This window comes from Urocampus carinirostris, chromosome 18 (genome assembly GCF_059441175.1).
Source record: "Urocampus carinirostris isolate Australia breed hairy pipefish chromosome 18, RoL_Ucar_1.0, whole genome shotgun sequence".
NCBI classification, from domain to species: Eukaryota; Metazoa; Chordata; class Actinopteri; order Syngnathiformes; family Syngnathidae; genus Urocampus; species Urocampus carinirostris.
In genome coordinates this window covers 7,004,124-7,076,212 of record NC_142366.1, presented here as the reverse complement: position 1 = coordinate 7,076,212, position 72,089 = coordinate 7,004,124, and the positions used below count along the sequence as shown (strand labels likewise).

General features: G+C 38.3%; 2 protein-coding genes across 3 annotated transcripts in view; both read left to right on the top strand.

Moving 5' to 3' along the window:
- The first annotated feature begins 21,243 nt into the window (after window positions 1-21,243).
- Window positions 21,244-50,431, top strand: LOC148348250 (enhancer of polycomb homolog 1-like). Of its 2 annotated transcripts, none has more exons than XM_088322213.1 (14): window positions 21,244-21,557; window positions 34,159-34,318; window positions 34,758-34,903; window positions 36,826-37,032; window positions 37,118-37,266; window positions 38,353-38,500; window positions 39,045-39,188; window positions 39,302-39,391; window positions 39,523-39,665; window positions 39,774-40,192; window positions 44,763-44,995; window positions 45,058-45,196; window positions 46,217-46,580; window positions 49,350-50,431. In XM_088322213.1, exons 2-14 carry the CDS (start codon window positions 34,219-34,221, stop codon window positions 49,420-49,422), a joined length of 2,355 nt encoding a protein of 784 aa, XP_088178339.1. In that variant the 5' UTR covers window positions 21,244-21,557; window positions 34,159-34,218; the 3' UTR covers window positions 49,423-50,431. The 2 variants fall into 2 exon arrangements, with proteins under 2 accessions (XP_088178339.1, XP_088178338.1); XM_088322212.1 differs by lacking the exon at window positions 21,244-21,557 and adding an exon at window positions 29,876-30,356.
- A 12,429-nt stretch (window positions 50,432-62,860) lies between these two features.
- The window catches only part of LOC148348248 (uncharacterized), a 35,784-nt gene continuing 26,555 nt past the window's right edge, over window positions 62,861-72,089 (top strand). Inside the window, exons 1-2 of the mRNA XM_088322604.1 lie at window positions 62,861-62,968; window positions 63,029-63,093. Of these exons, the coding sequence (XP_088178730.1) occupies window positions 62,958-62,968; window positions 63,029-63,093 (76 nt within the window). The 5' untranslated portion in view covers window positions 62,861-62,957. The remainder of the gene's footprint in view (window positions 62,969-63,028; window positions 63,094-72,089) is intronic.

The following is a 72,089-nucleotide window of genomic DNA, read 5'->3' as shown; positions in this document are numbered from 1 at the left end:
GACATCTTGCTGAGCATTGTGCAAGCAATAAAATCAAAATAGACATCAAACCATTGCAAACCCACCAAGACCTGGCTGTCCCTCTTAACTTTTGACCCAAACAAGGAGAAAACTAATCAGAGAAGCAACCAAGAGGTTAATTATCCCATTGAATGACCTGCAGGTGTATACAGCTCCAGTGGGGCAATCTATGCATCTGTTAGTTATACTCTGCATATGGCAATATGTCCAAAATATCTTTAAATATTTGACACTGTCTATTATTATTATTATTATTATTAAATAATTCTACGCTCTCCGAATATATCAAAGACTGTTTGATTTGTCAAAATCTAGGCTCAAAACACACTTATATTCTATAGCTTATGAGTGACTTATATTTCACCTTGACAATATCTGTGTATTACTTGTCATTGCAACATCCATTGCAGCCTGGTCATCCTGGAAGGGGTTTTACCACATGTGCGGTCCCTTCTCAAGGTATCTACCTCATGTTGAGGTTTTGGGTTTTTCCTTACCCTCATGTAGGTTTCAGATCAGGGGATGGTGTAATAATAGTCTGGGGTTTGCAATAATATGTGGTCTGTGCAGCCCTTTGAGACTCCTTGTGATAAAGGGCTATACAACATGACTTGACTTGTCTTGATTTTTTTATTCCCATTCTGTTCTGGTAAACCCTGGCTTGAAATTAGCTTAGCATTATGCTACATTATCAAATAGCATATTCATAGTGACCAGCTTTGCTTGAGCCATTAGCATCACTTCAAATGTTAATAGCAATAAGTTATCAGCTAATGCCATCGCAACCGAACCTAACTTCTAATACGAGCATTGAGAACATGTTTGCTAGCTGCTAATGCTAATTTATATGCCTGAAAGAGAAATTGTGCATTATTTAGCTTCTCCTAGTGGTAAAATAAAGGCAAACTCAATACACTAAAGACATCCAAATCCTTGTAAAACACTTGACAAAAAAGGGGAAGACGATTCTTGCTCTTTGGTTACTTTGAGTTTCCATAGTTTGTACCCTTCCTTGTTCTTCGTAGCACTCGTATTTGGTTGTATTGCACAATATACATCATACACCATACATCTAGTGCTCACAATTTACACACTGTTCCTTTGAAGAAAAAAAATGCATTTTGGTCACTGAGTCTTTGTAGTTTGGATTTGTCATTGTGCTTTGTGGCACTTGTTTTTCAGAGGCACTACAGGATACAGCGTCATCTAGTTGTAAGAATTTGCACACTGTTCCTTTAAAGAAGCATTTAATGGAATTGGACTGGAATTGGATTTGAATGGGAATGGAATTGGATTGGAATTTGAATGGGAATGGAATTAAATGATTTGGAATGCAATTACGTATGTAATTATGTAGTATCAAATTGAAAAAGAATGGAATTAATTTACAATTGAATTGAATGATAACTTGATTAGAACAGAATTGGATTGGATTGGAATGGAATTTAACTACTGTAGAATTAAAGAAGATATCAGAACACATATAAATTGAATTGAATTACAATGGAATTTGATTGAATGGGAACAAAACTGTATTGATTAGAATGGAATCAAAATGGAAGTACAATTGAATTGGAATGGAATTAGAATTAAATTGGAACGGAAATAAATTGAAATTGAATCTTAAAAATCCAACTAGAATGGAAATTCAATGAATTACGATGCAATTGAACCAATTTACAATTAAAATAAATTAGAATTGCATAGAATAAGAAGGCATGGAATAATAATCAGTATAGAATAAAATAACCATAAAATACAATATGAAAAGAATAATTGTAGCATAGAATGACAATTAGAAATAGAATAATAATGGCAGAAATAGAAAAAAATAAAGTCGCACATAACAAAATTAAACTAGAATATGATTGCCAGAGAATGGAACAGAATAAGAATAAGAGAAAAAAGGAATAGAATAGAAATTCCTTCAGACTGTGTAAAGAGCGGCACCTGATTTCCTGGGCTGCGTTGATGACTCTCTGTAATCACAAATTTTCTCTCCTTGTTGATGCGCTCGGATCACGACGTATCGCAGACGGAAGCGAGGTCAGGTCGGATTATTCAGTCTTTAACAAGATGTAGCTTAATGAAGCTCGCATGCCCTGAAGGTTCCTCCCTGAACGGCTTATCGGAGCGTCCTGGCGGTGATTTATGGCCCCCCTCTGTCCTTCCAAACACAATAAAGCTTTTGTTTATTTGCCGGAGAGGAGATAACCCAACCAACAACAACACTCGCATCGTCTCGGCTGATGGAGGAGAGCAAAACTTTTACGATTTTCTTTTTTTTTTTCCAGCCCGGTGCCTGGTCTCTAAATGTGTGTGCTCTTAGAGGATAAAAAGTGGCGGCGATCCCCTCCAGGATGGCTTTAGGGCCAGGATTTTCCCTTTTTACTCTGAGAAAAGAAAGAAACAGACTGGGGGGTGGCAAACTTTTTCATTTCAGGTTCATATACTGAGAAATGATTGCTTGTGTTTTCACAATAAATGACATTCATTTGAAGGCCATATATATATATATATATATATATATATATATATATATATATATATATATATATATATATATATATATATATATATATACTGTATATATATATATATACTGTATATATATATATAGATATATAGATATATATATATATATATATATATATATATATATATATATATATATACCGTATTTTCCGCACTGTATGGCGCACCGTGTTATAAGGCGCACCTTCAATGAATGATATATTTTAAAACTTTTGCCATACATAAGACGCACCCCATTATAAGGCGCTATAAGTGCATGCTGGTTTAAGATCAGGTAATTGTGCAATTTTGTAATTGTAATCCTGTGCAGTCCTTCGAGACATTTTTGTGATTAAGGGCTATTTACGGTAAATAAATGTGACTTGACTTGACTACAGTAGAGAATGTAGTTACGTTATGCAACCTCTAGATGTTGCCACGCTAAAGGGAATGTCAACAAAACATTCAAAAAGGTCAAACTTTATTGTTAACAAACGAAGTCAGCTGGCAGTTGCTGTGAAACAGTAGTTCGAGTACGGATGGATAGATTGCATCTTTTCATAAAACGAAAGCACCAAGTAGGACCACCCCTGAATTCTTTAATATTGAGTTCCTGTGCCAGCGCTGTTGCCTTCATACGTATAGTTATCGTACTGACACTTCTGCTTGCCGCTCTTTGTTGAACAACCCACTGTTCAAGTGTCTCCTCTAACTCTGGCCATCTTGCTTTATTGCCACGGAAACTTTGTTGAGTTTTCCTTACTTGGCGGAGCTTATCTTCATCCTTTCTCCACTTCCGTTCCATCGATTCATTTATGTTTAACTCTCTCGCTGCCGCTCTATTGCCGTGTTGTGCTGCGTGACTGATCGCCTTGAGTTTAAACTCGGCGTTGTACGCGTGTCTCTTAACAGGAGCCATTTTTTTTATACAAATGCACGTATGAAAGAGAATCGTTGTTTAATATTTCCCAGTATGCACAGCGCGAAAAATGGAGTCGGCAGCTGTTTCTCGTAGTTGCGAGACCTTGCGAATTTAATATTGAGCCATATATAAGGCGCACTGTGTTATAAGGCGCATGGTCAGCAATTTAGACTTTTAGGTGCGCCTTATAGTGCCGAAAATACGGTGTATATATATATATATATATATATATATATATATATATATATATAGATATAGATATATATATATATATATATATATATATATATATATATATATATATATATATATATATATAGAGAGAGAGAGAGAGAGAGAGAGAGAGAGAGAGAGAGAGAGAGAGAGAGAGAGAGAGAGAGAGAGAGAGAGAGAGAGAGAGAGGGAGATATTGATAGATAGATAGATAGATAGATAGATAGATAGATAGATAGATAGATAGATAGATAGATAGATAGATAGATAGATAGATAGATAGATAGATAGATAGATAGATAGATAGATAGATAGATAGATAGATAGATAGATAGATAGATAGATAGATAGATAGATAGATAGATAGATAGATAGATAGATAGATAAATTGATCAAATGCTGGGTCAAATATATACATGCGGCAACACAAATTAGCAATTTTGGTGACTTAGAAGGTTGTGTCAGTGAAATGGGCTTCATAGCATGGCCTCTTCTTGTGAGTGATAATGAGTGACTACAGCTGGTGACTTCTCTGAGGCCATTTAAATACAAGCATTTTAATAATTAATAAAGTCAAATTCCTTTTAAACTATAATGCATTGTATTTGTTATATCGTTCTCTAGTTCTGCCAAACTTAACATATTGTGCAGAACACTTGGGCAATAATCATAAAAGTTCACGACAGCATCTTTTTATCCTCCAAAAACGTGCAATTAGAACCATACACAGGGTAGGATATCAGGATTACACCAATATTGTATTCCTGCACTCCAAATTATCTAAATTGGATGATTTAGTCAAATTTTTCATTTCACAGCCGCTATTTAAGGTAAAAAAAAACATAGTGCCAGAAAACATCCAAAAATGATTCACTCAGAAAGAAGGAAGTTATAACTTACCAGGAAAAGTATGTGTGTGTCTGTGTGTGGAGTCAAACTTTGGAACAATTTACAAGACGAGATCAAACAATGTCCAACTATTTACTCATTCAAATATAAATACAAAAGAACAATATTGGCAGAATACAGAGATGAAGAAAATGGCGTATGAGTGAAACGAGAGATATATACTGCGTTTACAACTATAGTTAACCTTGTTGTTCTTGTTACTATTATTATATCATAAATACAATTATTGCTATTGTTGTTATTATCATTGGTGTCACAATGATATTTAGTAATAGGTGGGTACTACGATGATTAGTGTATAAAATATGTGACTATTGTGATTATTATAATTATTGATATCTGACCTATGTAAAATGTATATCCGTGAGATTTTGTTATATTTAGACACAAAAGAGGAGCTTTCTGTAAAATGTAAGTAATATGGAAGATGGAGGGGTAGGGAAAATAAGCGTCTGCTTCTTACTACCCCTTTTTTGGTCATGTTATGTTAACATTACTTTTGTTGTTCAGTTTCCTTCTCTAGCCACTCATGTTAGCCATTTGGCATCATGTTGTGGCTAACTGCTATGACAGCTGCTCCTGTTTTGACCTTCAGTGTCACTTACATTACACAGCTGAGCCCTGAATCTGATGGTTGACGAGTCCAGTCTTTCAGGGATATTCTATTTTTCCTGCTGTTTCCTTCTCTAGCCCCTCATGTTAGCCACTTGGCTGCATGCTATGGCTCTCTTCTATAATTATTGTTAGCCGCCCCTGCTTCGTCCTTCAGTGTCAATCAGCTGAGCTATGCATGTGATGGTTACTGAGTCTTGTCATTCAGGCATCTTCCACTTTTTCCTTCTCTAGCCACTCATGATTTAAGATATTTCTAAGTAGTTTTTTGTGGTAAAATAAGAAAATTAATCCCTAAAATTAGCAGAAATATCTTTAGAGTGGCTGGTAAATAATTTCATTTATATAAAGAATTCATTTTAAGTTTGAAAATATTTTTTTATTACTTTTTCTTGGATAATTAGAACATCTATCCTTAAAATGAGCACAATTATTCTTATACAGAATATACATAATGCTTAGCATCCTTATAACAAGTATTGTCCGCTGATATAATCGTATAGTATGGCCAAAAGTGACTCATTATTAGGTCTTTTTTTTGTATCGAAAATCGTGACATCATATTTCACAACTATTAGTTCAATTACCATCAGCACGATAATTCTTGTGCATCCATGGTATCTTCTTATTGATATATCAGACTCATGTGTTTGCTTTTAGCTAGCAGACTTATTTCAAACAAAGTTATAATGGTAATGGGTAATTTTCTTGATTGCTCTCTGACCACTGCCAAGTGGAGGCATCCCCGAGTCAAAGATGATTCAGGTCCCCGCCCATTCTCGATCCGGTCGGCGGTTCTGGTGACTTCTGAACTGGACTTTCGACTTTTTCATCTTCTCAAGAGTTTGGCTTATGTGAAATGACACCACCACAAGAACTGTCGACAGAAATTGGCGCTAATTATAATCAGTGGTTTTCATGTTGTGTATTGCTATTGTTGTTATTATCATTGGTGTCACAATGATATTTAGTAATAGGTGGGTACTACGATGATTAGTGTATAAAATATGTGACTATTGTGATTATTATAATTATTGATATCTGACCTATGTAAAATGTATATCCGTGAGATTTTGTTATATTTAGACACAAAAGAGGAGCTTTCTGTAAAATGTAAGTAATATGGAAGATGGAGGGGTAGGGAAAATAAGCGTCTGCTTCTTACTACCCCTTTTTTGGTCATGTTATGTTAACATTACTTTTGTTGTTCAGTCATTGTTTTTGTCCTGTTTTTATTTTATAATGTTCAAAATAGAGTCTTCATTCAAATAGGGCTCATTGGATGCAAACACCTACAAACGCTACAATGAAAGTTATGAGAGCTCAGCATTGATCTGATAAAGCGAATCATTGACTTGAACTAGTCAGGAAAGACACTTGGAGCCATTTCAGAGCAGCTGCAGCTCCCAAGAGCAACAGTGCAAACAATTGTTTTGTCACTGCCACGATCAGGAAAAAAACTCAAGCTATCACCTGCTGCTGAGAGAAAATTGGTTAGGAGGGTGAAGATTCAACCAATAATCACCAAAAAGCAGATCTGCCAAGAATAAGAAGTGTGTTTTACATCTTCATGGACTGAGAGGCTGCCATGTAAGAAGGAACCCCTTGCTCCAAAAGCGGCACACTAAGGCTCGACTGAAGTTTGCTGCTGATCACAAGGACAAAGATAAGACCTTATTGGAGGAAAGTTCTGTGGTCAGACAAAACAGAAATCAAAGGAGACAAGGTGAGGCCTTAACCCCAAGTACACCAAGCCTACCATCAAGCACGGTTGTGGTAGTATTACGCTGTGGGGCTGTTCTGTTGCCAATGGAACTGGTGCTTTACAGAGAGTAAAAGAGATATTGAAGGAGGATTACCTTCAAATTCTCAAAGATAAACTAAAGTCACCAACCCAAAGATTGGGTCTTGGGCAGAGTTTGGAGCTCCAACAGGACAATTACTCCAAATACATATCAAAAGTGGTAATAGAATGGCTAAACCAGGCTAGAATTAAGGTTTTCGAATGGCCTTCCCAAAGTCCTGACTTAAAACCCATTGAGAACTTGTGGCCAATGCTAAAAAAACAAGTCCTTGTCAGAAAGCCATCAAATTTAACTAAACTATACCAATTTTGTCAAGCGGAGTGGTCTTGTTAAAAGCTTCTGGATGGCTACCAAAAGCGCCCAATTAAAGTGAAAATGGCCAAGGGACATTTTACCAAATATTAACGCTGCTGTATGTATATTTTTGACCCAGCAGATGTAATCACTTTTTCTTTTAACCAGTTATAGAGTCATAAAAGAACCAAACCTCATGAATGTTTTTTGTGACAAAGAATTATCTGTTCCAATCACTCTATCAGAGAAAAATCAGAGTTGTAGAAATAACTGGAAACTCAAGAGAGCCATGACATTATGTTCTTGTATGTAAACTTTTGACCACAACTGTGTACATTCTTTTTTTACCTTTCTCTTTCTCTCCCTCGATCTCCCTTTCTTTTTTCTTTTTTCATTTCTCCCTCTTTTCATCTTTCTCCATTTTTTCTCCCCTTTTCTTTCGCCTTTTCTCTCTTTCTCTCTTTCTCCCTTTCTATCTTTCACTCTCTCTCTATCTCTGTCCCTCTCCATTTTTCTTTCTCTAATTCATTATTTTTTCGCTCTTTCTCACTTTAGTTTTATTTTTCTATATCTCTCTCTCTTTCGTTCTTTCCCTCTCACGTTCTCACTTTATTGCTCTCTTCCTCACTTTTTTTCTTTCTCTGTCTTGCTTTTTTTCTCTCTTTCTTTCTTTATTTATTTTTTTCTTTCTCTTCTTTTCTTTCTTCGCATCTCTCTTTCTTTCTTTCTTTCATTCTTTGCCTCTCTCTCTCTTTTTTCTCTTCCTTTCTTTCTCAATTTCTTTCTTTCTTTCATTCTTTATTTACCTCTCTTTATTTTTTCTTTCTTTACCTCTCTCTTTCTTTTTCTCCTACTTTCTCTCTCACTTTCTTTACCTCTCTCATTCTCACTTTATTGCTCTCCCTCTTCCGCTTTCTCTTTCTTTCCGTCTATCTTTAATCTTCTAGTCTAGCCCCTGTTTGAGTTTCTTTTCTAGAATGTGGCCCCCAAGCTGAAATGAGTTTGACACCATGCTTTAGTCCCATCCAATTTCATATATTTCCAATATGATTTCGATTTTGCACTTGATTGACCTTCCCAATGGCAAAGGCCAGAGATTTGCACAATGGCATAAAAAATCTTTCAGTTTGTGCTTCTGTGAAAACATGGAGACTAAATCTTGGTCCTTAAACTCATTTTCAAAAAGTTAAAACACATTTTTACACACATAATGACAAAGAACAAGAAATGAAACTGCAAAACAGATTAAAAAAATAAATCTCATAACGAAAGAGCTCATCGAAATGGCTCAATGCGCTACAGCGGTATTAGTTCTTCGTGGAGGATAAATAATACATGCCTTTTAGCAGCACTTAGTGGCGATAGTTTACTGTTGCTTGTCGCCGCTCTACTGTTAGCTAATGGCTACTATGTTTTTTTCTCATTTAATGCCAGCTCAGCTAAAATGAACCCAAGTGTCTGGACACACACTGTGGAGCAATACAGGTAGACAAACGATAAAACAATGTTTACAAATATTAAGATTTTGCTTTGCATGTCTGGAGGAGAGGCTCAAGTAATGAAGTTCTACCATTTATGATAGTCAAGTCAAGTCAAGTAATTTTTATTTGTATAGCCCTTAATCACAATTAGTCTCTAAGGGCTTCACAAGTTATTACATATAAGATTAGGTTACTCGTATGCTATAGAGTAGAAGTGAGTTTTAAGCCTAGATTTAAACATTTCCACCGAGGTTGCAGATCGGATCTCAGGGGGAAGAGCATTCCACAACACCGGTGCCCGGATGGAGAACGCTCTCGAACCAGCGGAACACTTCTTGGCTCTTGGGATCACCAGGAGACCGGCACTCTCGGAACGAAGGCTTCGGGCCGGGACATAGGGGGAGATCAGATCTGAAAGATATGAGGGGGAAAGTCCATGTATGATTTTGTATAGTAGTAGGAGAACCTTAAAATCGCATCTTAGGCTAACAGGGAGCCAATGCAGGTTAGCCAAAATTGGGGTGATGTGATCATACTTTTTTGTCCTTGTTAAAAGCCTCGCTGCAGCATTTTGTACCAGCTGAAGACTCTTGAGTCTGGTCATCGGAAGACCGGAAAGTAGTGCATTACAGTAGTCGAGACGGGAGGTAACAAACGCATGAATTATGATTTCCGCATCCGACTGAGAAAGTATAGGACGAATTTTAGCAATGTTACGGAGATGGAAGAAAGCGGTTCTAGTAATTTTCTTCACATGTGTTTGAAAGGACAGATCAGGGTCGAAAATGACACCTAAATTTTTAAGTGAATCACTCTGTGTGATGTGGCAATTGTCCAAGTTCACTGCGGTTTTAGAGAATAAGTCACGGGACTTAGAAGGACCAATAACTAACATTTCAGTCTTTTCAGGGTTAAGACGCAGGAAATTGAGTGACATCCACTCTTTTATCTCAGTGAGGCAGGCCTCCAAAGTTCCACAGTTTAGTGTGGCAGATTCCTCCATCGGGAGATAGAGTTGAGTGTCATCTGCGTAGCAATGGAAACTGATATTATACTTATGAATAATATCACCTAGTGGAAGCATATAAATGCTGAAGAGAAGGGGGCCAAGCACTGAACCCTGCGGAACACCACAAGTAACACTAAATGGCTCAGATGTCAATTCGCCATATTTAACGCAGTGTGTCCTATCTGAGAGGTAGGATCTGAACCATAATAGGACGCTTCCTGAGAGACCAATCCATTTTTCCAACCGTTCTAGCAAGATAATATGGTCCACTGTGTCAAATGCAGCACTAAGGTCCAGCAGCAGCAAAAGTGATGATGTGCCCGAGTCCATTGCCCGTAGGAGATCATTGGTTACCTTAATCAGAGCTGTCTCAGTAGAGTGGTTAGCCCTGAATCCTGATTGCATTGATTCAAAGAGATTGTTCTCGGACATGAAATCATTCAGCTGCTGTGCCACTACTTTTTCAAGTATTTTAGAAAGAAACGGTAGGTTTGACACAGGTCTATAATTACATAAGTTTTCTGGATCTAGGTTGGGTCGTTTCAGTGTGGGTTTAATGACAGCGGACTTAAAAGCAGCTGGAACTACACCTGAGGCGAGTGATATGTTTAAAATATTTAGAACTGAAGGTGCAAGAACGCCAAAGAGACCTTTGATAAGTGAACCTGGAAGTGGGTCGAACTGGCAAGTCGTCGGTTTGGCCGTATTCACCATCTGTTTAAGATTTTCGAGTGAAAGTTCACTAAAACGGGACAAAATACCTAGACAGCCACCATGTCGTGCATCTAGAGATTTGAGTGCTTTAGTATGTGTTGAATTAATACTGTCTTTAGCAATTTCTTCCTGTATGCTTTGGATCTTCTTAGTAAAGAAGACCATTATGTCGTGGGCAGAATGGGTGGAGCTATCTGGGATTGTCTGTTGCCTTGTTAGCGATGCTACAGTGTCGAAAAGGACCTTGTAATTAAGGGCTATACAAATGACTTTTTATTATTTTATTAGAAACCATTATTGACTGCTAGTTTTTATATGTATATAAAGTCATCAACCCAAAGATTGGGTCTATATATATATATATATATATATATATATATATATATATATATATATATATATATATATATATATATATATATATATATATATATATATATATATATATATATATATATATATATATATATAGTGGTCCCGGAAATTGAATTATCACCAAAAAGCAAAGCTGAAAGACGAAGAAAAAAAGTGCTTCATGCAGTCGCCCACGCCTCCATTCTGTCCTTTATCAGTGGAGAGGCGGAATTCAGTTTTGACGCCTGAATAGAAAAATAAATAAATACGTTCATTTCGTCAAATAAAAAAAATATGACTGATGTTGATTGAAATGCAAAAAGAAAAAGCAATCTTCCTCCAGCGACAATATTGACCCGGGTCAGGTGGAGAGGGCGAGTATCGATTGTCTTTTATCAAGACTCCGATAATTCAGGCAGGAGGACGAATGTGTCCTGTGGCCAATCACAATTAAGCTTCTCGTTACTGCGTTTTCATGCCGCGTTGAGCTAGCAAACATTGTCATAAAACACGTCTTGCACTCAACAGTCCTTAAACTTTTCAGCTTTTTGGAAATCCAGTTACAGTACAACTTGCTATCTAACATATATTCAATCTGAGGGAATTGTAAAGTAAAATTGCTGTTTCATCTATGCTAATTAGACAATGTGTTCCCAATCCCCGGCACACCAGATAATAACGTTAAGATATAAAATAATACAGTGCTACTTATGTGTTGTAAAATTGCATAAGAATACATAACATTGTAATTAAGTATTTTAAGGGGGGGAATAATTGAACTGGGTGTGACGTGAATCGGTCTGGTCCAATTCAGTAGCTGGTGGATGGAAAGGCAGGGAGGGAATGGTGACTGCAGACTTAATCCCACTTTTAATTTGTCTAATGGGGACCAGAATCCCCCTAAATATGTGAAAATCTCCAAAGTAATTTTCTATTTGTACTTCTAGGAGTACAGATGCTGCCTTACTTACGAAAGAGATTCCGGACTATAGTTCATAAGTTGAATTTGTTTGTAAGTTGCTTCAGTACTATATTTTGTACGGAATGTATGTTTAAGGTTTACATAAGTATGTTTAAGGCTTGTATACATAACCTGTATTGTTTTGAAACTGAAAAATAAATGCCTCATAAAATAATATGCTCTATAACGTTACATAGCAGGCTGAATGATGAAGAATAGTTCTGAACAACAAAGCTACACATTAGGCGTTGACATTCTGTGGTCTTTGAGACTCCTTGTAATTAAGGGCTATACAAATAAACATGACTTGACTTGACTATAAAGATGAATAAAGTTAAGTTTAACTTACTTTTGTAAGAGTTGGGGGACTTCCTCCTTTGTGGTAAAAAGCGGACAAAAAAAAGCGATCCGACCATTTTCTCAGTCGCATAAACCTTTCTTATTCCACTTTAATTTCAAATGAAACGGCTCGTCTCTTCTTTACACTTTAGAGCAACCATATTGAATGGATGCACAAGATATTGAACAATAAAAATGTCAAAGTTCTTAGTGTGATAGAGATAGAGTACAGTGTGTATACACACAAACCAAGAAATAGATATCTTTTTACGGGCTGGATGCTGGGTGACCTCTCACAGCGCCACGCGGCACAAAGAAGCACTACAGCACTGTCTTTTACTCGGAAAACAGTTGCATGCAATATAAAATCTATTTTACATCAATGGCCGTATATTTTTCGACAAAAAATGTTCGTATCTCCCGTTTTGCGTAAGTCGAATGTTCGTTAGTAGGGGAGCGTCTGTATTTTCAAATCACGATACATTTTACTTAAATATATTTGTTAAGAAGAAATTGTACTCTTACTCAGCTACATTAAGCTTCATTGAAGCCATTGCTGAAAGCCTCTCCACGTAAGCACGTATCTGTTTGTCTCTGCAAAGGTGGATTTATTTTGGCAGAGTTTCTTTGTTGGGAAAATGCTTCGTTGACTTTTTGAACTACAGGCTTGAGGCACTGTTGCTAACACGCACTGTCTTGACAATTTTTTACATATTACCTATGTTATTTTATCAATGTTCACTCGATTTTGTGTATTGTTACCCAATGCTAAATCTATGGCAACCTCACCATCCTGGAAGGGTTGACTAGCACTTGTGAGGCTCCTTCTAAAGGTTTTCTATCTTTATCATGCTGAGTTTTTGAGTTTTTCCTTGCCCACATGTTGATTTAAGATCAGGTGTCATTGTAATCCTGTGCAGTCCTTTAAGACATTTTGCGCTTAAGGGCTATACAAATACGTGTAAATGTGGCTTGACTTTATGTGACTTCTTTTTAAATCTGACCTGAAACCCAAACAAATACTAGGGGGCACCAGTGAGCAGGGCCAGAAACAGTACTACATCCATCCAGCCATTATCTTCACCACTGAGGGTCGCGGGGTGCTGGAGCCCATCCCAGCTTTCTTCAGGCACTGGGCAGGGGACACGCTGAACTGGTTTCCAGCAAGTAGCAGGGCACACAGAGACACACAACTCACTCGCTCATTCACACCTAGGGACAATTTGGACCGGCGAAGTCACCTAACATGCATGTTTTTGGAATGTGGGAGGAAACCGGAGTGCCCGGAGAAAACCCACACAAGCACGGGGAGAACATGCAAACTCCACACCGGAGGTTCAATCTCATGACCTCAGAACTGTGCCGCACACGCGCTAACCACTGCGCCGCCGTGCTGCCCAACTGTTCTTCATGCACATTGTACATAGCTGTAAACACACGCGCACACACACATACAAACACACAGATAGAGAGAGAGAGAGAAAGAGAGAGAGAGAGAGAGAAACAAAGAGATATGTTTTTCAATCCATAGAGGGTACACCCAAACACAGGTATCCAATTACAGACTCCTTATTTGGCGCACACAGTGCTGCAACAGCACTTACTGTACTAATTTTTGATTCTGTTTGAGTCATGTTATTCAGGAGCAACAATATTTTTACTCGAGTAAAATGTTTGGCTACTCTACCCACTTGAGAAGATGATATACCTCAGGCAGCAATTACAAGTCCTCTCCACCTAATGATTGTGAAAAGAAAAGAGCCCCTCTTGTTCCCAGCTTTTTTTCTGGCGCTTCCCTTTTATTTTTTTCCTGTGTGATGTTTTTTGCCGCAGAGGCGTTCAGTTCAATACTTCCCCGGTGGAGGATACGACGTGAGTCAAGTGTGTCATTATTCTTTCCTGACAGGTGTTGTCATTGAGACCGGTGCCCGCAAAGCCTCACTTCTTGTCAAATTTCCTGCTGTCATTTTCTCCTTCGGGCTGCCGACCTGCCGACAGAATTTTTGGTATACAAGCAAACATATTTGCGCTTACTGTTCACTAAAAATTGATCATCATTCATATGGTTCAGCTAATTTTGGGTCAAGTCATGTCTATTTGTATAGCCCTTAATCACAAGAAGTACAGACTACGACTTATTATTACACCATTCCCTGATCTAAAACCGACATGCAGTAAAGGAAAAACTCAAAACCTCTGTGTGAAGAAATGAAGAAATCTTGAGAAAGGACCGCACATGAGGTAATCCCCCTTCCAGGATGACCAGGCTGTAATGGATGTTGCAAGGTCATCAAAAACCAATACAAAGACATAAAATTGAAATGTACGTCATTCATAAGCTATGAATGGTAATCTTTATCTTTTTTATGTTTCCTTTTCCAGCCACTAACGGTAACCACTTGGTTAGGGCTATGGTTAGCTAGTTATTTAATAGCTGCTCCTGCTTTGTCCTTCAGTGTCATGTGCGTTCCACGGATAAGCCATGTATGTGATGGCCAACGAGTCCCGTCTGTTAGGTATTTACTACCTTTTTTCTGCTGTTTCCTTCTCTACCCACTCATGTTAGCCATTTGGCATCATGTTGTGGCTAACTGCTATGACAGCTGCTCCTGTTTTGACCTTCAGTGTCACTTACATTACACAGCTGAGCCCTAAATCTGATGGTTGACGAGTCCAGTCTTTCAGGGATATTCTATTTTTCCTGCTGTTTCCTTCTCTAGCCCCTCATGTTAGCCACTTGGCTGCATGCTATGGCTCTCTTCTATAATTATTGTTAGCCGCCCCTGCTTCGTCCTTCAGTGTCAATCAGCTGAGCTATGCATGTGATGGTCACTGAGTCTTGTCATTCAAGCATCTTCCACTTTTTCCTTCTCTAGCCACTCATGATTTAAGATATTTCTAAGTAGTTTTTTGTGGTAAAATAAGAAAATTAATCCCTAAAATTAACAGAAATATCTTTAGAGTAGCTGGTAAATAATTTAATTTATATAAATAATTCATTTTAAGTTTGAAAATATTTTTTCTATTACTTTTTGTTGGATAATTAGAACATCTATCCTTAAAATAAGCACAATTATTCTTATACAGAATATACATAATGCTTAGCATCCTTATAACAAGTATTGTCCGCTGATATAATCATATAGTATGGCCAAAAGTGACTCATTATTAGGTCTTTTTTTGTATCGAAAATCGTGACATCATATTTCACAACTATTAATTCAATTACCATCAGCACGATAATTATTGTGCATCCATGGTATCTTCTTATTGGTATATCAGACTCATGTGTTTGCTTTTAGCTAGCAGACTTATTTCAAACAAAGTTATAATGGTAATGGGTAATTTTCTTTATTGCTCCCTGACCACTGCCAAGTGGAGGCATCCCAGAGTCAAAGATGATTCAGGTCTCCGCCCATTCTCGATCCGGTCGGCGCTTCTGGTGACTTCTGAACTGGACTTTCGACTTTTTCATCTTCTCAAGAGTTTGGCTTATGTGAAATGACACCACCACGAGAACTGTCGACAGAAATTGGCGCTAATTATAATCAGTGGTTTTCATGTTGTGTATGTGCAAAGTGTGTTAAGAGATCTGGAGGACTCCATCCTTCTCCCTTGACTACAAGTACCCTTTCGGTCTGCCTCGGTCCGACAGGTCACCATGGAAACGATTCTCCCAAGGTGATGTGGGGAGACTGCATCCATTTACCTAACGGGTCTGATTTCACATTACTCGGAAGTAGATGGGAAATTGGATGAGTGGAATAAAATGATAGATGTAATTGCGTTCCAGTAACGTACGTAGGAACGCAATACTCCCAACACTGGTAATGAGCACTGCGTTATTAACCTTTTTTTGTTTCTACTGTCGTTAACACATGCTTACTCCGCTACTTTATAAATGAAGGCCAATAATTCTAGCGTTCGCTGATTTTTTTTCTCGTCTTATTTCCTTACATTGTAACATACATTTCTCAATTGAATTGATTTGTCTTTTTTTTCATTGATATAACGTACCCGGCAGGAAATAAATCTATTCAGTGTTTATATCTAAATACAAAACACAACTAAATATAATTATGATGGCACCGCCTTAATCGCAGAGTACGAGGGGACTGAATTTCCACACATGTGGATATTCTCCCTACTGTATACACTTATATCCAAGCCAAAATTACAACAAGTAAATAGAATACTGGAATCAGAGGGTCAGATTACATGCACATTTTTTTTGTGTTATCATTAGCAAATCAATATTCAAAAATTCACATTGTTATCATTATTCGTTTTCTGCATGGGAAATAAATAAAAAAGGGGCATGCACTCAAAGGTTTCAGATTCAGCTTAATTGCTTTGGGCATATGTTTAAGTACTGTATTATTCTATTGTGCAGATGTTTGTGTGCATATAGTTTTGTCACCTTTCGTTAATTAATTATTGGTGATTTTTGTTTTCTTGTGTGTGCTGTGCATGAATAAAAAGCTACAAACAAACAATAGTAAGCAGCGCGTGGGGATGAGGGTTGTGGCATATACAGTATAAGAACGACCATCAAATTTGCAAACATGAGTACATAATTGATGGTAGTGCTTCCACAGGTTGGTGCACTTTTTCTTCAATTTCATTTATTACTATTTATTCAGTTTTAGGAGACGGCTACGATGTGGGTGCAAGCAAATAGACAGTTACTTTCAGAGTAACGCGCTACTTTTGGGTGTCAGTAATCTCAGGGGTAACTGAACTCCTTTTTAAATTGAAGTAGCTCGTAAATATAATTACTTTTTTTGTGCCCGACACCGTTTAAAGATTGTGTATATATATATATATAAATAGAGAGAAAGAGAGAGAGAGAGAGACTGTAAACCTTATTTCTTACATTCAGTCTATTGATCCAAACGTGATGGAGGTTTTGATTTTATCGCCTCCTGTGCTTGCTTGCCATCGCCATGGAAACAAACCGCCAGCATCCCCAAGAATGCTCCTACAATTAGTACCCAGGGGGAAGCACGTTCTGAACAAATCGGCCCCGAGTCGTGACCAAAATGGATCAGGTTTTTTAAGACGGGATCAGGTTTTAAATTAAGTGCTGTCAGACTTCTCCATCATATTCGTGCTGAACTCGACCTGAATGCCCAATTGAGCCATTTCCCTCCTCACCTTTGAATTATTTCTCTCGAGATAATTACAGGAGTGTTGTGGAACTTTATTTTTTCAACAGGAGGAATGCAGATTTTTTTTCCCTGTCTGAGTCAGGAATCATGATGCTGCAGTGTGCATTACAATGTCCAAGTAGGGCTGAGGGGAGATTAGCAGTTACGTGGCTCAAGACTGCCCTCTAAAGGAAAAATGAAGGTGTAGCAGCCTGATTAATTGTCCCGTAATTTCACCAACTATAAAGCGCACTGGATGATGAGGGGAGCCCCCAAAAACAGACTTTTGTGGACTTTAAGGTGCATGGATTTTATACCACAGAAAGAGCTATGGTTGCATTTATATAAAAAACATTTTTTATAACATAAACGAATATTATGACATTGGTTTAACAAATAAAACTTTAGCAACAGGCAGTTAACATTAACAAACACAAGGGGGCACCCACAGCCCACTCTATATGATTCTCAAAGGCATAACAGTTGCTGTATGCGGTATCCTTTAACTACAAATGGTAAAAAAGTATAGTGACTGCATTTATAAAGCCTATTAACCAGTCACTGAAGACCTCCCAAAGCAAATTACGATGTATTTGACATTTACCCATAAACACACACACACACACAATATAATATGTATAAAAAGTTTATTGATTTGTACAAAAATATTCATTGAAGTAATCACAATAAGTTTCATACTTGCGTACAATTATTGTTCAAAACAATAAGACCAACTCCATATGTTTCTCAAAGGTAGAACAATTACTGTATTCAGTCCACTGTATTTTTGTTATATAAGGCACATTGGATGATGATAAGGCACACTTAAAAAAACTGGCCAATTTTGGGTTTTTGGGAGTGACTTATTGTATTATTACTATGATGATGATAATTATTATTATTATGATATCAATAATTATATAAGCATTGACCCAGTACAACCTAAATACCATTACTGACATATTTTTCTTATATACAATACCAAAAAAAATCTTCAAAATTGCACTGGATAAAGAAGGAAGTGACACAGCCTTGACTTTTCAAACACGTTTATTTGCCTCAACTGTTGACGATTAATTATTTCTCACATGTTTTTTCCCCTCCAATAGTATACCAATAAGTGAACTTTAAAATTGCACTCGTTTTTATTTCCTGAGTTTGCAATAACACAGCTCTGTACCTCACCCTAGTGGAGAAAAAAAGGAAGTGACGCAGCCTTGAGTTTAAAAATATGTATATTTACTTTTTCTAAAACTATACACACATTCCTTGTAAAACTTAAGAACTAATTCACCAAAAAGTGATCTTGGAAATTGTACTTTTTTAAACCGTGACGTGGCTCCGTACTCATCCTGGTGGAGAGAGAAGGAGGTGACACAGCCTTGATTTTGTTTAACCACTTTCTTTTACTTTTACTTAAACTATTGAAAATTATTCCTCACATGATATTTTCCTAAATAGATAAAAGTGAACTTCAAAATTACACTATTTTTTACATTCACTCTTTCTTTTTTACATTTTTAAAGACGTGGCTCATTACTTTCCCAAGTGGACAAAGGAGGAAGTGACACAGCCTGAAATAAAATAAAAATATGTATACATAATAATATTATATATAATATATATATTATAAATATATTTGTACAACATGACCTACTCTGAATTGTTCTGCTTTTGAGAAACATAGTGATCTTCGGGTGTCATATCCATAAATATATACAAGACACATTTCTTGTACAAGTTATGAAATTATCATCTATTATGAAATATTATTCCTCACATTTGTTCTTCAATAGACAAACTGAAAGGTGTTCTTTAAAATTAAACTTTTCAAGGAGTTTGCAATAACGTGGCTCTGTACTCCTAGTGGAAAAAGACGTAACGCATATTTTTTTGCCACGTTTACTTTTGTTATTTAACTACTGAATAATTTCAGATTTTTAAAACAGGAATAGAAAATTAAACTAAAACATGAGGAACAACCCCGGATCCGAAAACACCCTACGTTAAAGTTAATGATATCAAATTGTAATCCAGTCAGCGAACTAAATTATATTTTAATATATGTGTATTTACATACTTTTTTCCTTCCTTTTTTTTACTTTGGGGAAAAATATTTCAGAGTTTGTGGTGCACAGTTCAGCATACTCTAATTTTGCACAATCGTGCTGCAAATTGCACTATCTTCATGATGCACTTACAATTTGGACCAGTTTACAAGCACTAACTTGTAAATATCTTTGGCAATTTTCCTTTAAATCTTATTGTTTTTTTAATTAAACATGTCATTACCATAGCCTCTAAAATAAAAGCAAAATCGTGTTTTTAGTTTACTGTATTTACACAAATTAAAACAATAATTCTATTTTGAAATGCCAGCTGTGTTTAAGGAAATGTGTTTCAACTTTTTGCTTGTACACATGAGAACTCTTGTAAAACGTGCAGCTCTTTATTTTGTGGAGACTCTTAAACCTCACACTACCGTGTACATAATATATGGTCATGGCCAAAGATCCGCTGCTAAGTAAGCACATAAAAAATGTTGGAATTACATAATGCGATATTAAATGTGAAATGTTTTTCACTCCCTCAGTTGCAAGTGGCTCTTGGTGACCTTGGACAAAGCAATATTAATCATAGAAGCACCCTTCTCTATATAAATCGTGGATGTATAGAACTCGGGCTGCAGGGATTGCCCGCTACTGTTGTGATGGTTGGAAAACGTTGTACAATTAATGTAAAATCTCTCTTTTTTGTAATCAAATCTGAGCCCTTTTCCCCTTTTTGTGTACTGTTTTGTGGTGGAAGTCCATGACACTAGAGAGCAGTGCATTTTCTAATTTATCATCCATCCATCCAATTTCCGTTCCGCTTATCCCCATCAGGGTGTAACGGGTATAATGTTAATATAATATTAATATTGATTAATTGATTAATATTAATTAATGTAATATATAGAAATAATATTTCTATAGGAATTTCAACAAAACAAAAGTTAATATTACACCCGTTACAAGGGTAATAGTCAAGTCAAGTCAAGTCATGTTTATTTGTACAGCCCCTAATCACAAAGCGTCTGAAAGGGCTGCACAGACCACAGATTATTACAAACCACAGACTATTATGACACAATCTCCTGATCTAAAACCTACATGAGTGCAGGGAAAAAACTCAAAAACCTCAACATGAGGAAAATGAAGAAACCTTGAGAAGGGACCACACATGAGGTAATCCCCCTTCCAGGATGACCAGGCTGCAATGGATGTTGCAATAACATATAATACACAAATATTGTCAACATAAAATATAGGTTATTCATATGCTATAGAATAGAAGTCCGTTTTAAGTCTAGATTTAAACAGATCCACTGAGGTTGCAGATCGAATATCAAGGGGAACAGCATTCCACAGCACTGGGGCCCCAATGGAGAACGCTCTCGAACCTGCGGATCTCTTCTTGGCTCTTGGGATCACTTCCTGAGCCCGTGTTTCATTTTTTACATTTGTTAATCTGGGAAACCGACTGCTTCGACGCCACAAAACATAAATGAGATAACACATTTTTTTAATACACATAGACACCCATTTAAGTGCATAAAAAGCGAAATGAAATTTGAAATCTGAATACAACGTTAATATTTCTTGTAAGTGCGCTTGATGGGTGGGATTCGTTGCCCCTAAATCGCACAATTGGTTATCTAAGATGTCAATCACGCTTCGATCACTTTCTCAACGATTGTAGAGCCCTGAAAGCTGTTGACGTTTGTTATCAAAATTATTGAGATACTATTTTCACAGCCATTGAGACATTGTAAGGGTTAAAAATTGTCACAGGGAAATCCAAGAAAATTTGACTATCAACTGTTTATATTGTCGATGGGCAGGGTAAATTCCCTCCTCTTCCTCCCATCATTGGTGATCTCAGCTGTCAATCACACATCGCTCTTCACTTTCTGCATGTTTGTTGCGCTCCGAAAGCTGCGGAAGTTTCCCTACCGCTAATAACCTTACTTTCTTTTTAATCAAATACTCACCTGACACCCATTTCAATAGGTTTTAAGGTGAAACATAAATCAAAAGGATTTTCTTCATGATTCTGGAGCGAGGTGCTGGGGTGCTAACTGTTAGCATGTATGCTAACAGACAATATGCCCACCGCTTCATGTGGTGTCTTCATCTTCTCCGGAGATTTTACTCCCGGAGTTGGCATCGTGATACGCTGGCTTCGCTGTGGCCTGTGCCCGACTGAGGAAAAGCCAGGTGAGGCAAATTTGTTTTGAAGACAAGTTGTAAGGCGAGTTGAAAAAGTGCTCATAATGGCGCAGCTAGCTAAAGAAGCGGCTAGGCTAATGTTAGCTTTGTACAAGCAGCTGGAAGTGACAAGTAGGTGTTCATATTTTTATTTCATTAATGTCATGTTTTAGTTTTTCCTTCAAACGAATTTCAGTAAGAGTTGTGTTTTAAAACTGTCGTCGTACGAACGTCATCGAACATTTTTGTGTCTTACTATGAATTCCTACGTTTTTGTTGATCTTAAACACATCACTGGTTGTAGTCTTTTGGTGGCTGAGTTGTAGTCCTATTTTTTCCCCAACATTTTTATGTATTATCGTTTGTATACGCAAGGGGAAGGGGATTGTAAGTGGAACAAATCAGCAAACAAATATGTGAGTGAAGTTTCTAATCGAAGGCCGGTGTCAAAGAGTGGATTTAAGGGCAAAATAACCTAGTAGACGACCTCAGAGATTGAATTTGTCATAGCATTAAAAGTTGCTTTTATGCTGATGATGGTGAATTTAAATATTGAATTATATTTATTGACATTGATATAAACGTTGTGAAACATGCTATGCCACAGGGTTAGACATGGCACTCCAGGGTAAACATCCAATATAGATATAAGAGTACAAGAGAAAATACAGTCAGGATATTTCGGCAAAAACATTCGCAATGTAGACTGGCCTGAGTTATATATAGTGCAAGGGTCGGGAACTTTTTTTGACCCAACGAACCATTAAAGCAAAAATATTTAGATTTTTTTTTTTCACAAAATACTGCAATTGAGGATACCAACGTACAGTGGAACCTGGGTTCTCGACCATAATCCGTTGCAGAACCCTGTTCGAAAACCAATTTGTTCGATCACCGAAAATCGTTTTTCCCATTAAAAGTAATGTAAAATCGTTTTAATCCGTTCCAACACCCTGAATGCTTACGATGAACGTAAACATGAAGCTAACCCAGGCTAATCGTAGGTTCGCGTTAGCGTAATCTTCTGTGCGAAAGAAGAAATCATGAAAAATGTTCAAACAATGCACAATCAGTCTGTGTCAGTTAGTCCAGAAACTGATATTTATTCCAACTGAGACAATGAGAACATAACATGTATACTTTGCAACAAGTTTCAGGCACAAAATGTCATCAACTGAAATGTCAACGTAACAATCGCAAGGGGGTTACAGGTCTGAGATATGGTTTGCAGGCAGTTTTGTTAATATCTAAGTCTTTTTACCTGGGAACTGTATAAAAAAATAAATTGTGTCCATACTTGGGATTAGGGCTGCACATTTTTGGGGAAAAATACCTAATTGCGATTTTTCAGACCAAAATTGCAATTTCGAAGCCATTTTCGATTTTTAAAAGAAAAGTGCATTTTCTGTGCTGTTCTTTTTTTTTTCCCGGGGAGAACGTAAACATAGTCACATGCAAACATAACTTGAAATGACGTACTTGGAGACTGAGAGTATACGACTCTAACCAAATATCAACTATAGATGTACAGATAAAAACAGAATTGCAGTTGAATAAATGGTGTTGATTGTCTTTATAAAAAAGGACAACGAAATTGGAGGGCTATTCCTTTTAGTGTAAAAAAACAATTAAGAGGTTGGCACGCTAGATTTGGGTCCCTGTGACTATTCTAAGGTTTTTGTGATGATAAAAATACAAGAGTGAAAAATGTAGCTGTTTTCCACGAATAGTAAGAATCATGGGTAACGGATCTGGCGTTGTTGACTATCCACGTTTGGCATTGGTGGGTTAAGAGTTGTTTAACCTGGCTGTTAGCTTTGCCTTCCAACGCCACCTCAGTCAATTCCCTGATGTGATAAAAATCCAGGGAGCACACGCTGGTGATCAGCTTTTCTTTGCGCTCTACTGACTTCCCTCAGAGTACGATTTAAGTGATGAATTTATTTTCAATGTAACGAGCCACTGAAGCTACGAGATTTGGCGTTTGTTTTGTTGGCCATTTGTGCAAGCGCTGTTTGGCCAACTGGCAGCTTACACCAGCCTTTCAAAGTCGTGCACACACGTCTTATAAACTTTGCCTCGCGTTTATCAGTTGGTGCATTTAAAAACCTGCTTCTGATTGTCCGGCGATGTTAAAGTGCAAAATGTGACAATTCTTGTCGGCCAACCACTCCATCACTATGAATCCTTGAAAAAAATGCATTGTTTTGCGGTTACACTATCGCACTGTGTCACATCGCGATATCGATTAGATTTTGGTTAATCGTGCGGCAATACTTGGCATCTAAAATTGATGGGCGCCAGCCTTGATTCTTGTTGATTGCATTCTTCCTCCATTTGTTATAGGGCTGTTACTACTAGGAATTTCTGGAGACGATAAATTGTCACAAAAATAATCACGATTGACTAATGTATTGTCCCAAAAAAATTCCCTCTGCATTGCATGCAACTGTGATAATATTGGCTTAATATTAATACTGAACACGCTAATAAAGGAGAGCATTGTAATAGTCAAGAAATTATCAAGAAATCATTATCAACTTAACATTGTGTTCCATTCATTAAAACAAATGCCTCAGTGCACAATTTCAGCCTGTTAGGTTGAAAGATTTTGATGAACAATGCAGGGGTGAGGTAACAAGTTGTAAGGTCTTTGGCTCAACTTGTCAGTAATTAGGTGCAAAAATGATGTGCACTGATGAGAAAGAATACTCTCTTTTCAACACACACACTTAAAACGAATACAGCAGCAGAGCAGATAAATGTCTTCTTTTCTTCAAGTTTAAAGATTTTAACACTTTTAAAGTGAATGCAGATAACAACAGCAGCAGACAAATGGCCTCTCAAGTTCTTAGGCTTTGAAAACAAAAACTGGTAAACAGAAAAAGGAGGGATGTAACGAAGTAAGCATAGTTTCTCTTAGAAACTGTAAAACAATGCACAGTTTAAGCTGTTATCTTGAGATCAACTTGAATATGAACCTGTAAACTTAAAATTGTTTCGCTTGTTAGGTAGTACATCTTATCAAACCCCTCTTAGCGTGTGTTTGCTCCTTTCACTTGCACCTTCTTGAAATAAAGTTTGCAGACCGCTTCATAGATATTTTGGGGCTTACCGCTGGCGCTCGGTATAAATCCACAATGTGTCCAAAAATACTGAAGTGGTATGTGGTTTTGAATTTAAAAGTTGCGCCACCATAACAGATAGCCGATGTTGTTTGCTTGTTGTGCATCTCTGCACGTTGACGTCTTTTCCTCGACATTTCAGTCATGGGTGGTCACAAAGGGGGGTGCAAAGAAAAAAAACAACAGAAATCACTATTGTGAGAAATATTTCCGATTCGACGAATACAGTCTGTGTCAGACTTACGAACGAGATCCGGTCGATCCTTAGGAAGTTGGATTTATTCGTAAGTTGATTCAATGCTTTATTTTGTATGTTTAAGGTTTATACAAGTATATTTAAGGCTTGTATGAGTAACCTGTATTGTTTTTTTACTAAAAAAATGAACATTTCATGAAATAATATGCTAAAGATAAAGTTGAGTTTAACTTACTTTTGCAAGATGTGCTCGGACAGTTGGGTGGCTTCCTCCTCCGTGGTAAAAAGTGGCCGAAAAAAGTAATCCAACCATTTTCTCAACCGCTTCAAGCTTTCTTATTCCACTTTACACCAACCATATTGAATGGATGAACGAGATATCAAACAATAAAAATGTCAAAGTTCTTAGCGTGCTAGAGATACAGTACATGTCGTACTTTATGTTTACACACAAACTAGGAAGTAGAAGCCGGATTTCTTCTTTGGGCATCCCGAAAAAAATGTTCGTTCATATCTACTGTTTTACGAAAGTCGAAAGGTCATAAGAAGGGGAGCGTCCGTATGTCATATTTACGTTCCGGATATGATGTCACAAAAATCGATTACAGGGAGAAACGTCAATTTCATAAAATCGCCAAAAATAAAATCGTTGTTTGTTTTTTTTTTTGTTGTTTTTTGTTTTTTTCTCCCCATCCCCCTCCGACTATATATAGTGGACCAAACCTCATCTACTTCAGTATAGTCTTGGCTCTCGCTTGTGTGTCAATAAGTATTGCATGAATCATTGTTCTATTTATCTTCGAGCCATATATGGCTCACGAGCCAAAGGTTCCTGACCCCTGCACGCCAATCTCGTGCGTGTGCGTGTGTGTGTGTGCGCGCAGTGTTCTCGTTTGCCTGCGTCCTAGACGCATCATTTTTGCTGGGGACGCATAGTCTCAAATAAACGTGCTTCCCCAGGACGCAACATTTTTGACACAAAATTGTCATAATTACACATTTACATTTTTGTGTGTGTGTATATATATTGTGTGTGTGTGTGAGTATGTGTGTATATATATATATATATATATATATATATATACTGGACTGTCTCAGAAAATTAGAATATTGTGATAAAGTTCTTTATTCTCTGTAATGCAATTAAAAAAACAAAAATGTCATACATTCTGGATTCATTACACATCAACTGAACTATTTCAAGCCTTTTATTATTTGAATATTGCTGATTTTGGCTTACAGCTGAAAAAAACTCAAAAATCCTATCTCAAAATATTAGAATACTTCCTCAGACCAAGTAAAAAAATAATTTTATAACAGCAAAACTAAATTAAACATTTGAAAATGTCCATTGATGCACTCAGTACTTGGTTGGGAATCCTTTTGCACGGATTACTGCATCAATCCGGCGTGGCATGGAGGCAATCAGCCTGTGGCATTGCTGAGGTGTTATTGATGCCCAGGATGCTTCGATAGCGGCCTTCAGCTCATTTGCATTTGTAGGTCTGGTGTCTTTCATCTTCTTCTTAACTATACCCCACAAATTCTCAATGGGGTTCAGGTCAGGGGAATTAGCTGGCCAATCAAGGACAGTGATGCCATGGTCAGTGCACCAGTTACTGGTGGTTTTGGCACTGTGGGCAGGTGCCAGATCATGCTGGAAAATGAAATCCTCATCTCCATAGAGCTTTTCAGCAGATGGAAGCATGTAGTGCTCTAAAATCTCTTGGTACACAGTTGCATTTACTCTGGACTTGATGAAACACAGTGGACCAACACCAGCAGCTGACATGGCTCCCCAAACCATTGCTGACTGTGGGAACTTCACACTGGATTTCAAGCAACTTGGATTTTGCTCCTCTCCAGCCTTTCTCCAGACTTGCTTTCGTCTGAAAAGAGGACTTTGGACCACTCTGCAACTGTCCAGTGCTTCTTCTCCATAGCCCAAGTCAGACGCTTCTTCCGTTGTCTTGAGTTCAGAAGTGGCTTGACCATGGGAATACGGCTATTGTAGCCCATTTCCCGGACACGTCTGTGAACTGTGGCTTTTGATACCTGGACTCCAGCTTCAGCCCACTGTCTTTGAAGCTCCCCCAAATTCTGGAAGCGGCTCTTCTTCACAATTTTGTTAAGGCTGCGGTCATCTCTCTTGGTTGTGCAGCGTTTCCGGCCACATTTGTCCCTTCCAACAGACTTTTTGTGGATATGCTTTGAAACTGCACTCTGTGAACAGCCTGCTCTTTGAGAAATTTATTTTTGTGTCTTACCCTCCATCAGGAGGGTATCAATGATGGTCCTCTGGACAGCAGACGGATCAGCAGTCTTCCCCATACTTGTGATTTTGTTTACTGAACCAAGCTGAGTGTTTTTTAAGGCTCAGGAAACCCTCGCAAGGTGTTTCGAGATGATTCAGGTGATTAGTTGAATAGCCTACTTGTATACTTTTTTATGATATTCTAATATTTTGAGATAGGATTTTTGAGTTTTCTTAAGCTGTAAGCCAAATTCAGCAATATTCAAATAATAAAAGGCTTGAAATAGTTCAGTTGATGTGTAATGAATCCAGAATGTATGACATTTTTGTTTTTTTATTTGCATTACAGAAAATAAAGAACTTTATCACAATATTCTAATTTTCTGAGACAGTCCAGTATATATATATATATATATATATATATATATATATATATATATATATATACGTGTATCGAGTTGTGTGGTGAAAAGTCCGTCTTTTTAGAGAACCGTCTTTTTCGGCTCAACTCATTCAAGAGAGCCGGCTCTCAAACGGCTCACTTGCTTTGATGCATTATATTACGAATTATTATGTTGTATAAAGAAGTTAAGAAAAAAAGGAAGTATAAAAGGAGAAGTTGAAAAAAAGACAGGTTTGTAGTTATCCCTTTAATTGGTATACTACCAACAATAATTTGATGCAGAAAATGAATTAATAATTTGATGATTAAAACTAAATGAATATATAGATTTTTATTATATATTTGTCACCGATTTACAATTTCAACCTCGATAACACTAAATTTTGGGGACCCATAGATCTCTGTTGGGACCCATAGATTTTTGAGCATGCGAGTCACGTTTCAGAGGTAAAATGAACACTGTATATGTGTATATTGTCATTCTTGTACACGTGTATACAGAACGAAATGTCGATACATCTGACCCGCACAGTTTCCTTGAATGTACAGATATGAATAAAATGTTGTATTGAGTTGGAGTATTGAAGTACTAATAATATACTAAATAATTATAGCTATGTATAGTATTATACAGTAGTGCAAAGAGTCCAAGAGGAGCAGCTGACCAGATGTGCAAAATGGGCAGTTAGGTAAAAAAGTCACTATACAATAACAATAACACTGGAGTACGATGTGCAGAGAACAGATGTGCAAAGGAGTGGCTAGGTATAAGAGAATGAATATATATATATATATATATATATATATATATATATATATACACACACATCGTATTTTCCGCACTATAAGGCCCACAGGCTTATATGGCGCACCCCAAAAAAATAGTTTTTTGTCCTATATTTTCCATACATAAGGCGCACCGGATTATAAGGCGCTACAATGGGAACGTCGACAAAACAGTCGGATAGTTCAGTCAAACTTATTACCCCCTTAACATTCCGAAAGCTTGCAAAGAAGCAAATACGTGTCGTAGACACGTGCAGATGCGATGTCCGTACGATGTCACCAAACAAACATTTCTTAGTTTCCATTTTATTTTTTGCTGGCAACTGTGTGTGCAGCAAAGTAAGAATTTTACTGTGCAGGGAAATGTTTTTTTTTTTTACTGTGCATATGACAATAAACACTTTGAATTGAATTTAGTTTAAAAATAGACTCATCACAGAAACATCAAAATTGTTCTAAAACAAGATACCGGGAAAATATAAATCCGCATAGCTCACCTAAGTTCTCTTGCAGCCTTCACGTAACCATGGTCTTAATACCGTGAGTGTAGTAAATCCAGGAGAGTAACATTTTTACAAATACAGAATAGTAAAACATGTTTTCTCTATGCCGTAGTTCAACCCAACCTGTGATTCACATTCATCTTTTTCGTCCAATCGCAGGCTTTGTTCGGCCCTTTTAGCCAATGCGAGCCTGTAAATGATAAAAAGGATCCGCCCCCTTTACCTCCAAATAACTTTAGCCAATAGTGACTGATTCAAATGATGATTGACACATTGGTGAGGAAATGAAACGCCGGTATATAAATCCCAGCATACACCGCGGACGACTTCGCCTTCGGGGAAAAATCTAGTCGGCGGCTGCTTGCTTTAAATGCAAGACTTTGCGACTTAATATTTATCCATATATAAGGCGCACTGTATTATAAGGCGCATGGTCAGCTTTTGAAAAAAATAAAGGCTTTTAGGTGCGCATTATAGTGCGGAAAATACGATGTGTATATATATATCTATAATATATATATTTTTTGGTTTGAACAAATTTATTGACACTAAAAACAGAAAACAATCATGACAATCTCAACAGCAATTAAGCACATTCACAATATTATATTCCAATATTACGTTTTTAACAGCAAACACAAAGTGAGGTTTGAACAAACCTTCTCGAAAATCAAACATATTCACAATTTCATTATATAACATCTTTGTTAGTGTCAATAGATTTTTTTGGTTTGAACAAATTTATTGACACTAAAAACAGAAAACAATCATGACAATCAATATATATAATATAGGTATGTGTATATGTATGTATGTATGTATGTTTTTTTTTCATTTTGTCAGTTGTGTGATTGTTTATGGCAGTGGTAGCTCTGGTGGAAAATTATGGGAGCAAACTTTTTCATGCGTTATATATTTTATTTCACATTAATTTTGGCTTTTTTTTCTTTGAAATTCAGTCCCACTTGTAAATTTTTGAAAGAAATGAAAAGAAAATAGTTCTCCGCCTCCCTTTGCCACGCCCCTTATCCCCTACGCATGCGTGTTGAGGCGCGTAGGAATGGCTGACGTAGCGAAAAGGGGGCGCGGCCTAGCCAGCAGAGCAGCGAGCGCTACGTGAGTCGCTAATGTCCGCCATGTTGCCCATGGCGCATTGAACCGGGGAGGGCGAGCGGAGCGGAGCGCCACATCAAGCGACACCGAAGAACAACCACCGAGACGCGGGCCCGCCCGGCCCTTGCTCGCGCCGCCACGCACTCCCACTCGGCCCTTTTTTCGACGCGCTCTCTCCACCCTGAACACCCCCACGAGACCCGCCTTTGCAAGCGGATAAACTCGATTCTTGTTATTATTTTAAATGCCGCATTTATTGTCGTGAAAGAAAAAAAATGAGTAAATTATCGTTCCGGGCGCGGGCGCTGGATGCTAGCAAGCCCTTGCCCGTCTTCCGCTGCGAGGATCTACCGGACCTGCACGAATATGCTTCCATCAACCGGGCTGTGCCGCAGATGCCTACCGGGATGGAAAAGGAAGAGGAATCGGTAGGATTTTTTTTTTTTACGGTCCATTTTTTTTCTTCCTCCACCTGGCGGCCGCTATGCCGCCTGCGCAAGCTCGTTCAAAATGGCGACTGCCGTCGAGCGCACGACGGCTGGATACTCGCTCGCTCGGGCGCGTAGCCGCCCGCTTCTATCCCAAGCATGGCCGTGGCTGTTTTCTCCTACCACAGGGTTTTGGTTGGTAGCGTAACGGACGCTGGTTTCGCCACAAAATAAGGTGGAGCGCACAAAGAAGTCACGTGACTCCACCATTTTGAGCTGGCTTCTCCGCTAGCTATCTTAGCGGGGTAGGCCGTTGTGTAGTTCCCGGGCACGAACGCCAGGGGGGGGGACACAACATGCGCCGGGTTTTGACAGCCGACTCGCTCTCATGACAGCGGCCATGTGGCTTCTGGGATTTCCCATTTCTTGATATAGCTGGGACAATTTTAGCGTAAAAATGAAAAATATATCGTGCCTCATGTGCGGCCCATTGTCAAGGTTTTTGGAGCTAGTCCTTACACTGATTTTAAACCTACCAGAGGGAATGTTTTCATGGTCGTCTGTGCTGCCCCTTGAGACTGTTATTAAGGGCTATATACTTATGAGTTGACCTAGCCTATGTAAATAGATTATTCATATTCAACCGAATGTTTAACTGTTTTTAGGTTTAAAATTTTCATACTAAAATAAAATCCCACCCCAAACAAGTTCAAAACAGACAGGGAAACGTGTAATTGAATGTCAAATGTGGAACGAGAAAAACTGCGTATTCTTAACTACAAGTTTGATACAATGCACTATTCGCTTTTAGGCAATACAAGTAATTGAGTGGCCTTTGTCATTATACAGGCATAACAAAATACTTCTATTCAGTGCAAGTAAAACAACCTAAAAAGGGTATAAATGTGCAAATGATCAAACTTTTTTAAAATAATAAATATTGTTTTATTCTCTGTTGGTCTCTAATTTAATTGTACTGTATCTTCCACAAACCTGAAAACAAGGTGAATAAGTGATCAATCCCATTCTAGAGCACTCTAAAATTGGCAGGAAGTACACTGAACCTGCAAAACTTCCCAGTGCATTAAAAAATATGCACCTTTTTATTTTGCACAATGATGTTTCATGTCCTTGCACTCTTCTGATATGCATACAACTTAAGCCAGTCGAGAAGCACTACATTTCTAATACTTATCGTTATATTTCTTTTTTTTTTTTTTTTATCATTTTTGAGAGGTAATCAGGGACATCCCTTACCAGTCAACTTGTTTTCCCTATTTTCCATCCTTTGATTTGCTTTGAGTAGGTGCCACATTGTGTTTGTAAAGTTTATTATCACTAAATAAGGGAGATCAATTGATGGAGGTTAAGAGATCAGGTCTGTTGATACATAAGCCCTTTCTGTACAATTAGGAATAAAGTTACCGGAGCCTTCGTTCTGAAAATGCTGGTCTACTAGTGATTCCAAGAGCCAAGAAGAGTTCCGCGGGTTTGAGAGCGTTCTCCATCCGGGCACCGGTCCTGTGGAATGCTCTTACCCTGAGATCCGATCTGCAACCTCAGTGGAAATGTTTAAATCTAAGCTTTAAACGCACTTCTACTCTATAGCATATGAATATCCTATATTTTTTTGTTGACAATATCTGTGTATTATTTGTTATTGCAACAACCATTGCAGCCTGGTCATCCTGGAAGGGGGATTACCAAAAGTGCGGTCCCTTCTCAAGTTTCCTTCATTTTCCTCATGTTGCGGTTTTTGAGTTTTTCATTGCCCTCATGTAGGTTTTAGATCAGGGAATGGTGTATTAATGGTCTGTAATAAGTCTGTGGTTTGCAATAACCTGTGCAGCCATTTGTGACTCTTTGTTATTAAGGGCCATACAAATAAAAATGAATTTACTGTAAAAGAACATACACACACAAAACATTCACAGCACAATTCCCTGGTAGTTTGCATGTGCAAACTGGAACAAGACGCTGCTGGTGGTAATTGGTCTCGACCGGTCTCTAATGGTAGCTTTTGGGACTTCTTGTGAACTAGACATTTTCTATGTATAGCAAGCAAGATTTTGCTGGAAATAAACTCGTATACCAAAATTATTGTGTTTAGAGGTACTTTTATAAAAAAGTATCACTGTATTCCTTGCAGTTTTATCGGCGTCACGGTTTCCCCCTGTCCTGGTTGTTCTGGTCTCAGAGCTCATCAGCAGGAGAGCCCGTCTGAGTCTGCAGGCACAAACGTCAGGAAAACACAGACTGGGGCTGCCAAGTCAGCAGAAAAGACACCCCCTTCCGCCGCCTCGCCTTCCTCCTTTATTACATAAGAGATAAAGAGTGCGGTTTTACTACAAGCGCTGCGGCTTAGCTCCGTGACCTATATCCTCTGTGGGGTCAGTGGAACGTAGGAGTGGACTTGACTGACCACATTTTCGGTTGTTAAATATGCAGGAACGCATCATTTATTTATTTTTATTTAAAATTCTCTTTTAACACAACCAGTTGCTTGAATATTCTGTACAATCCGGATACACCTTTAAAGGGAGGCTGAACGTCAGTTGCTTTGGCAACCTGTGTTTTCTATTCATCAGGTTTCTTCTGCTTAGGAAGAACACGCAGTACTTTGCAAATGCATTAGTTTTTTCTCTGTTGGACTCTGCTTGTGTTCAAATATCATTTTGTTCATAGGCTTTAATTTTGTCTTTTTAATGGAGCAGGTTTATAGTAATTTGATTTGAGGTTGTCTCATAATATCGATCATTTGTCTTTTGCTTGCGTTTGTCCTTTAATTTTTTGGGAAAGTAGGGCTTCACGGTTTTGGGGTAAAAACCAAATGGCCATTTTTGTCAGACCTGTATTGGAATTTTGAAGTTATATATCTACAAATAAAAACAATTGCAGTTAAATAGATGGTCTTTATTGTCATTCTACAAAAGTTCAATGAAATTGGAGGGTGTCTCTTTTTAGGATAAGAAAGCTATTTTGATAGCAGCTGCCTACTGAGTTACATTGCAATATCGATTAGATTTTAGTTAATCATGCAGCCCTGGTCGAAAGTGGTAAAGAGGAGCACAATGATGCTGTAAATGATTCACTCATCGCCAAAGATGACCAAGTTTCTGTGAGGTCGTTTTGCACTGACCCAAATCGCCCGGAGCCAAGCAAATGTGGCTGCGGAAATGCTGGAACATGTTAAAACGAGTGGGAGGTCTGCTAAAATAGTTGCGAAAACAAGCCGTAACTGCTCCAGCCATCTGTTGCGTCGTACCCGTTGAAAGAAGAACCTCAAATTGAACTCAAATTCAAAAGTTAAGTGTGTGGCTTTGATTTTTCGTATTTGTTATAATTTGAAGTCCCTACTTTTATTTTCTATTCAAGCAGTTTCTTATGGTGTTTAGTATTTATTCAGTAAGTATTTGCGTAATGCTCTGTCTAACTAAAATAACTTTTTTTTTTTTTTTTTTTTTTTGGGAAGCATTAAATGGGTCGATTGAAAAGTCCTCAAACAGCAACCAATTAATTAGTTGACATTTTATTTATTCCTCCATTTGTTGAGATGCAAGGCTGTAATAAATTTAAAATTTCACAATACAATTGAAACGGAAAAAGGGTCTAGGTAAAAGCTGAAGCTTATCCAGGTCCCATCCCCTCAATTTTTGCACTGTGCATGTTAAATGTTGAAATTGTACCGTAGTTACTCATCTCATTGTCTTTTGAAGTGTTTCACTTTTGAGTAATTGCCATCCAGCTTTGACGTGGTGTCCCCCGCATACTGACAGAATTATTGACGCCTTGTCCACAACAGGAGCACCATCTCCAGCGGGCCATTTCGGCGCAGCAGGTGTATGGCGAGAAGCGGGACAATATGGTCATCCCTGTGCCTGAGGCCGAGCGCAACATCACGCACTACGAGTCCCTCTACCCCGGGGAGTTCAAAATGCCAAAGCAGCTTATTCACATACAGCGTGAGTTGAAATCAAGTAATAAAACACAGTCAGAAAATTCTTGCGTCTGGTTAAGTTCAGGAAGTTTGGAATAGATCGAAATGTAAATTAAGGCAGAGAAGGCCCACCAATGATCGGATAACTTGCTGTTGGCACACTCTTTAAATAGTGGGTTCCTGATGAGTCAGGTACGGGTAATGGAGCACAGATGTGGGGTCCCTCTGGTTTGTCTGCCTGTTGGGGTCCCTCGAGGACTGGTGTGCTGGATCCTATAAATTCTTAATGATTTCCAATGCTTTTAAGATATTTGACTAGATATGAAATTACTAACCTTTATGTATGGACCCCATTTTTCCTTCAATTTATTTTTTTGTCGCTCTATACATATCTTTTTCCTCTTCTGGCTCTTTAGATTATTTGAGTTGCCAACCCCTGCACTAACCTAACCGTCTCCTCTTAGCTTTCGGTTTGGATACGGAGCAACCGGACTACGACTTGGATTCAGGGGATGAGACGTTTGTGAATAAGCTAAAGAAGAAGATGGAAATCACGGCACTGCAGTTTGAAGATATGATTGATCGCCTGGAGAAAGGCAGTGGGCAACAGGTAAACGCTGTTCGTTTCAGGTTGTGCCAGGCGTGGGCACATTTTTGAGTGGAGGGCTGCAGAAGGAAAAAGATAGGCTAATCTATTAGATTTTTTTTGTGTCTATCAATCGTCTTAAATTCAATACCCCGAGTACCATAAACCTTTCCCTTTTTTTCTTTTCCTTTGCATTTATAAGTAGATATACATATTTTATTATATTGGTTGGGTCATTTTTAAGCACGACCCGATTTTAGGGGGGTGGGGGCAGGGAATTGCGATTTTTCAGACCTATAATGCAATTTTGATGCGATTTTTGATTTTAGAAGAAAAGTGCGTTTCTATGTTAGTTTTGTGTTTTGCTGACCTTAAACATAGTGACATGCAAACTTACCTCAAGATTGACGACCATAGATATTGAGAGTATACAACTGCAACAATTTAACACCTATAGATCTACAAATCAAAACAGAATTGCAGTTGAATACATGGTTTTTGTCATGATTCTTGAGTACCACAAAATTGGAAGGCTACTCCTTTCAGTTTCTCTGTAATGGTTAAAATACAAGAATCACAAATTAAGCGGGTTTCCACAAGTAGTAGCTCCATTTCATGGGTGAATGATCTGTCGTTGGGGACAAGTGTAGGCTTAAGAGTTGTTAGCCTAGCTGTTAGCTTTCACTTCTGACGCCGCCTTGGCCAATTTCCAGACATGATAAAAATCCTGGGAGCATCCGCTTGTAGTCAGCTTTTCTTTGCGCTCTTCTGACTTTCCCCAGAGTCTGATTTAATTGATCCCATCATTTTTAATGTAACGAGCAGCTAAAGATATGAGTTGGCGTGTTTGTTTTGGTGGCCAGTAGTGCGCTCGGCTGCTTGACTGAGTGCTTACAGCAGCCTATCAGTCGTGCACACACGTCTTGCAAACAATGCCCCGCCTTCATTGGCTGGTGCCATTAAAACCTGCTTCTGATTGGCCGGCGCTGTTTAACCCCGACATTTGAGAATTATTGTTGGCCAAACACTCAATCACTCGAATGACAAACTGGAGCTATAAATCCTTTAAAAAATGCAGTGTTTTGCGGTTACATGGTTGCACTATGTCATATCGCGGTATGGATTAGATTGCAGTTAATCGTGCAGCCCTGTTCGATTTATTAATCCTTAATTCTCTCATGGAGGCTGCTCTGTTTCCATTTTCTTCTGTGTTAGGAGCAATCAACACACTATGGTGGTCTAAAACACAAAGCATTTATTTAGCCAGCGGTTTTAATATAGGCCTTGAGATCGGTACATATTTCTTCCTCGTGAAAAAAATGTTTTATGGCGGGGCGACACACAAAGGGACACTTGGTACAAGAATGACACTAAAACAGCTTTTTTTCGTGTAGATTTTATGAACAAGTGAATGAATGAAAATCTTATTTAGAACATGAGGAGAAAAAAAACTACAAAACAAACAATATTAACGTGACATGTTTAAAAAGGAGTTGGGAAGAAGCATATGCTTATTTAATCCTACCCCTTTGACTTTTTTATTGTGTCTCAACAACTAGAACTCCTCTGTACTTGCATATACCAACCACCTCATGAATAATCTCAATATGATTACATAGGTTCATATACAAGAGAATATGGAAATATTTATTATAGATGATATTATTAAACAATATGTATATAACAAGTGTATAAAGGATTTTATTATTGTATTTAAGATTTTTACTATTTTGTTAAGCGGGCCAGGTATAAAAAAAACCTCATGGCTTCCATGTGGCCAATTGGCTGTAGTTTGCACACCCCTGGATCAAGCAAATGTGGACATTTGAAAACTGTTGCAACACTTTTTTACTCCATTTAAAGCTTCAACTTTTGGCAGCAATTCTTTGTTTTCGGATCAACTGGTTCATCGAGACTATTTAGAACTTGAAAAAATGCTTTTGCAGTTTGTGAGCCTCCCGGAAGCCAAGCTGCTGCTGAAAGAAGACGACGACCTTATCAAGGAAGTTTTCGACTACTGGAGCCGCAAGAGGAAAGTGTCCAAGTTTGGAACGTTTGTCTCCAACATCAAGCAAGAAAAGAAAGACGGCTCCAGCACCAGTGACCCTTATGTGGCCTTCCGCAGAAGAACCGAGAAGATGCAGACCCGAAAGGTTGTCGTTGCGAGTAGATTCTGGGTTAATCGTAGCTAGGATGATTTTTTTTTTTTTTTAATAACAAAACTGTGTGTGTTTCCAGAACCGAAAAAACGACGAAGCATCTTACGAGAAGATGCTGAAACTCCGCCGGGACCTTAGCCGTGCTGTCACCATCCTGGAGATGATCAAACGGAGGGAGAAAAGTAAAAGGGAAATGCTGCACCTCACTTTGGAGATTGTGGAAAAGAGGTGAGAGCTCTTTGAGTCATTTCTAGCCCTGCCCACATGGCATTGTCTTTATTGTCATTGATTACAACGTATTGAAACGTGGTATACGAGATTAGATGTGGCACTCAAAGATCCGCATGTAATATATTGAAAGCTGTGTGCTGTGAACAGGCTAGTGCAGTATAGTATTGTCTTTTTTTAGGCTGTGATGGCTTTGGGGTAGGAACTGTCTCCGTGCATGTTAGTCTTAATTTTAAGTGACCATTAGCACCTGCCAGGGGGCAGCAGTTCAAAGAGGTGGCCGGGTTGTGAGAAGTGTGCAATGTCTTCAAGACTGACCGATAGCAGCCCATGATTTTCTCGTCTGTTTTGATAACTATGTAGGGTTCTCCTGTCTGCTACTGATGTTTTTTGTACATAGACACGCCAGAGTCTCATAAACTTGTATTAAGAAACTTTCTTAATATATAAATATTAATTTGAAGTTGGATCAAACTATTTTTTTAGATTTGACATTGTATAAAAAATCGCAAACGCTTTGGTGCTCATTTGTCTACATAACTCTCAGAAGGAATTTTGGTCAGTCAGCAACTATCCTTTTTGATCATCACTCACAATGCACCTGGTGGATGTGTTTTATTTTAAATTGCCCACGGACCCCCCTAGACTATTCACCCTACCGGGGTCACAAATTTCTATGGGAAAGACATGCTGCCGTGCACCCAGCATACCAAACTGCATATTGGAAAGACCTCCCATCATATTGCTGAAAAACTGCTCCCCTTCATTTATATTTCCTAATTTTTATTCCTTGTTTTCAAAGTGGAACCTTTATTATCCATCTCAACGTGATTCCTGGAGAGAACAAATTTCCTGTGAAAGTCGCTGTCAGCATGAGCGCAAATTGGAGGACTCCCCTTTGATTTGTAGTGACATTTCAATTTCCGCTTGTTCTCCCTGTCCGGCTTCCCATTGCACAAGCATGCATTCTCCAGAAGAGAAAAAAAGTGATATGTTTCACTGATTGAACCAATCCTGAAAGTCCTTGATTTTTTTTTATTTTTTATTTTTTATTTATTTTTTTATTATTATTATTTCTTCAAACAGAAACACCATGCCGGACTATGGCAGTGAGGTAATGGCGGAGGCGCTGGCCCAGCAGGCTCTGGTGAAGCCCATCTACACCATTCCCATAATTCCCAGTGCCAACCAGTACAGACACCAGGACCATCTGGACATGAAGGACTACAAGAAGGTGACACAACCTTCCACATTTGCCCATTTTTGTTTGGATTTTTGCCAGATAGTCAATAGGTACTTTATTTTTACCCAAAATGTTTGCTCCGACTTGGATCGCGTTTTAGTTTCGCTACACCTCGTCACACAGCTTTTTTGTTAATGGTATCGGTCGTCATAAAAACTTAATTAGCGGGAATTCACCCCCCTCCTTAAGCCCAGACTTGTCCCTTTTGTTCTACAAATCCTTTCCTTTTTTCCCCCCGTGTTTTTGTTGATTGGCTTATTCTCTTAATGGACAAGACAGATCTGACTAATACTTGCTTGAATGTGTTCCCTCGGGAAGGGGAGGAGAGATATGGTCCCTGAGGGGGAATATAGGGGTGAGAAGTGGCACGGGTGGCTCAGGGCAGGGGGCGGGCCCGCCATCTGGCTGGTTGGCGGCAGCATCTGGCACGTGTTGCCATCAACAATTTTATGTGGGTTCTCTCCTTTTATCTTGCGATGCAGTGTAAACATTCACCCCAACACACACACAATTTATCTTTATTTGGCTTCCACAGGAAAAAACAGAGGTTGTGCGAACTAAAAGGAAATACGAAAAGAAGCCTAAGATCCAGCCTCGCTTGGCTGGACTTTCAGTATTTAATCCCAAGGACCTCAACCAGTATGACTTTCCCAGCTCTGATGATGAGCCCTTCGCACAGGTAAGATATGTATTTAATTTCTGTGTGTTTGTAGGGTGGTATCAATAATAATCTTCGTTATACAAGAGACCCCCAACCTTGAGCCCTCTAAGCTTTATTTTGGTCCCTTTCAGATTCATTCAGGTTCTTCAGACTCAGAGGAGGAGCACGACCCAGATGGCTGTTACGCATTCAGGAGGAAGGCCGGCTGTCATTACTACGCTGTGAGTGCTTTTTTTTTTTTTTTTTTTTTTTCTTGGCAGCGCTTCTATATTCAAAACGCAATCATTAGTCTGCACTCTGAAAAAGAGTACTTCGTGTGATTATTTTGACTTTTCTTTTTACCCCCTGGTAGTCTATTCCTCTCCAAAGATGGCCGTGGGTGAGCCCGCTGGAGGGGGGGCTCGGCCACCCTCGCTTCCGTTACTGTCTGACCTCGCTAAATCGGCCGCGGAGATGTGTCGGTCTGGCTCGGCGTCGCATGGGCAGAGGCGGCAGGTGAAACTTGTTTCTTTTCTTGATCAGTATAAAGCAAACAGGCATGTACATGATTTGGCTTTGATTGTTAGCAACCCTACCCACACTCAGAATAAAATCTGTTTTCAGGTCCTTGCTGGACCGGGCACACGCCGACCTCGACGAGGTTTGTCAATACGTGGACTCCGATCGGCAACCTGACTCGCTGGCCTCGTCTTTTTCAAGCTCTCTGCTCAGCAACTGCAGTACCTCAGAACTCAATACCTCGGACCCTGCCGGCTCTTCCCCCCCATTTAGCGTCCCTTCTTCCTCCGCTGCCACATTGCCATCCTCGCCGTCATCCAGTTTGGCGGTGGACTTAAGCCGGATTCTTTTGAACATCAGATCGTGTCGCTGGAGGCATTTCCGACCACGGACACTTTCAGAGCACGGAGCTTCCTCTCTCAAAGGTTTTGGGAATTTTCGTCAGGGAGTTTCTGGATTAACTCGGACCTTGCCTGGGGGATCTTTACTGCCAAGCCGCACCTGTCCGGCTACTCCTGTCAAAAGTGAGTGTGTCTTAATCGTTTCGTCATTAGGAATTGTTGAACTGTGTTGCCAAATCATTTTTTGACCGACATCACACTTGTTGCTTTGCGTTTTAAGTCAGGGTTAGGTTTAGGGTGATAACTAACCAAATTAAAGTTTATAAGTAGGGTGCATCTTTTGAGGTGTTCTTAAAAAGTTGAAAGTGGAATATTTTGTCTATTATCTGTTAACATTGCTAAGAGTTCAAAGGACCTTAAAAAAAAATTTGCCGCGCCTACCTGCCATTGTTTTCGGGGCAGAACACATTAGGCTGGAAGAGGGGGCTGGAGAGTGACTTCGTCCGCGTGTCCATTGTGTGTTTTTATATTTGTTAGAGTGGCATGAAAATGGTGATCTAAAGAAAAAGCCGCTTTCCACTACAGTCCAAACGCCAACCCAAACCGCCTCCAAAAAGGTGTTGTGAAGTTTTTTTTTCAAGCGCGTCTCGTAACTGCACATACTTGCACGCACAATATGAGAATCTTGACAGAGGCTGCAATTACACAAGTCAGAAGATGGTATCAGCTAGTAGAACATTTCCAAATCCCATACAGCACCTTTGAGTTGTGATCAAAAAATTAGAGGTCGACCAATTATCGTCACCAATTTTTACGAATTTGACTATCTGTATCTGATTACTCGGGCTCAGACGTAGCCAAGCCTCTCTCTCCCTTTCTTTCCCCATCTATCTTGGACGTTACCCACCCTGCGCCTTCTAAATTGGATAAGCGACCTGGGGAAGAGCTACTGAAGCAGGAAGAAAAACGTTTGAGCGGAGTAAACGGCTCTGCCAACTTCTGAGTCCCCCGACTTGCCTGTGATTCAACACCACTGAAAATATTGATTTTTTTTTTTTTTTAGTATAATAAGTCCTTGGTAGAAAAGCGTGTTTGTGATCAAGAGATGGTGTAAAAAGTGTAGTAAACTTGTTTTAGGGAATTATTTACAGGTGGAGACTGATTTATTGTCTCTAATCATAACATAAGTTGGTTAATAAAGTGTGTATGTGTTTGTGATTGAGAGCATTAAAAGCACGCTAAGTGGAAGGCAGCGTGATTAGCTTTTACCATGGCATTATTTCGTCAATAGCGCTCTTAAACGGGAGTGCCCAGACCTTTCAATTCGTGAGCTCTGTTGAAATTTCAATGCAAAATTTAACCCTTTAACGTTCTGACGGCCCACAGGTGGCCCACCAACTGTTTATAAACAAATGCGTGTCTTTACAATGTCACCAGTCACTAAAATATGTCATGCCACATATTGTTGGAAATCTTAAACTCTTGGGATTCAATATATACTTATTATCGAAACATCAGGATCAGTCTGGAACAATATACCCAAAAACTCTGAAGTCTGCGTAACTCACCAATTAGGTCCCTTAGCTGTCATCAAATGAGTTGAATGTCTGCAAAAATGTTTTCGTTTCATCAGGACAGTCCAGAGAACCTGACTGTGTAAAATATTTACTCCAAAACACAGGATAATCCCAACATAAAAAAAAAAATTCTGCCTAAAACTTTATTGGTTGTTCCTTGTAGTAATCATACCTTTCACTTACAAACTACCCTTTAAAGACAGGCTCGTAAAATGATACCCAATATGGTAGTTAGCCTCTGACCTTTTAATTGACACCAGTCCCTGCAAATAGCAGGGTTTCATGGCCCACATAGATAGAGATAGATAGATAGATAGATACTTTATTCATCCCCGTAGGGAAATTCACACTTCCAGCAGTCTACCCCGTTGTTTATTAACAGATTAACATGATGCCCGAGGGTGCTTGTAGCGGAGTGGATGACGTCACGCCAGTCCAAAAGTTCGACATTCCTGCGGCAGATGGAAATCTTTTCTTTGTGAAAATCCAGGGATACACCACCTCGTGCAAGTCCGCCTCCTCTCCGATTCCCCCCGGCTTTCATGTCTCTGTTTAGCGACGTTGAAGCCGGATTTCTCCAGGTGGCTCCGGGTGGCTACACGTTAGCGTCCGGAATGCTAAACGTGAGCCACGTTTCCGCAAAACACAGCAACTGCGCTCCCTGTGCGCTTCGATGTTTTCAAAAAGCACTCGATGATCTTATTTGGTCGTGAGTTCGCATTTACCATGATTACGGATGGTACCGAAGACTTATAACGCCGCTAGCCGCTTCGCTAGCTTCGGCTTTTCTTCCACCATGGGCCCCTTCATCACGCCGGCACGAGAATTCCTCAGGGCAAGGAGTTGAAATACACGCATTTCTTGTGCGTTAAAACCCATGTCCATAGGATAGAAGTAATCCATAGTGTAGTTGTCAAAACGGGAAGAAAAAACACCGAAGATAGGAGCAGACAATAAAACAATTGGGCAGCTGCTGGAAAAGGCAGCCGCTCGTGGCAGCGCCGCTTTGATCGCACGCATCGGGTGATCGGGTTTGATCGTTTTTTTAAGTCGTACTACTTTAAACATTAGCCTATACGAGCCTGTTTGATAAAACGGATATCCCATCCTGTGGCTCCAAATATCTTCAGCCAGTAGTTACAGATTTGAATGTTGATTGATACATTGGTTAGCCAATGAAATTCCCAATATAATTTCATGCCATTTTCAAGGGGGTGTATTCGATTCAGATCCGAAAACGAACGTGCGTAAATGTAAAACTGATATCCATCATAATGCATAGATCATCACAGCAAGTGTGCACAATCATGGAATAACTTCTGGAAAGAGAAGTCAAACATGTACACCTCTTTCCCAGTGTCTAAACAATGGCCAAAGTAAAATACAAATTTGCAAATGCCCACTTTGAGAAGGTACCAGGTACGGCTATAAGCTATTATCGCCCCTGTTTTCCAGCTAAGATACCCATTTCTACACTTATCTGCAGGCCTTTAATTACAAAAAAATCATGCGAGAATACAAACCTTTTTCTGTGTGTTTCAGCTCTGATTACTAAATGTTAGTAGTACTTGCAGTAATTATTTCAGTTTGGGTCAAAACTTTAAGGTTCTAACTTGAAAAAGATACCAAAACCATCCATATTCTCATCACGGTTCAAGAACAGGATTCCATTTACTTTGGGTACGCCTTCATTTGGGACTTTAGGCTAATGCTTTGATTTAATCAAAAGATCAGTCATGTGTTGAAATTCTAATTTATTTACTATAAAATGTTTCATAAGGGTTTTTCAGTCTTATTTGAAGTTATAATTTAAATGTTTTTGCATTATGAAATTTTTTTAATTTTGAGTTTTAGAGCAAATATATCGGCCCTGAACAACCCATATCGGTCCATCCTTAAGTTAAATTTCAACGATCATTTTAATTATTAAAGGTATTTCAAAGTGATTATTGTGCCGACTGGTTTTAATTATCAAGTATGGTCTTTGCTCACAACCACTGAAATAGTCTGTTATAGTCTGTGTTACTCATTTGTTGATTCATGTGTTTGAATGACTTTGCAGTGTTCTAAAATTTAGGGCTGCACGGTTTTGGCATAAACCCAATAGCGAATTTTCAGACCAGTGTTGCAATTTTTAAGTGATTTTCGATTTTAAAAGAAAAGTGCATTTTCTGAGCTAGTTGTATAGAGTTTTTTTAAGTCGTACTACTTTAACCTTAAGAAAACAGCGCCCTCTCCTGGCAGCTTTTTTAAGGTTGCTGTCTTCTCACACAGGGCTGTGTATGTCAAAGGGTGCTGCTCGCCTTTATTGGCTAGTGCCTTAAACTTCCCTCAAGTTGGCCGGTGTTGTTAAAATCCGAACTGTGTCAATTCTGGTTGACCAAACACTTCATCAGTTAAATAAGTTATGGAGGAAAACAATAGAAACATGGAACAATAAATCCAGTGTCTTGCAGTTACGCAATCACACTACGTCACATGGCAATATGGATTAGAATTTCATAAAAGGTATTGAATTCATTATTTAAAAAAAAAGCCTGTTTGGCATTAAAATGTCTTGAATCTGATTTTCAAAAGTCTTATAATTGTGAACGCATAAGATTTATATTCATTTGAACTCAAAAGATTGTTACATTTTATCTTTTTTTTTTATTTATTTTTTTTATTCTTCAATTTACTTTCGTGCCAACATCGCGTGACCATAATAATGGAACTATCAAATTGGTGATGTGGTTTCTGCCGGGCCTTTCTGAGAAGACGCATGTCTTAGGCCTACCCACAATACATACAACAACTTTGGACAGTGATGTTTAACTGTGTCAATTCTGGTTGACCAAACACTTCATCAGTTAAATAAGTTATGGAGGAAAACAATAGAAACATGGAACTATAAATCCAGTGTCCTGCAATTACGCAATCACACTACGTCACATGGCAATATGGATTAGAATTTGGTTGATAGTGCAGCCCTGGAATGATTGAAACCCATATAATTGTATTTGCTCCTTCTTTCTGCAGCAAAATTGGAGGTTCAAAAAACTGACAAAACTCAGTGATCTTGTAGACCTTTACCGCTTTGTAGTTCTCGATTAAAGCAAGGAAATGTACCTTGAAATTGGAAATCCGCCATTAAGTCCCTCAAAAACTTATGGCAGCTTGCCCATTTTGACCTCTAGCGTTCACGGCTGAGCAGTACCAGCAACACACAGAGCAGCTGGCTGTCATGCAGAAGCAGCAGCTGGAGCAGAGCCAACATCTGCAGCATCAACAAGAAAAAACTGAGCAGCAACAGCCACCAACACAACAACAACAGCAGCAGCAGCCTCGCCCTAAAGAGCAGCAGCAGCGCCAACATTTCCAACACGGCGCCAATAACTCCCTGAGCGGGAGCGCGCCGTTCATCGGGCAGGTGTGTTCGGTGCATGAGAAGATCACATGGTCGTGGCACCTTTCTAATTTGGATCTGTTCAGGTTTTGGTGTCTAAGACGTTGGATCAGGCCAGCGCACAATTTGCGGCCTCTGCCCTGGTCACGGCCGACCAGTTGCTGGCATTCAAGTCCAAAGAGGAGCTGGTTCTGGCCGGCGGTGCCAATGGAGTCCTGGGAGCAGGTTTGTTATATTGCCAGTTAGGGTTGCAACCATTAGTCGACATTATCAATAAAAATCAGTAATATAAATAGTCGTCAATGAACTCCATTGAAGACTGTCACAAGACGCTATTTTTCTACGGATTGAGGCATCTCTGATGAGTCGCTCACGCGCCCTGTTTTGATGGTAACATACAGAAATACCGTTTTAAATATCAAGTTCGCATATCAAAGTTTAGAACCAATATTCCTGGATATGGCGAATAAAAATACTTCTTGCAAAGTTCGCAAAGCAGACCTCGTGTATTGTGGCAGTGTCCCGGTGATGCACCAAGATTTGAATGAAACAGACTCCTCAGTAACATTCAAGCCAGTACAGTTTTGATTACAGGCATTGTAAATTTTGTGAGCGTACATTTTCCTATATCAAAAGGGAGTTTGAGCGTTATGCCAGACTGCCTGACAAACGTATTACAAATTAAATCCATACATTCCGAAGAACAAACATTAATTGTTAAAACGTTTGATTTTAAACTATTGAAAATCCATAAATATTTTTGCTATACACTGTGTAGTTGTCAAAGGAATATACTTCACTAAATGCTCCATAGTATTTTTCTATTTAATATTCTAATGCTGCTGCTAATTAGCCTGTTCTTGTTTTACAGCAGTGCTTCTCTTTTTTTCTGCTCAGCGAGTTGAGAATCACTGGTTTACAGAGATAAATAATGTTGACTTGATTTTAATTAATTTTCCTGGCCCTAAAAAAATGAACAGCACTTTGCCTTATTGGTTTTATTTATGTACCAATCTCTAGTCTGTTCAAAAAAAGAAAATGTGTATTCCATTGTACTATTTTTTTTTATTTTTTTTTTATCATCTGCCATATCGTAAAATCTACTTAATGCTAACATTAATAAAATAATGATGATAATAATTTCAATATTTGTTGACTAGTCGTACTCGTTGCAGCCCTAGTGCCAGTCAATAATGGACATTGTTATTGGTATATTCCAAATGTATTTTTTTTTCTTGTCATCAGGCATCCTGAAAGGTTTGCATTTGTCAAACCCAAGCCACCAAGCTGGAGGTGCCGCCACTTTTTCGCAGCCGCTGGGCCCCACAGCTACGGCCGTCCCGGTCTCCCTGGCGGCCGCCCCGGGAAACCACGCAGCGCTAGGCCTGCTTGGTTGCGCTCCAGCCAGTGCCGCTCCTGCAGCCGGCGCTCAAGTCCTCATCGGGAACAACATTTGCCTGAGCGTGCCCTCGGCCACCAACCTGGCGGGCCGCCACCTCCCCCGTGCCCTGGCCGGCGTGCCGCCTTCTGCTTTAAAATTGGCGGCGGCCGCCAATTTGCAGAAGCCCAAAGTGGCCTCCACGCCGTCTGCCATAGACATCAACTCCAGGTGACGGCGCCACTGTTAAGTTTAAACTTAAGTTCCGTATTTTCCGCACTATAAGGCGCACCTAAAAGCCTTTATTTTTTTTTTCAAAAGCTGACCATGCGCCTTATAATACAGTGCGCCTTATTTATGGATCAATAGTCTTCCAACTAACTTGCAGCCGCCGACTAGATTTTCCCCCGAACGCCAAGTAGTCCGCGGTGTATGCTGGGATTTATTTACCGGCGTGTCATTGGCTAACCAATGTGTCAATCATCATTCAAATCGATCACTATTGGCTAAAGTTATTCGGAGGTCAAGGGGCGGATCCTTTTTATCATTTACAGGCTGGCATAGGCTTAAGCGGCAAAACAAAGCCTGCAATTGGCCGAAAAAGATGTGTCAATCATTTTTTTACTCTTCTGTATTTGTAAATATTTTATTTTCCTGGATTTACTACACTCACGGATATAAGAGGACCATGGCTGCACATTATTATTAAACACAACGACTTCGGTGAGCTACTCCGGCTATATATTTTCCCTGTATCTTGTTTCAGACTGAACTCGGTGTTTCTGTGATAAGCGGTGGAGATAATGGTTGGAATGGAGTGTCTATTTTAAATTAAACTCAATTCCAAGTGTTTATTGTCATATGCACAGCAAAGTTGCGAGCGAAAAAGAAAATAGAAACTAAGGAATGGTTGGCATTTCTTGAATCCCAAGACTTTAACCTTCCGAATGATGGAACGATGCATTTGAGTGACATCGTACGGACACCGCATCCGCACGTGTTCTCGACACGTATTTGCGTCTTTGCAAGCTTTGGGAATGTTAACGGGGTAATAAGTTTGACTGAACTATCCGACTGTTTTGTCGACGTTCCCATTGTAGCGCCTTATAATCCGGTGTGTCTTCTCATCTCATCTCATTAGCCGTACCGCTTATCCTCAGTAGGGTCGCGGGGGGGCTGGAGCCCATCCCAGCAATCATCGGGCAGTGGGCAGGGGACACCCTGAACTGGTTGCCAGCCAATCGCAGGGCACACAGGGATAGACAACTCATTCGCTCATTCATACCTAGGGACAATTTGGACCGGCCAATTCACCTGAAATGCATGTCTTTGGAATGTGGGAGGAAACCGGAGTTCCCGGAGGAAACTCACGCAAGCACGGGGAGAACATACAAACTCCGCACAGAAACCGGTGTGTCTTATGTATGTCAAATATAGGACCAAAAACTATTTTTTTCGGGGTGCGCCCTATAACCCGGTGCGCCTTATAGTGCGAAAAATCCGGTACACAAATAAGGAGAGAAGACATAAATGGGTTTCACACTTGTCAAAGGTAACGAGGAAAGGGGCCTTCAAATAAGAAAAACGTATTCCCCCGTTCCTGCCTCTTTTTTTCTTCAAACTTCAAGGTTACAAAAAACTGATTAGCCAACATCGCTAATATGTCAAAACAACAAACAATGCGCAATAATTGTTGAATTAAGGAACTGGCATCCTATGAAATATTTGTTGCATTTTCCAATAGCGAAAACAGAATGAACTTATCAGCCGCCCACAAAATCGGACAAGTAGCACCGCCATGCCTTTTTTCCCCTTTGACTTTTTGAAATTTCAGTACTTGGAATGTTGGCCAAACTTATTTTTCTCACTCTTTTTAGTTTCAGATGACTTGCAGCAAGACAACTGTTCAGGCAGAGGTCTAATTTTGTTTTATGCTGATAATTATAAATTCAAAATATTTGTTTCCAATATAGCAAAGTTAAATGAGATGATCACTTTTTATACAATAACATACAACTTAAATATTATTCAATACATATTATTTTTCTTTTCTTCTCGGTTAAGTTAAAAGTAACCTGTTCATGAAAAGGATGTGTGGGCATTGGTACACACTTATAGCCCGGAAAATTCAGGTATGAATGAACCAGTCTCAAGTCTCTTTTCCCTCAACATTCCCAATTTTACTATCATTCAATGAGCCACTCTCTACTTCCCTTTTATTTTATTGATTTTGTTTTGGGGGCAGAGAGGGTATTGGTTTTTCCCCCATTTCAAGATCCAGCTGTTATAAGCCAGACTTTGTAAGGGGTTAAATTATTTTTTTAAAAGTCAAGAAATGTGGTTATTCTTGATTATTGAGTCATAAAACGTAAAAAAACAAGTTACAATTTATAACCGCGATTTAAGGCACTGAAAAGGTCTAAAGTTTGTCTACAAGTCTGATATTTTTTTTGCTAAATGTCTCAATCTTTTCCTGTATTATCTGTGTGATAGAGCTAATACCTGTTTAATAAGTACATTAACAAAAATATGGAACGTTGGTCGTATTTTTTTTTCACTTTTTTTTTTTTTTTACTATCGATCAATAAATGCAATGTGTCTGTCAGGAAATCCAGATTTCCACGTTTTCGAAAATGCAGCATTACTTCTGAATTTAACATGCAGTCGGTCTCTAACCTGCTTTTTGTTGTCAGATTAATTTTAGGGATGGGAAAAGTGTAGGTATAATCCATTGTGCTTTAGTGATTTAAAGTATATATTTTGACTAATTTGTTGAACTGTTTAATATAGCCACACAAAGTCACACTCTTCAGTTTTGTTTTGTTTTACAGAGTTAAAACATGCAGCAGATGTACAGAGTTGTATTCTTAATTGGTAATACAGGATAGTTGTGAGATAGGTCTCACATATCATTGGATGTGCTTTTGAAAATGTCTTGAATTAAAATGGAAAAACATGGGGGAACCCTTTCATAAAGTGTTTTTTTGTTTGTTTTATCAGGGAGAAGCGCGAGGACGACAAATCATCACTGAACAGCATCGTGGACAACACAGTGGCTATGGAAGTCACGTAATGGAGGCATGATATACATTTTATTTTTCGGGAGTTTTTAGGTGCTGTGCATCGTAGCTTTGGAGAAGGAGTCAAAAAGGGACGACCAGGATGATTGCCACGTTGTCCTTTTTGGGAACGTTTTGTCCGTTTTGTTTTCTTTGCATTGTGCGTCCGTGTACAGCGAGGACTGGTTTGTACATAGCACTTGAACACACCACCGTCCGTTTGTGATGTTTTGCACTTGGAGGAGAAAAAAAGAGTGGAGTTGTGCGTGCGAGTTGTATAGAGATGTTTTATCACGTGCATGGTGAGAGATGCTGCTTTTGGATCTATTTATTGTGCTGTGTTTACAGTTTTTTAAGATTTTTTTTTATCATTTGTACACTGTACTTTTTAGTTTGCTTCCTGTGCTGTTGTACTTGTGAAACGTCACTGAGACGTGTCGGAAAGAAAAAAAATGGCGGCGAAATTTTGAAAACGTGGGATGAAATCTCTTCCCTGAAGCCCTTGCTGCTTGGTTCAAAAGCACTATTTTTGTGTTTTTATGTGTGTTTCTGTTAAACGACGATGCTGCTTTTTGTAATTTGGGTTGGGTAATCATCCTTCATGATTTCATGAAACTAAGCCCCAGTGTTTCGCAGATTTTTTTTGTTTTTTTGTTTTTTTTATTATCCCACCGACTTGTTTTGTATCGAGATTTATTTTTCTATTTTTTGTCCTTGTGGTCAACTCGATTGTAAGCTTTTTTAAATGGTCTGTCTGACGCATCGAAAAGGGAGGCGAGTGAATGCGATTCATCATTCCAATTTTCAAGAGGGGGGAGCAAAAGAAATGGAGCGCGCCCCTTTCCTCTTTTTTGTTCTGTCCACGTGGCTTTGAGGCCAACAAAACCACAAGTATTTTCGGGTGCCTTCCTTTGGGGAATTTTTTACGTCTTCTCTTCTGTGAAGAGTTTGGCACAAAGGCGACATTACTTAGTAATGTTGGGTGCACTTTGTGTGGAGAGCGGGCGGGTAGGGGGGGTTAAACTTGAATGCCGGCTAGACTGGCGAGATGTGTCCTTGAGGTTTACTTGTTCTACCTGGAGGCTGAAAAAAAGATGTTAAAAAAAATGTGACATGAGTCTCAAATAAAAAAGGAAGCCCAGGGCATTAAATGTGAACGATGATTTCTGACTTTTTTGTGTGTGTGTGGGGGGTGGGGGGTTGTGTTAAAGTGATGGGGAAAGAGGCTGATGGTTGCCAAGCAACAAGAGGTTTGGGGTGCACAAGTGACCCATTGTGTTTCTGCACCTGCCAGGATACAAACACGTAATTATTTACGACGCGATGACGTTCTCGTGAGTGAAAAGCAGCAGGATTAAAAAGTGAGATTTATTGATTTTGCAATCTTGCCCTTTGTAAAATTGATTTTTTTTCTGTATCTCTGCTGGTGCAATTTACGAGCAATCGATTACTTTTTTTTAACTCGTAGACTAAGATAAATGGACAGCTTTGTACTTTCTGTTGCTGACTGCGGGAGTCCTCAAGAAAAATATCATTTTGAAGCAATAATTGAACACAAGCTGAGGATAATTGTGGCATTGATTTGCTTTGATTACAGTGTCAATAGAAAAATGCAGTGCTGTTTTTACCTTCTATCTTGAAGATCTTAGGCTCAATTTCCTTTTTTTTTCTCCACAATTTTAAACAATTTTTTTTCTATTATCCAACTTTGTCATGACTCAAAAACAGGCCAGCGACTGTTAACAGTGGAGAAAGCTGTCCAGAGTTGTCCTCATTGGTGCACCGATGAATCAAGCTGTTAAAAGGATACCAAAATCTTAAAACATATTGAAGTGTAAAATAGTACGTATAGTTTGCGTAATATCTACATAGGTTATTGTCATTACTATATTACAATTATTTTCCCAAAATGTGTTTTGAAGACGTTATGTGAAGATCACCAGCACCCTAGCAAGCCATTACTTTGAGAAGTTTTGGATGTTTTTGTGGCGAATGCTAAGGCGTTGTGTTGCTGTGTTTGCATCAATGGTTACAACAAATGGCAAGGAGCCAAAATAGGGTGGACTGCTAAAAATAACAGCTAACTGGGGCTGAACAAGCCAGGACACGGCAGGTTAGCCGACTGCTAAAAAATGTCAACCGGGACTGATGTCGGTAAAATGGGAGCCTGGCTGACTAAAAGCATGCAGTAGTAAACTACCAAAGCAGCAAACATGAACCCAGCTGCAGTGTTCCCTCTAAGCTGCGCGCGTGCGCATTTGCGCACTGCTCGCACGCGCATTTGCGCACTGCTCGCACATTCTCAGCGTACAAGAAAATCTAGCCAGTGCACAAAAATGAAAAAGTAGTGAAAAGCTGAGAAAAAAAAAGGGAAAAATTTAGAGAAAAAGCCAGAAAAAAGAAAAAAATGTAGGAAAAAAGTAACAGCTCGGAAAAAAATAACGAGATTTTTTTAAAAAAGAAGAAAACACCGAAAAAAAGTTTGTGTTGCATTCAAATAAATTCCAAGTATATCAAGTGAATCTTGTTGCCAACATTGTACTTCCACTAAAAAAATGTGATTAGGTACAGTTCTGTATCTTACAACTGACTAAATAAGCCCCCAAAAATGTTATGCGACAAAATATATCAGGAAATAAAAAGAAATGGATATCTTGTGAAATAATTGTAAGAACAACTGACATTTGTAGGCCGTACAACCTTTGCAATAGTGAGAAAGTCAATTCATTCAAAAGAGAAAAATAATTTTGCATTGCCGAAACCTCAGCAAAATGTAACTTTATGTCAAGTTTTGGACATGCTTGATAATTATCTTGCCACACTTGAGATTATGGTGGCTCACTGTTGTTTCAAGCGTTGCTCACCGACTTTGTGTGAACGCTCAGACCCGTGGAAAATTACAGGGAACATTGCCCAGCAGTAAATATGTCAAATGATAACGGCAGGCTCGCTGGATGCTATGGAGGACGAACCGAAACTGCTCGTCTTAAAAATGATAGGCTGGCTGAGTGGAAACATGTAGTAGGCAGCCAGAACAACAAAAAAAACTACCACTACAACAAACAAACTCGGCAGGGAGAAAAAACAATGAGCACGGCAAGCAAGCCAGCTAGTCAACTGCTAACGGGGCTAATTTAGACCAAACAACGAAGCCTTGGGCAGACCAGGCTAACGGGGAGCTATCTGAACAAAATTAACTTCAAGAAATGTGGCGAAAAACATGAAAGCAATCGTCACAATCGCATACCTAAAAGGAGGCAATGGTAAGAGAGGAAAACACGATGGCAAGTAAGTTTACTCCACACAGCTTTAGATGATCAGAGCGCGCAACTTTGACGAAACAGTCCGCAGCGATACTGATCAAAGCAGAAATAATCGCTATGCCTTTTCTAATTACTATAATGATGCTATTGTTTTTAGTTCTTTTCATGCAGTGATGTCAAAGCCCCAGGAGATATGAAATCAAACTGTCTACTTTATACATTAACTTTTCGAGATTTATGGTGACTGGAATATTTCGCAACATACATGCATGATTGTAGGGAGGAGCACTACACGTTCTGTGCCTAATTGAAAATAACTATTTTGTAAACCCTTTATGGCACAGGTGTCAAAGAGGGGCCAGATCAGGCCCGCTAAGGGATTGAATCCGGCCCGCGAGACAACACTCAGAGAAGCGCAAGAGAAAAACGAGCTGTAGCTTTAAATATGTCCACTTGATGTTGCCAAAGCCAGGTGCCTTGAACAAAGACACTGTACTTTCTCTCTTTCTTTTCCACCCCTTTTCTCCCACTCTCTGTCTCTTTCACTCTCTGTCTCTCTTTTTCTCTTTGTTGTTCTTTGTCTCTTTCTCTGTGTGTCTTTTAACCTCTTTTGCTCAAACTTCATTTTTTCCTTTTCTCTCTCTCCTCTTTCTCTCTTCCTACCCTTCGCGCTTTCTTTTCTCTCCTTCTGTCTTTCTATTTCTCTTTGGATTTCTTTACTCCTCTACCTTTCTTTTCCCCCTCTCTCACAACTTTCTATCTCTTTTGTTCCTCACGCTCTCTCCCTCTTTTTCTTTTTGTCCCGCCCTCTCTCCTTTTCCCTCCCTCTTTCTTTTATTTCTTTATCTCTCTTTTTCTTTCTCTTTAATCTACTAGTCCGGCCCCTGACAGAATGTTTGTCCTATCCTGTGGCCCCCCGAGTTCAAATGAGTTTGACCCCCCTGCTTTACGGCAAGCATGTCTGGGGGTCAGTTAATGACGGTTATCAAATTTGTACTGGCCCCGCTCCCTGTTATAAAATTACAATGTGTACTACCAGTAATGTTGAACGCCATATAAAATAGTTTTTTTTTAATTTAAGTAAAATTCTATTTCACCTGGTGATGATGATGATAGCCTTATGGCAACCTTGACTTTATGTGAGAAATTTAGTCCACTCCATTTCCGACATGCCGCCCGAAAATCAAAAATGGAGTTGGTGCGGGCCGCTGCTTCTAGGGCAAGTGGAAATTTCACCAAAATCCGAAACATGCATCTAATTTGCCGAGAGACTGGCTGTCTTCAAAGAATATAATATCAAGCGGCACTGCAAGATGAAACATGCTGACGACGACAAACTAACTGGCAATGAACGCTGTGAAAAGGTGAAGCAACAGGGAGCTGTTATAAGTGCGGCACTTTTTTCACGAGACCCTGTTTGTCAAATGATAATGCTACGAGGTTGCGACGCTAATCAAGCACAACAAACCTTTTCCTTGAGGTTGAATTTATTAAAGACGTCAAAGAATGCCAGGCTGAATAGTCTGCTCTTGCATGTTCTGCTTACCTGATCTTATTCGCTTTCCCAAATGTTAAGATACTCCTGCTTTGTCTAAACTGAAATTATCCAAAACAAAACTTTACATTTTCCCAAAAATGATAAATTTCAAGAGAAAATCGCAACTCTAGACTACCTTTGCATTGCTGGTGCATAATGATTCAATATAATTTATTTGTAAAGCACTTTTTAGGAAATAAATAGCCACTCAATTAGCTATATGAAAGAGTCATTGCATATTAAGACAAAAAAAATCCCCTCTATCCTCACACAACAACCCAAAAAACCTAATCGACACACACATTAATTAAAATTCAGTAAAGACAAAAAAAAGTAAGAATAAAATATGATCATGGCAAGGCACAGACGAACTTGTGAAAACGTACTATATCGCGATGTCCTTTTTGTTAATTACTATGTAAGTACTGTGCAGAAAAGTAAATGTATTTTCCCTACAGGAAATTGTACATTCAAACCGCTTGATGGCGCCATTGCACTGCCATTCAACCACTAAAGTTTATATAGTTATATTGTTTCACTGGAGGAAAATATTGGTGTCATTGGAGGAGGATTGATTCATTACAGGCATGACTTTGTTATACAGAAAAAAGGAAGAAACACGAGAGCAGCCTTTTTTCCCCTCGCCATTTTACAGATTTCTTGTTGCTGAGAAACAAGAAATTCCAGCAATTTAAAAGTACCGTAACAGAAATGAAACGAGAATCAAGATAAGTTTGGTTTGTAGCAATACATTTTCTCCCCACCAGGTGGTGCCCAACATAGGATGCAGCGAACAGAAAAAAGCCAGGTACTATACTGTAGTTGAAGAAACGTTAACGTTGATTAAAGTGGGGTGATTTTCTCCTTTTTCCATAGAAAATCCGAAATAAAATACCGGACTCAAAGGCTAGCATCCACATTTTTTAAAGAAAATTGAAGTCACAAAACTTGATGCTGGAGGCATGTGGCTCAAGCTCCCGTACCTTGTCTTTTTAATGTCATACCTGTCAAGCTCCACGGCTCCATGCCCTTACAAACTCGTATTTCCCCTTACAAAATACAAAATAATCTTACACCATATTTTTTTTCCAAACGTCTTTATTTGTGTAGTTTAACATGTTATATTGTACATGTGTTTCGTTATCTTATATATACTGTTAATGAACATTTTGTTGTGAAATACTGAGTTGCTCGACATGAATGAGGTTTATTATAAAAAAAGTTCAAAAATTAAGTAGCTTTGACGTTCACTGTAGAAGGAAAACAATGCATGCAAATATAATTATGTAGAATAATAAATTTCCTTATTCAAATTATGAATTCATTTTCTGTATTAAATCATTGTTGGTAATATACCGATTAAAGGGATAACTACAAACCTGTCTTTTTTCATTTTCTCCTTTTATACTTTCTTTTTCTCTTAACTTCTTTATACAACATAATCATTCGTAATATAATGCATCAAAGCAAGTGAGCCGTTTGAGAGCCGGCTCTCTTTAATGAGTTGAGCCGAAAAAGCCGGTTCTCTAAAAAGAGACGGACTTCCTTTCACTACTCAACTACGACATGAGATCCGAGGCGGCAGAGGCATGCACACAGTAGCATCAAACCGCTCGCTTTGTTTGCAATGAAAAAAAACGATACCGAGATAGAGGCTACCGCGGCGAACTCGTTTGACTTGTTTGATTTGCCGTTTTGTGATAGTCGGTGTATACTGGATGGTACCCATAATTGACAAATTTGCGTTTTTCCGTACAGATTTTCTTGTACGTCATCCACGTCTTAAAATGCATAATGAACGTACTTCCTACGGCAAAAACGTACAGGTTGACAGGTATGTTAATGCACGGATCAGGAAACTCAAGAATGGTGGTCCTGCTGCCTGGGGGCGGACCCCCAAAGATACTTGTATGCCGCTCAACACACATCACTTAGTAGTCACTTTCACCATGAGCACCCAAGAGCACTATTTTATCATAATCGATACTCTAGTTATATAATTTTCTGCAATTTCAATTATATTTCAATTATTTTTGCTGTATGATTTTTATTTATCTATTAAAAATGGAAAATTCCATATTTTAGGAAAGATTAATGGTTGGCTAGTTTAGGGCTGAAGAAGCGGATTTTTAGGTGGGCGTGTCCGAGGCTGGCGTGACTTTTTAAAAAAGCTTTATTACAAGCGACAAACGGCAACAGCTGTTATACTGAGAGAAGCACAAGAGAAAAATGAGCTGCAATTATAAATATGTCCACTGGATTTTGCCAAAGCTAGGCCCCATTCCCAAAGCAACTGTAGCTGTATTTCTTTCTCTTTCTTACCCCCTCTATCCCTCCTCTCTCTACCTCTCCCTTTTCTCTTACTTTCATTTTCTTTCTTTCTCCCTTGATTTTGCTCTCTTTATCCCTTTCTCCCCTTTTCTCTCTCTCTTTTTCTCTTTCTTTCTCTGCCTTCTCTTTCTATTTCTCTCTCTCTCCGTTTTAAACTCTCATTCTTTATTAATTTCTTTCTTTTCTTCTCTCTCTCTGTGTTTTTCTCTTTTTCTTTCTCCCTTTATGTCACATTCTCCTCCTCCCTTCCTTTAGTTCTCTTTTTATTTTTTGCATTTATTTTTCTTGTTCTTTCTCTTGTATATCTTCATTTGGCTCATTGTTTCTCTCTCTCTTTCACTTTTCTCTTTTTCTTTCTCTCTTGTGTTTTGTCACTCTTTCCTTGTCTCTTTCTGTGTCTTTTTTTTGGCCTCTTTCTATCACTTTGTTCTTTCTTTTTCTCCCTCTTACTCTCGTTCTGATTGAAAAAGGGAATAATAATATAATAATAATAATTTCCTTGTATTGTCATTCTGTGTAGCAATGTACACAGAACGAAATGTCGATTGCACCTGACCCGTTGTAGCGAGCCGATGCAGCCGCAGCCAACAGAGGGCGCCGCCGAACATGGGTTAATAAGTAATAATATTGACAATAGGCGTCATATTTAGGTATATACTAATAAGAAATGTATTTAAGCCACAATGTGTAATATTTGACCACTAGATGGCATTGTGTTGCCAGGTATAAGTGCACTGAATTGGAAGCTTGGGAATGGACAAATATGGCAGACTTCAGTGGGGATTCCACTGAGTAAGATAAATTCAAATTTCTCAACTTACGTTTTTTTTAAATAAAAATTAACATTGGTATGATTGTTTATGTATTGGTGCCTCGTATTCACATTTTTTACAGGATGAATTCTTTTCATTGATAAGCAAAAAACAAAATCCTTCAAATTCTTTGAAAGCCTCCAACATGCCATAAATGTACTTGGCAGAGATATTGAAAAATGAAAAAGTGAAAATGTGCTGTTAAGCAAGGTAGTTATGTTTCATGAAAAACACGTTATAAGGGATTTATATCAATAGACGAAGCAACGATTTGCATTCAAAAGATAAACAAACAAAAAACTAAAGGCTCAAGAGAATCTGAAGAATTTGATTCTTTTTTTGCAAAATCTTTATGAAACTGTCTCTCTCTCTCTCTCTCCCCCCCCCCCTCTCTCTCTCTCTCTCTCTCCCTTTGTCTTTCTTTCTCTGTCCTAAGTACTTTCGATGTCTTCAGTGACTGGTAAAGTGTTGTATTTTCTCTGTCTTTCTCTATTTCTCTCTCTTTCTCTCTATCTATGTCTGTCTATCCCTCCCTAAGCTGTCTCTCTGTCTCTGTCCATGTTTCTCCCTCTCTCTCTCTTGCTCTCACTCTCCTCCCTTTGTCTTTCTTTCTTTCTTCTGTTCTTTCTTTCTTTCTGTCTGTTTTTCTTTCTTTCTCTCTCCACCAATCTCTTTCTTTCTCTCTTTTCTTTCTTTCTTTCTGTCTCTTCCCCTCTCTCTCTCCCCCCCTCTCTCTCTATCTCTCTATATCTGCCTGTCCCTCCCTAATTTGTCTCACTGTCTCCCTCTCTCTCTCTGTCCCTTTTTCTCCCTCTCTCTTGCTCTCTCTCTCTCCTCCCCTTTTCTTTCTTTCTCTCTTTCTTTCTTTCTTTCTTTCTTTATTTCTTTCTTTCTTTCTTTCTTTCTTTCTTCCCATCCCTCTTTCTCCTCCTCTCTGTTCTTTTATTTCTAAAAAATATACTACTTCTTTTCTAGCAGAGTCACACAATTTGGAGGGTGGGTTCCCCTTTTTAACTTTCTCTCTTAAAACCAGACATGACCTTTGACTCCATTCGCTGCCAATCTTAACAAAGACAGGCAAATACCTTACCCATCCCCCAAGGCCCCCCTTTTTTCTGAACCCCATTCACTGTTTTGTCAACAAACCATTTGGATTTGAGCTTCAAAACTAACAAACTCAACCTCCAATCAGTAAACAAAACAAAAAGCGTTTAGCTAGTTTGATGCTAACAGGTTGAAAAAAACTTTGTGGATGTTGTAGCACTTAAAATGTAACTATTATTGGATGTTTTAACATAGAAAAAATAGAAATAACAATTTTAATATGCATGTTTTCCTTATCCTCTGCAAAGAGACATTTATTTATATCATTCGACCGTTTATTGTCGCATCATGTTACCGTCAAATAAGCAAATCCATATAGGGAATTGCAAGCAGTCCATTAGAGAATATTAAAATTCACAGAAACACGTTGAAAATAAAAAACACATTATAATGAGATGCATTTGTTCTTTATCCTCTGCAAAGAGCATCTTGGTTGTTTAACAACTCTTAGTTTACTTCTTAGATTTCCTTTTAGTTCTTGGTTTCAAATTAATGAATCCTAATCCAAAGAATCCAGCAGTTGATATTTTAAGTACGGGAACACAAAGAACATTATGACAAATCTTATGCGGGCATTCTTTATATTTTGCTAAAATCGAATGATTTGTATAACTTCTATTTGTATTGTTGCATGACGTTAGGGTCAAAGACGATATTTAATTACACAGAAACGCGTAAAAACATGAAAAAACAAAGGAAATAATGATAAGCACTTGCATACATTCTTTATCTTGGACAAAGAGCCATTTAGTTATACTGTATAATTCCTCCGTGGTTTTTGCATCATGTTAGCAGCAAATTTACAAATCCAAATGGGCAATTCAGAGCAGTCAATCAGTGGATATATTGATACACAGACACACAAAGAAAAAAAAAATAACAGTAAACACATGCATATAGTCTTTATCCTCTGCAAAGAGTAATTTAGGGATAGAACTCATCCATGTATAGGGCCATCATGTTTGTGTCGAATTCACAATTCCAAATAAGAGTATATACAACTTAAGAAAAAAAAAGAAGATAAGAATAATCCCATGCATGAATTATTTATCCTTTGCAAAGATATCGAGTTATAAAACTTGTTATTGTATCATTGCATCATGTCAGTGTCAAATTTACAAATCCAACTAGAAAATTCCGACAGCCAAGGTGCTAGCATCTTATCGACGAGGCGACCTCCCCGCCGGTGTCCCTGGCATGCCGTCCCTCAGTCCCACGCCGCCAGGAACGCCATCTTTGTTCAAGGGGAATTCCTAGGAAGCCCAAATACTCGAGCTCCCGCCCTCAATCAAAAAACTCTTGAGGCCAGACAAGAGAACGATGACATAGCTCGTTAGCGTCTTAGCATTTGTGACTTTAGCCTTTTCCCACAAATTTTGGATCCCTAACTTTCATTTTTGTATCTATTGGGGTTCTTGTTTTTTGGGAGGGTGGTAGAAATTATGCAAAAGTGGACGGAGCTAGCGGATCAATTGCTAGTTAGAAAAAATGCATTACTGTTACCCATTGTTACATCCGAATCAGGCCCGCTAAGGGATTTAATCCGTCCCGTGAAACAACCCTCCGAGAAGCGCAAGAGAAAAACGAGCTGCAGGTTGAAATATGTCAACTTGATTTTGCCAAAGCCAGGTGGTTTACTTGTATTAATTCATCTCTTTTTCTCTCTTTCTTCTTCCCTTTTTCTCTCACTCACTCTCTATCTCTTTTTTTGTCTTTCTTTGTTACTCTTTGTCTTCTTCTCTCTTCTTCTTTTGCTCTCTCTTCCTTTCCCCTTTTCACTCCATCCCCTTCTGTCTTTCTTTCCTTCTCTTTTCTTCCCTTCTCTATTTCTATTTATTTTTGGATTTCTTTCTTTCTCTCTTTCTTTCCCCCTGTCTCACTAATTTTGGTCTCTTTTGTTTTTCACGCTTCCTCTCTTTTCTCTCTCTTTCACCTTTTCTCTCTTTATTTGTCCTCCTTTTCTCTCCCTCGTTTTCTCTTATTTCTTTCTCTCTTTTTAATTTCTCTCTAATCTACTAGTCTGGCCCCTGTGAGAATGTTTGCTCTATCGCGTGGCCCCCGAGTTAAAATGAGTTTGACACCCCTGCTTTAAACTATAAAAAACATTTTTCGGGGTGATTTAAAAACACATTATTTAAAGTGACAGTGTGTATGGTATAATGCCCCCTAGTGGTGTATAAATACTTTATTCATTTTAATAAAATACTTTCGTTTCAAATAAAAAGAAAAATGCACGGTACATCTCATAAACCTGATCATCAACACTTTTTCATTGTTTCCTTTTCTAGCCACGCCATTGCTGTACGCAATTGCTCGCCAGTAGCCGCTTTGCACTTTGGTGCCGCTCCCCTTCCACAGCTGAACATCGCAAAGTAATGCTATTTAGGAATCTTTCACTTTTTTTCAACTGTTTTCTTGTCTAGCCACTCATGTTAGCCGTTTGGCTGCAGGCTGTGACTTTCAACTATTTTTATGCTATCTTCATCTGCTTTGTCCTCTAGTGACACTCCGTTTCAAAAGCTGAGTCCTGTGATTCTGGTATCTTCATCTTTTTTACACTCAGAAGGCTGGCCTCCTTCAACATCTGCAAAAAGCTCCTGAAAATATTAGAATAGAATAGAATAGAATAGAATATACCTTTATTGTCATTGTTACAAAATGGGTTAACATATTGTGACAACGAAATTGGGCATGACACTCCAGTTTTACACATTCACAGTGAGGTATGAGACAAGAAGATAAAGGAACAGAGAATATAAGGTTATAAAGCAAGGGGGATAAGGCTATAGTTATAATTTACATGGTATTTACACAAGAAATGTCGGCATGTGGGATGTTACATACAGTGTTGTCGTGATACCGTTGGTATCGTAAGGGTTGTGCAATATTGCATTCTATGAGACAGTAGTGGCAAGCGCCCTCTTCTATGCGGCAGCGTGTTGGGGAGGCAGCGTCAAGAAGAAGGATGGCTCTCGTCTCAATAAACTGGCTAGGAAAGCGAGCTCTGTTGTGGGCAAAGAGCTGGACAGCCTAACAACAGTAGCTGAGAGACGAGCACTGAAAAAGCTGAGGTCAATCATGGACAATCCATCGCATCCACTACACAGCATTATCTCCAGTCAGAAGAGCAGTTTCAGCGACAGACTGCTGTCACTGTCTTGTACTACGGACAGACTGAAGAGATCTTTTCTTCCTCATGCCATGAGGCTCTTTAACTCCACCCGGCAGAGTAAAGGCCCAAATTAAACCACACCACCTACATTGGATATTACCGAATCTTACTGCAATATGTATTCTGTGTAGCACTATTTAGTTACTCTATATAACACGCTACAGTGGGCATTTGCACGTCACACTGGGTATTTGTATATTGTATTCTTTTGACTTTATTATTGTACTGTTCTCAGCTCAGGGATGCTGCTGGAAATGTGAATTTCCCTTCGGGGATGAATAAAGTATCTATCTATCTATCTATCTTTCCTTCTCCAGCCACTCATTTTAGCCTCTTGGCTGCAGGGTATGGCTCGCCACTCTTGTTATTGTTGGCTTTTCCTGCTTCTTCCTCCAATGTCACTCACTCTCAGAAGTTAAGTACTGTGATTCTGCTATCTTATCTTTTTCCACTTTTTGTTCTATAGCCATGTATTTTAGACACTTGGCTGCAGGCAATGGCACACCACTAGCCGCTTTGTACTTCAGTGTCACTCCACTACCACAGCTGAACATCGCTGAGTTCTGCCAATAAGAAGTCCTTGACAATTTTTCCAATTGTTTCCTTCTCTAGCCATTCAGTTTAGCCACTTTGCTGCAGGCTGTGACGCTGCACTTTTGTTAATGTTAGCTTCATCTGCCTCGTCTCCCAGTGTCACTCGCTTTCAAAAGCTGAGTTCCGTGATTCCGGTATCTTTGTCTTTTTCCACTTTTTCCTTCTCCAGCCATCGATATTCTACTGGCAGATTATTACTCACTGTCACTTCAACAAAATGTGGATTTATTGCAGTTTATTGTTTCAAATCAATTCAAATCCTCAAGACTGGCTTGGAAAATTAAAAATGATTTTTTTTGTTTGGGCTGTTGTGCTGGTATTCTACTGCTAAATTCTTCCACACTGTCACTTTAAGGTAATGCTTGGCGAATGAGCAGTAGCCTTTAATGTATATTTTGGTCGGTAATTAAAGAGGAATCGACAGCGGCCAGGATATTTCGAGGTCAAGGCCACACGGGAAGAAACGTAGCATCAAAGTGAGAGTGAGGAAGAGGAGAAGGAGGAGGTTTTGGGGACAAGGGGGGGATTAGCGGCTGGTGGTCCGGAGTCAGGTTCCCACCTCCCCTTCCCGCCCAGTTTTCGGTCACCGGTGCACTGAAGCTGCTTTGTTTGGACCAGGAGGAGGAGAAAAAGGAGGAGGAGGAGGAACCGGCCTTTAAAAGTCAGAACCGAGTCGCAGCAGTCAGAGTGGACTCCATCTCTCTCTCTTGTGAGCAGAATTTGGTTCCTGTCCAAGATGATTTCAAGGTAAAGAAACAAACGCCAAAAAACTGCAATAGAACTTGTATGATTTTTTTTTTCATGCAGGATTCCTCCGTGGTGCATCGGATTATTTCTGGTTCTGAGGTTGTCTGCAGGCCAAGACCTGGACGGTAGGTTCTGATAAGAATGAATGACAAAATCGCCCACTTTGGGACTTTTTAGCATTTGCATTTAAGTTTTAGCTATGAAATTTCCAGAGTTTCAACCAATTTGATAAACAAATTGTTATAATAATTTGAGTTCTGCTGTTTACCATATTTGATTTAGCATTAGCACCAATGTTTTAGGATAAAGTGATGCCATTTGAATTAAGTTAATAAACTAATGGTAATAATACTTTATTGAAATGTTGCAAGTTAGCCATTTTGACTATGTAGCTATAAAAGAGAGCAGGCTAACATTCGCATCATTAGCTGTTTCAATACAATGTCATATTGCTAATTTCTCCCAAACAAAAATTATTTTTTCAAATCATTAATCCGGTCAAAAGCCTCATCAACTACACCAGCTAGCTACAGGATGTTTAGGTTTAGCTAGCAAGAATTTTAATTAGCATTAGCGCCAAAGATTTGGCATTAAGTGTTGCCATTTGATTCAAGTTAATGAACTAATGGTAATAATATTGTTATGAAAAATTTCTGTTACCCATTTTGGCTATGTAGCTAGAAAAGAGAGCAAGCTAACATTAACTTCAGAAATTTCATGGTTACATTATTACGAATAATCAAATTTGCTGAGTCAGCCATTTTTCCAAATGGAACAAGGTGGTTTGGTTGTGTGACAAATATTTTGTGTTTTGATGAAAATACTTGAATTTTTTTTTGTATTTGTACTGCCATCTTGTGCTATTTAAAAGCATTGCATTGCATGACATTTTTTTGCCAGGAAATCCCACAAATGAGACTCTGCAGGCGTACCTAATGAATTTTTTAGATCTTGAAAGCAACATTGTGCTTTTTTAGGTTAATTGGGGGGAGGGGCTTCCTTAACGAGGCACAGACACAGCCCAATTGTGTGCAAGGAAAACAAACAGCTTGCTCGTAAAAATCAATTAGGAGTGGAAGGAAATTGAATGTAGTGGACTTGTTACATATTTTTTTCTCTATTGAGCATTCAATTGGACTTGATTTTATAAAGTATTCTAGAATTTGTGACATCAAAGCCAAAATTAACAACTTTTTTTAATTGAAGGGCATACTACATTTGAATACCAATTTTGGTCATTTATTAATCATTTAAAGTAAAACGTTTTGGAAAAAAACTAGTTCCCTTCACTTGCAGGCTTATGAAGCTAACATTAGCTTGCTCCTTTTTTCAAGTAGCTAATATGGCTAACACCGACATTTCACGGAAGTATTATGACAATTAGTTTACCTTTTTCAAACAACATCACTTTTATAGCTATGACATTTTTGCTAATGGTTACATCATGTCTAGAAAGCTAAAGCTTAACATTCTCTCGCTAGCTAATTTATTAGATAAAGATTTTGGCCTTGTTTATTATTTGGAAAGGCCTTTTTTGTGTGTTTGAAGCAATTAGCAATGAAGTGATAAAGATAATAAAATTAACTCTACATAGCCCCACCTTACTTACAGCAACAGACTAGTTTACTAATTTATAGATGTTAATTCATAAACTTAAATTTTTCTGGGGGAACATAGCTTCCTATCTAAATGGCATTACTTCAATAGCTAATATCTTTGTGCTATTGCTAAAAAAATTATGTAACTAGCTAATAATATTAAACATTCTGTCACCAGCTAATTTATGACATAAGGTTTTCAGCCTTATTGATTACTTGGAAATACCATTGTTTTGTGTATCTTGAAGCCAGTAGCAATAACACTAATGAAACTAACATTAGCTTACTCCCAATTATATCTTCATAGCCAACATTGCTTAAAGAAAAACACTAGTTTACTAAATTTAGCCATTAGTTCAAAACATTAAACACCTTTTCAGAAAACATTAGCCTCCTAATAGAAACAGTTACTATCATAGCTAATACTTTGGTGTTTATGCTAAAAAAAAAACATAATCCCGTTGCTAGACATTTACTGTCGCTTGCTAATGAATATATTTATATATAGATAGAACGATAGATAGATAGATACTTTAGCCAATGCAGCGTGTTATATGGCCCCATTTTGAAACTTATACTGGTTAACTCAATTGAGAAAGCAATTAGCAGCGTACAACTACATACCGTTAATGAAGCTTGCATTAGCTTGCTCTCTTTTCTAGCTATATGGATAATAAGGCTAACAACAACTTTTCAAAAATGTATTATGACCATTGGTTTAGTTGCTTGTTTCAAACAGGATCACTTTTCTTTTGATAACATGTTTCCTATTGCTTAAAAAAATGTTAAGCATTCTGTCGCTAGCTAATTCATTAGATGAGGCATTTGGTCTTATATTTTTTTTTCTGAATATTTTGAAGCAATTAGTAATGTAACTGTGTTGATACAGCTAATGAAACTAACGCCAGCTAGCTCCCAACTGAAGCTACATAGCCAACATTTCCTGCTGTGACATGCTAGTTTACTAAATTTAGTCATTATTTCATAATCTTATAAACCCTTTCGGAAAACATTAGCCTCCTAATCCAAATCCTCACCTTTTTATCTAATACTTAAGTGCAAATGCTAAATAAAAGCCCGTAGTCAGCAAAAGTTAAACATTATGTTGCTTGCTAATGTATATAATGATGTTACTGGCCCCATTGTGAATTTTTTTTCTACTTAACTAATGTGAAAAACTAATCTGCAGTGTACATTTAGATACAGCTAATGAAGCTAGCATTAGCTTGCTCCCTTTTTTTTAGCTATATGGCTAGTAAAGGCCAAGATATCACTAAATTATTTTGTTCATTAGTATAATAACTTGATTCTTACTGCATCCTTTGGATATACACATGATAAAAATGTTGGTGCTAATTCTAAGAGAAAACCTCCAGCTAGCGAAAGGTAGTGTTTCTGATGAAGCGTTTGTCCTTGTTTTTAAACTTTTTCTGATTAAACAAACTGAAAAGAAATATAAAAAAAGTCACTTCTTGTGTGTGTCTGGAAGCAATTAGCATCAAAGCCTCGATTCTAAACAAACGAGTGCACCAAACCAGTTTGAGCTACCGTTGTTGCACCACTTCAGAGCTAACGTCATTCTTTCCAAAAGCTGCGTCCTGTCATGATTTTTAATGGATGCTTTCTCTCTTCTGCACGTTGATGATCGTCATAAAAAAAACTAAAACATTTAAATGTTAAACTATTAGGCTAAATATAATAAGCGCCAGCTTGCACTAAAATAAAACGACAAATGTTGAATTTAATTTGTTATCTGAGCCCTAGGTGTTGCTTTATCACCTAATCATAGCTGATCTATGACTTATTTATGACCCTTTTTGCCCATCAAGATAAAGTTGACAGCTTGTTTTGAAAAGGAAACGCAATAGGAGATAGTGGCGAGCTAAATGGAAAAAAGGAAACAGTTGCGGCTAAATTTGCTCCCGAAAAAAAACAAAGGAAAAAAAATTACAAAACCAGGAAAGGCTCACGTCACGTCACACTTTGAAGAACAGAGGAGAAATTTTGGTTAGCTGTTAGCACCTTAGAATGTTAAAATGTTTATTGCGGGAAAAAGTTGAGGTCAGTGTTATTTCACAGTAAAACTTGATGATCCTATTAGCTTGTAGCTTGTTAGCCACCATGATCCGTAAGCTAAGTGAGGTGCTGTGGCTATTTTAACCTGTCAGCCTACTTATTAGCATGTGTGCTAAATTTTTATCAGTGTTTGTGGGTTACTTCATATTTGATTTGTTCTCTGTAAGCCTAACAGTGCAAAGTTGCATGGGATGTTGCTAACTTTTAGCATGTTAGCTTTTTTGAAAGAACATTTGCTCATAAATTTAGTGTTGGAAATAGTTGTGGTCAGTTTTCTTTCACAGTAAAATTCGATGATCTTATTAGCTTGTAGCTTGTTAGCATTTTTTGCAGCTTTTTTTGCCATCATGACCCGTCTGTTAAGTTAGGTGTTGTTGCTATTTTATTTTGTTAGCTTACCTATTAGTACGTTTGCTAAGTTTGATCAGTGTTTTGTGTCGGGCCAGCTTGAACACATGTTTGTTTCATTTTTTTGTTCGCATAACAGTGCAAAGTTGTCTGAGGTGTTGTTAGCCTTTAGCATGTTAGCTTGCACATCATACACTGAATGAAATGTCTATTTGAAGCTACATCCTACATTTTCTTCGAGACAGTTTCAAGTTAGGAGAAAGCTTTTTTTCCCCTTTAGTGTTGTTAGCTTTAGCATGCTAGCTTACATTTGTGTCAAAGACTAATTGATTGTATTGAATTACGTTTTTGATGCTGTACCTTCTTCGTTGTCTTTGCGATACTTTTGTGTTTGAAAAATTCTTAGTATTTTAGCTTGGATTGGAGATTTTTAATGGTTTCAGTAGCGCTAATGCGAATGAGCTATCTTTGTCATCCAAAAATTCTCATACAACATCTTGGGTGACATTTGTTGTTTTATTGTTTTTGTTGACTCAGCTGTGCTGCAGCTGTCTTTTTCGTTTCTAATGCTAGCAGAGGCTCATTAGCATTTCAAACGAAGGTTTGCTCCCATCGTTGGCTAGTAAACACAAATATTTCTCCTTCCGTTTTACAAGTTTCTTTGAACCAAGCGGAAGTCGTGGAAATGAAGTTAAAAATATTATGAAATGAAAAAAATTATTATCAGATTTTATTTAATATTTTGTTTTCATTTCCTATCGAAAATAAATTGAAAAAATGAGGAAAACGATTGTCAAATAATCAATTAATTATTCATAAAAGAACTATATATATATATATATATATATATATATATATATATATATATATATATATATATATATATATATATATATATATATATATATATATATATATATATATATATATATATATATATATATATATATATATATATATATATATATATATATATATATATATATATATATATATATATATATGATTTAATATTTTGGCCGATTGCATTATGAAACAGTTTTGCTCCTTGGGAATAAAAAAAAACAATTCCTTGGAACATAATTAAACATTTTGTAAACTAATGGAATCTGTAATTTTTTAAAGAAATATAAAATGAATAGGGCAGCACGGCGGCGCAGTGGTTAGCGCTTGTGCGGCACAGTTCATGTCATGGGAACCTGTTGTGGGTTCAAATCCAGCTCCAGACTTCCTGTGCGGAGTTTGTATGTTCTCCCCGTGCTTGCGTGGGTTTCCTCCGGGCACTCCGGTTTCCTCCCACGTTCCAAAAACATGCATTTCAGGTGAATTGGCCGGTCCAAATTGTCCCTAGGTGTGAATGAGCGAATGAGTTGTCTGTCCCTGTGTGCCCTGCGATTGGCTGGCAACCAGTTCAGGGTGTCCCCTGCCCACTGCCCGGAGATGGCTGGGATGGGCTCCAGCCCCCCCGCGACCCTGATGAGGATAAGCGGGACGGCTGATGAGATGAGATGAGATAAAATGAATAGTAGTAGATAATGATGATGATAGATAATGGCCATTACACCGGACTCAAAACCCATTTCTTCCAACTTGCCTACCCATAATAATCTGTCTCACATGCCCCCTCCCTTTTTAACAGTTGTTTTTATGTATGTATAGCTTGTTTTATTATAACTTCATTGTAGTTTTACAATTTTTGTATAGCAACCTTGGATATCCTAAAAGGTGTCTTGAAATAATATGTATTATTATTATTAGAATGAATACAAGTGATAAAAATAGTATAATGGAATTATATAATGTATTATAAAACAAAAATGTAAAATCATATATAATGATATAATCGAATAACATAACATTTAATTTATGAAAATGAAATAAGTTATAATGATAATGAAGAATAACAATAATTGAATGTTTATGAGGAAATCATCAAATATTTTCAACATCCACAATATTAGATCATTTTATGTGAAAGTATTTATTATTAATTGTTTTTAATGATTAATTTCATTTATTTATTTTAATTACATTTTGTTTACATTTTCCTTGGAAATTAATCTAAACATTTTTGTAAAGTTTTATAAGTAAAATAAGTAATATATACAGTATTGTGAATTTATGAAAATAATGACTAATCAACTAAGATATAATACTTAGAATGAGTGGAAATTTTTTTCCATATTTTCAACGAATAATTCACATTTCTTTCCAATCAAGTCATATCTTACACCGAACAATTGTTAAAAAGAGTGGATATTTCGGAAATTTGTTTTCCCAAATTTTTAACGGAAAAAAATATGTATTTTTAAAATCCAGTAATATAGTACACTGAACATGATATTGGCATGATATTTAGTGGTTGACTGAGCCCATTTTAATCCCATTTTAATCTCTAGAACCTGGTCGTAACATAGGCTAGGTTCACACTGTAGAGACCAATGCTCAGCTCCGCTTTTTGGTGAAATCCGATGTTTTTGCGAGATGGTTCGTATTTCCAACTAAATGCAACTTATATGCGACTTGATCTTCTTGTGTGAACACCACAAAGTGTGCCGCATGTGCAGAATAGGACATGTGATGTCAGGTTTGTGGAAGTACTCATGGATGTTAACAACAGAGCGTTGTCCCACCAAATATTAATTGAATCTAAAACATCACTTTCCCCCCATTGAATGCTCTCTGTGTAGTGTGATTTGAATGTAAATATTGATAAATACCACAAGAGCAGGGGTGTCAAACTCATTTTCATTGACCACACATCAACGTAATGTCTGTCAAAGGGCCTCATTTACTTTATAAATGAAACTAAATGTAATTGGTATTTAAAACAAATGCATTTACTCCCTTCTAGACAATAACTCTGAATTTATTAATTACAATTGAATTAGAAGTACACATATACAGTATAATATGTCATACATTAAATAAAGTGATACCTCTACATTTGATATACAAGATGCGAGATGTCTTTCGAGCAAAATATTTTCCACAACACATAAGAGAAAAAACATGTAACATAAAATATGTTCAGACATTAACACTAGAGATTGTAGCTTTAAATTCATGTTATTATCGTAGTATTTATCTCAGTACTGTATTTTTACATTTAGTTACTATTTCAGTGTGTTTTTAGTGATCAGGAAGATGTGTTCTATTTAGGTTTAACTTTCAGGAAGATGTGTTCTATTTAGGTTTAACTTGGATGCTTTTGGGAGGCCGGGAACAATTTTTTTGGTTTTCAGTTATTTGCTACCAGGAAAATTAACTCAAGATACAGGTAGGATACTGGCACGATTCGAGAACAAATTAATTTTGTTTGTAGAAGACTCACTTCATAAAAAATGTTTATTTAGACATTTAAATCGTATTTCTCAAGTTCAATCATAAGCATTGAAATGAAAATACTGGCGTGCGGTGGCACTGACTCTGAGCCGTCACTTCGCGGATATTGTTGTCAACTGGCATTGTGAGAAATGTAGTTTTTGGTCAAAGCATTGTTTGACCTGTTTTCAATTTTAGACACTCGGACATTTTAAGCTCTCGCAGGCCACATGAAATGATGTTCCGAGCCACATTTGGCCCACGGGCCGTGAATTCGACAACTTTGCACTAAAGGATACTTTGAGAATAAACGCAAGCAACATGTTGTGAATCCAGTTGAATGTGATTTTGTCTGATCTGGACTGTGAGTTACAAAATAAACAAGTGTTCATCTTCAATAGATGTGTGAATACATGACATTTGTGTTGTCATCCGCAGTGGTTGTTGATTTCTCTCCTTCCTCCCGCCTGGTTAAAGGCAAAATAGTGATGTCTGCTGCCTATCGATGGGTCGTGTGTATGTGCTTTGACCATTCACACAGCAGTTGCATTCAAAAGTATCAAAATTGAAATTAGAACAAAATATGAAAGTGGACTGAGTCTGGTGTGAAAAAATTGTATATGTGCCGGTGAAACGGACTTTAACAGATCGGATACAGGTTGCATTCTTGCAAAAACGTCCGATTTACCTTTGCTGTGAACATAGCTATAGTAATAACATGGTAACAACATCGCAATAACATATTCTTTTAGAAACGTTAGAAATGCATATCCAACTGATAGCCCTTTACGCTAATCAGTAACAAAAAAGTTTTTGGGCTTCAAAAACATTGGCGACCCCTCCAGTAGTCAATAAAACATCTGAGGAAAGATGGACTTTGTGTACTTGACCAGGAAAGCTGAAATTAATAGTCTTGTTGTATAAATTGTTAGTTTGTGGCACGCGTATGTGACCCCAAAGGCCAGACCCCTTTTAGGAAGGAGGGAGTCTGTGGCTTCCAAATCCGGAGAGCTTTTATGAGCTAGGCAAACACACCCTTTAACTCCTGCTTTCACTTCCACTTGTGAACTTCTCGGACTTGGCTTGCTAGCGTGACTAGCTTCTAATGGAGCGTTGGACCTCAAACCAGAACCAAATACAGTAGAACCCTGGGATACGATATAAATATAAAAAAAAGCATGTTGGGGAGGCAGCGTCATGAAGAAGGATGGCTCTCGTCTCAATAAACTGGCGAGGAAAGCGAGCTCTGTTGTGGGCACAGAGCTGGACAGCCTGACAACAGTAGCTGAGGGACGGGCACTGAAAAAGCTGCGGTCAATCATGGACCATTCATTACATCCACTACACAGCATTATATCCAGACAGAAGAGCAGCTTCAGTGACAGACTGCTGTCACTGTCTTGTACCACAGACAGATTGAAGAGATCTTTTCTTCCTCATGCCATGAGGCTCTTTAACTCCACCCGGCGGAGTAAAGGCCCACATTAAACCACATCCCCTACATTGCATATTACCGTATTTTATTGCAATGTGTATTCTGTGTAGCACGATCTAGATACTCTATATAACACGCTACAGTGGGTATTAGCACGTCACATTGGGTATTTGTATATTGTATTCTTTTTGCTTTGTTATTGTATTGTTCTCAGCGCTGGGATGCTGCTGGGAATGTGAATTTCGCTGCGGGGATTAATAAAGTATCTATCTATCTATCTAAATGGGTTCTGATTTGAGGCTCTTAGGCATTTGACAGAAACCTATGCTACTAAAGAGAA

What these genes read in the sequence shown, in the direction of transcription:
- LOC148348250 (XM_088322212.1), top strand. Translation starts at nt 30,204, where the DNA reads ATGAGTAAATTATCGTTCCGGGCGCGGGCGCTGGATGCTAGCAAGCCC. An exon ending in AGAAAGGCAGTGGGCAACAG is followed by an intron (nt 34,904 to 36,825) that starts GTAAACGCTGTT and finishes ATGCTTTTGCAG; the next exon opens with TTTGTGAGCCTCCCGGAAGC. An exon ending in ATGATGAGCCCTTCGCACAG is followed by an intron (nt 39,189 to 39,301) that starts GTAAGATATGTA and finishes GGTCCCTTTCAG; the next exon opens with ATTCATTCAGGTTCTTCAGA.